The 72,089-nt window shown below is 41.2% G+C and overlaps 1 protein-coding gene and 1 pseudogene across 3 annotated transcripts; one reads left to right on the top strand and one right to left on the bottom strand.

Annotated features, from left to right (window-relative positions):
* Positions 1-27,131: 27,131 nt before the first annotated feature.
* Positions 27,132-58,363, bottom strand: dicer1 (dicer 1, ribonuclease type III). Of its 2 annotated transcripts, none has more exons than XM_085390672.1 (29): positions 58,288-58,363; positions 55,504-55,608; positions 55,156-55,357; positions 53,727-53,889; positions 53,482-53,612; positions 52,574-52,708; positions 52,309-52,469; positions 47,195-47,363; positions 45,214-45,686; positions 44,525-44,657; positions 43,798-44,040; positions 43,559-43,713; positions 42,933-43,065; positions 42,754-42,829; positions 42,533-42,672; positions 41,492-41,671; positions 41,169-41,382; positions 40,926-41,079; positions 40,632-40,814; positions 40,078-40,183; positions 39,318-39,493; positions 38,113-38,872; positions 37,642-37,794; positions 35,419-36,054; positions 34,247-34,505; positions 33,886-34,154; positions 31,633-31,795; positions 31,356-31,431; positions 27,132-30,485 (listed from the first exon to the last, which is right to left on the bottom strand). In XM_085390672.1, exons 3-29 carry the CDS (start codon positions 55,267-55,269, stop codon positions 30,320-30,322), a joined length of 5,721 nt encoding a protein of 1,906 aa, XP_085246798.1. In that variant the 5' UTR covers positions 55,270-55,357; positions 55,504-55,608; positions 58,288-58,363; the 3' UTR covers positions 27,132-30,319. The 2 variants fall into 2 exon arrangements, with proteins under 2 accessions (XP_085246798.1, XP_085246797.1); XM_085390671.1 differs by lacking the exon at positions 58,288-58,363 and adding an exon at positions 57,824-58,184.
* A 7,521-nt stretch (positions 58,364-65,884) lies between these two features.
* Positions 65,885-70,283, top strand: LOC146646043 (zinc finger BED domain-containing protein 4-like; annotated as a pseudogene). The gene is made up of 3 exons (XR_014908885.1): positions 65,885-65,984; positions 68,517-68,613; positions 68,853-70,283. The product of XR_014908885.1 is annotated as a zinc finger BED domain-containing protein 4-like (transcript).
* The last annotated feature ends 1,806 nt before the right edge of the window (positions 70,284-72,089 follow it).

Below are 72,089 nucleotides of genomic sequence, written 5' to 3'. Positions count from 1 at the left end.
CTTTATAATGTAGGTTAAAGACCCTGCAGTAATACAAAGCAAAGCCGATGACCCCCTATGAGCAAGGACCTTTGGCATGCAGACTGGAGCAGAAAGACAACCATTTACCTTCCAGGTAGTAGATTACCTGCTCTGTCACCTGAGCTACAGCCACCCCAATGGTGACAGTGGGAAGGAAAAATACTCCTAGGTTCAGGGAGGGGTGGCCATCTGCTGCAACCGGTTGGGGGCTTCATTCCCTTTATTTCCACGCAGTCGTGTTATGTAGTAGCAGGATAACGATCCAAAACATACCAACATGCACACCTCTGAATGTCCAAAAATGAATATTTTGGGGTGGCCTAATCAAAGTCTGGATTTAAATCTGATAACAATGATTTGGCATTATTGGCATCACACTTAAAAACCCTTCAAAGTGGATGAATTTAAAAAATTCTGCAAAGAAAAGTGGGCAAGGGTACCACAACCAGTTCTTTGGTTTAAGGGGCAATTACTTTTTTAAAATTGTTTGAATAACCCTTTTTCTTTAATAAAAGTATATTTTGATTTTTTTTCAGGTTATCTATTGTCTAACATTATAATTAGTTTTCTGTTTCAACATCTTTGCACTTTGCAACAAATATTCCGGACATGTTGCTAATGTCAGTATTGTCTTTTGTCGATTCTGTTATGCAAAGAAATAGCCAATGTGAACACAAAACTGATTCTGACTGATGAGCTATAACATTTAAGTGGGAGAAATATGCAAAACAACATGAAATAAGGAAGGGGACAATTTTACTTATTTTTGCATTTTATTTTTCAAGTTTTTGAAAAATCAGGAATTTAATAAGATAAGATAAGATAAGATAAGATAAGATAACCTTTATTAGTCCCACACGTGGGAAATTTGTTTTGTCACAGCAGGAAGTGGACTGTGCAAAAGTTATGAGGCAAAAATTAGAATACAATAAGAATAAATACAGTACACAGCTGTACAGAATAGAATAAAATAAAATACTATGTACAGTAGAATAAAATAAAATAAATATACAATAAGATAAAAATAGAATACAAATACAAATACTATATACAACTGAGTAAAAATACAACGATGACAGAAAGGATTATTGCACTTAGTATTATTATTGTTATTGTTGTTGTTGTTGTTGTTATTATCATTATTATTTGCATTGCAATTGTGTGCAAGTTTTGTTCTGGCACAGAGTAGAAAAGCACTATATAAGAAAGAGTTCATTTACCATTTAACATCTGGGTTTTAAGTACAGTCCACAAATTTTCAATAGGGTTTCAAGGAGTTTAATATTAGCCTGCTTTAGCCATTCCAAAACTAGTTGTGATGTGTGTTTGGTAACATTTAGTTGTGTTTAAGTTTCAACCATTTAGCTGCTGATTTGACATGAAAATCTGGAGATAGTCCTCTTTATTTATTATTCCATCCACTTTCCACTTTGAGCATTATTTTGCTGCCAGTGATATCGCTACGATATCACTGGCAGCAAAATAATGCTACCACCATTTTCACAGCAGCTATAACTATCTTGAATCTGAAAGCCTCACCTTTATTCATCCAAACATACCACCTGTCATTGCAGCCAAAGAGCTCCGTCTTTGTCTCATCTGACCATAGGCTTTTCTCTAGAAGGCATTTGGCTTGTTCGTATGGGCAGCTGCACACGGCATTCATGCCCATGAAGAGTATATGCAAAGTGGAAAAATGTACTTTAACCTGTTAGTAAGACATTTGGCTAATTCATAACATCAAATTAGAATAAAATTCTAACAACCGTCTAGTCTCCTGAAAACTTGACAGTAAGAACAGTGTTGAGTCAGAATACTAACCCAGAACACAGAATACACTGTGAGCAATATTGAGGCGTTTTCTTATTTCTCCCAAAACAGAGGCTTATGCTTCATTTGTCTGCTTCACGTAGGTTTGACTTGAATATTAATCCAGCAATTACAATGGAGAAACAGATATCTATTTTGTGCACCTCTGCTTTGTCCCTTTCCCTCCCTCGGCTCCTCTGTCCATCCATCCACTGCTACACCCCACCCTCCTACCGTGCTGTATGCTTATGGGAATCCACTGTAAAGAGTGTGATTAATTTAGATTATCAGTTGGTTGGGGCTCCTCAGCTGCCTACTTTTGATAAATTTGCCCTGCATCCTGAAGGCTAATAAGGAAAAGAAATGTGGATATTTCTCCTCCTTATTTGAGGATGATAGTTGCTGATGAGTTTGAGGGATAAGGAGAGGAGGATGTGGAAGAAATTGGGCTCTGGGGTTCTTTCTCCAGCCCAGCAGGAGGCAGCAAGGCAAAGCTCAAATAACAAATGAGTTTTGCTGAGGATTTGGCTAATCATCTCAGGCTGCCTCCCCAAGACAACTGGACTTATCAGAGAGAGGGAGAGAGAGGAAAACCCAGCACTTGAACTGTAGACCCTGGGCCCTAATTAACAACGACCACAAATGAAAAGCAGCTGTCTGTAATTACATAATTAAAGTGCCTTTGGGGGGAAGAAAAGCATAATTTCTGCAGCCATCGCCATAAATCTTGTGCTGTCCAAGTCCATACATTTAACATGAACTTTTCCCGAGCAGGTTAATGCATTACTCATATAAAAAACACACGATTCCTTTGTGTTTTGCTTGGACCTGCTTAATAACAAAGAGTATACCATCTCAGAGAACTCATTGAGCTTAAACAACTGACACATCCACTTACCTCCATGTGTAAAACTTTCACTCCTTTTTTTTGTCTTTTCTCCAACACTAACTGGAGTGAAGCTATTACCTACTGTTCCAAAACTGACTGTTGCTGGGATAAAGCATGTTGAGGAAATCAATCTTGTGAGTTGCATGACTGACAGAGAGAGGAATTACAAGCCAGCTGCTACAAAGCAGGAAATTTAACTAAGGATTTCTTTTCTTTCATGTATTATTCTGTTAGTATGAGAATTTAATTTGACAATAGCCACCTTGGTAAATGGCCTGTATTTGTATAGCGCTCTATGAGCTTGAGCTTGAATGATACCCTGTGTGCGCTGGAGGGGGTGGGGTGGGGGGGCAATCCTACAAACACATTCTCATTTGAAATTAGCAATGAAAACCTCAAAGCGAACATTTGGTTTTACTTAGGATAATTCCCGTGAAACTCAAGTCAGACGGTAACTTTTACCCCCAAAACACCACAGCCACCAGCAGACGAGCAATTAAGCAATTACACCCATTTCACAAAGTAAGCCATAAACACCTCTAAGTGTATTATGAATAGACTCAGCACGTTCCGCTGGAACCTCACCGTGATCTTTTGTCAGACACTCTAGGGAATGATTAATAGTTTAATTTTTGAAAATTATTGAGACACACAAATAATTTGATAGAAAGAGGGGCTATTACCACATATTGTAATAGAGATGTTACAATGATGAAAGCTTTAATTTGTTTTTAGAGCACTTACAGGGGTTAGAAAAGCCACCTCGCTCCCCATCATCAATCATGTGTCACTTAACAGAAGTGTTATGTTATAGGGGAAATGCAAATATGCTGTCTTAAATGCATGCTGTCGAACAGCTGGCTTTTTCAGGCTCGCTGAATCTCTGCTTACAGTTTTCGCTATAAAGAAAATTACAAGTAGTCGTCTGGCAGAGGATTTGTCCGTGCTGAATAAAGACCGGGATTGGCAGGAGGCACGACACTACTCTCAGGCAGTATGTAATTAAAACAGACAGATTTGTCCAGCTCTGCAAATCAGATACTTAAAGATTTCCAAATGCTAGGAAATATTGGAAATATTGATACTGAAGATTGGCCTATTCAAATTCATCAATGAATATGCTGTCTCTGTGTTAATGTTGAAAGTAAGCATATGCGGGATCACAGAAAACGAAACCAAATTCAAACCTTGCATGTGCAGCACAGTGCATGGCAGAAGTACTTCAACAGGATTACAACAGTGCTGCAGTTCAACGTCGAGGAGTGGCCTCAGCTGGGCAGCGTAGTCTCCTCTGCTCCCTCTGTTAGTCAGACCTCTGTCTGTTTTCTTTTCTACAAACTGATGTTTCATTGTTTGCTAGAAAAGTTCAAAAGGTATCACGAGGTATGAAGCTGAAACGGTTCCTGCGTTAAACATAAACACTGGCAGAGCCAAAATCTAAAGCAGATTTAGCAGTTTTATTTCTCATTGGTCTGTGGTGGTTCAAAAACTGCATGTATCCAACTGTACTGTAAATGAGGTTTCTGCGCCTGTTTTTCTAACTGGCCTTGTTGACACATCAGTGTGCTGCTACAGAAATGCAGACCTGATTGGGACCATGAGTGTTCCAGTGCATTTCAAGCGTCTTGACAGACTTCAGGGTTAAGATGTTCTGAATTAGATTTGAATTACAACCACTAAATGCCCCTGTCAAAGCTAATTACAGCTGACACTGGCCATGTGTGCTTGCTTCACCCACTCTTATAATGGAGGCACAGAGCTTAAACAAAGAAATATTACAAAGGAATCGCCCCAGAAATTGTCACAATGTAAAAGGGTAATAGGGAGGTATTTCTCAGCTCAAAATGCTAATCCACAGTCAGTCTCTGGCAGTGGCTTGGCAAATAAAAGGCCTGCAGAAAACTCCAGTGGAGGCAAGATTTTCTTTTTTTAAGTTAGTGTTGAGAACAACAATGGCTTTTTTTGTTTGCATTTCATCAGTTTAAGTAACCACAAATCACATCGCTTCCACTATGAGAGGTTTGCGTAAAGATTTATACATAAGCCTCAGACGGAGGACTTTTCTCGATACAGCAAAGTGTCGTTCAGTGACTGCAGATGTTTAAGCTCAGTCTTCCTGACACAGTAATTGCCTGAGGAGGCAAGGTAACCTTAAACAACAGTCAGCATCGCTGAGAAAAATGAAAGGACGATGAAATAAATTAAAATTCTTGAGTGAAATGGTGAAAATAAACAGAATGCCTGAAATAGCACCATGAGTCCACAGAGAGGGACTCTGTCATTCCTCAAGGGCCTGGCCTATCAGAGCTAACTGCGTGTGCAGGCCAGCACTCCGTCATCCACACTTTCTCACTTAACTGACAGCTCAGGTGTAAAAGTTTTACATTTAGAGGACCAAAGCTCCCCTCCTCCACCCTCCTGCACCTCGAATCAGGACCATGCCAAATCAGAGCTGTCATTCGAACCAGCTACAATCAACGTGTTTGCACCCTAAAGGAAATTTAACTTGGTTCAGTTTCAGTTTGAGATCAACAGACTGTGTAGTGTGTGTGCGTACATGTATTAATATCTTTGTGTGGACCTAAAATTGGAATTTTACTATACTGGTGGGGACCAAAGTCCAGGTCCCCACAAGTTTGAAGGCATTTTTCAAAATGTGGTTTTAGTGTCAGGGTTACATTTGGGTTAAGGTTAGGTTTATGGTTAATGCTAGGCATTCATTTTTGATGGTTAGGGTTAGCATTATGTCAATGGGATGTCCCCACGAGGATAGCAAACCAGACGTGTGTGTGTGTGTGTGTGTGTGTGTGTGTGTGTGTGTGTGTGTGTGTGTGTGTGTGTGTGTGTGTGTGTGTGTAGAGAGAGAGAGAGAGAGAGAGAGAGAGAGATGTACTTTTAAAAACAATTAAGAGAAACACCCAAATGAATATGATTACAATAACAATGGATGATTTTGGTTTTAATGGAAGGGTTTTCATTTAACAGATTTTCTGATGTAGATTTTTTTGTACATTTTCTTTAGAGAGGAATTTATAATAACACTGTGTGGCCTTGAAAATGTTTGGCAATGTTATTTGTGAATATTAAGATGATATGACGCAGGCTTGGTTGTAGTAAACCCACACGCTGCGATCCTGAACTTAACTAAGACCCCAACACTTAAAATCTAGTGTCTCTAAATCTCCTTTACATTATATCAACAGTGTGAGTGCTGGCTGATCGGGACACATTTATGTTCATTATATTTTGTTTTTAGTGGAGAATAAAAAGTTAAATCACTTCCATCTCTGCCAACAGAAATTTCAGAACGTTTTTTGAAACAGAATTAATGCCTTTACGTCATTTCTGTACAAGCATGTTATTGTTTTCTCTCGAATATCGTTTTGGAGACCGGCAAGGTTTATTCATGTTTACAATGGCTCTCATGAGCTCTGATGTAATCCAACTCTAAAAAACAGGTCCACCAACACCTCGTTACTGGCTGAGGTAGCCCTGCTTTTGCCTTTGCCCTCTGAACCCCACAAGGTGCCCATTTCGTGACACCAGCAGGACCCCTTTTTTCCAGAGCCACCTCCTCACAGTTGAGCAGCCTGCCACAGAGCTGTGCAGCTACCTCCCTGTCTCTCTGTGCATAGGTGTGCATTACATACACAAAGTGCAAATTAGGTTACTGAACAATATTCACAGAGCTGGATCTGTGAGTCTCCAGCCAGAACTCATGCAGCATGTTTAAGGAAAACAGTTACAGAGCCATTATTATCAGGGGTGGGATTAGAGCGGGATTTGGCTGGCCATAAATATATCACAACTTCATTAAACATGGACAGCACTGGAGCGGGAAAATGAATGGATGGGGGATTTGAGACGGGTTGTGCAGGGGGCCTCTAAGATTGGTGTTTAAGATGGGGTGGTGGGTGGGGGTTTGGACAAGGCTTAGCTAATTCTCTTATTCTGGACTTGAAGGGGGGTTGATAAGAGCATTGCAAGGCATGAAAAGACTTTCCATCTGAAAGCACTTCATTAAAGGCCTTCCCGTGCTGCAGCTTTGCCCCGGCTGCTCTGGGAAGGCATTAAACAGCTGAGAGTGAAAGCTGAGTGGCTGGAGCCAATTCAGCCCAAAGGGGAACCTTGATTTGGGCCATTTATGCCTCATCATCGACTGCAAGGGTCTCAGCTTACACCACTGGAGGACACTCACCGTCTACTAAATTAGCTTTGATGCAGTCACAAACAGTTCAGAAAGAACAGTGTCAAAAGATATAAAGTATATAAAGTATATGAAACATAATATAGAAACATTCCTACTTTTATGATATTTATAGTCACATTTGTATATTAACAATTTAAAGTTATATCCATGAATTTTGGAGAAAATCACAGTATTTCGATTAACACATGGTTAATCCCTCTCTTAAACTACATGTAATTGGCTATAATTGTATTGATCTTGCTCACAATTTCAGCCCCGTAAATTGTTTGTCCTAATTCTGTAAAAGTGACACATACACACACCAGCACACAAGTATGTAAAAGTCACCCACTACAGTAGCCTTCATTGGGCTTCAGAGGTCACCCAATAATCAGCCTGAAAAAAGCCTTTATTCTTTTATTTATTTGATTGGAAATTTATTACAAATTTATATTATATTATATTTATTTTATTGTTTTCTTGTTAACTTATTGTTTTGTAATAACCCTATCTACCACTAACCAAGAATCCACCCCCAACCAGTTGTGGCAGACGGCTGCGCCGCACTGAGCCTGGTTCAGGTTGAGGTTTTTCCTTCTCACTGTCGCCAAAGTGCTTATTCATGGGGGGTCGTATGATTTGGGGCGTTTTCTCTGTTTTGTATCATTGTAGATTCTTTGCCTTACAACATAGTCTCACTCTCGCTATGTGACATACTGCCCCTTGCTGTGATGTGTCAACATGCTGGGAACACTCTTTCTGAGTAGAGCTTTAGAGAAGCATATTGTTCAATATCAAAGTGACACACAAGGTAAAATTCCAAAGAAAGCAAGCATACAGTACCACCAGGCTTTCACCTAGAGGACGCAATTTCTTGCCTCTTGGATGAGGACTGTTTCTAGACACAGTGTCGTCTGACTGTTTTGTTTTTTTTAAACTGTGAAATGGGTAACTGGTTAGGACTGCACTCCTGTCCTAGTTCTGCATTTTACTGATGCTTTTTATTAGGTAAAAGTGTTCATTACTGCTGTTTTAGTGGATAACTTTCTGTTTTAATTGTGTCAGAGCCCTGATGAAATGAAATATTGCATACTAAAACTATGCAAGGAACATACCACCCAGAATATCGCTAGAATGTGAATGGCTTCTGTCAAAGGTCTCACGCAAACACACTGCTGCAAATCAACTCAATGTTGAAGCTCTATGGGGCCAGTACAAGTATTTAGAAGAAGGAAAAACCCTCTTTAATAACACTGTAATATTATACTTGGGCTCCTTATTTTTTCTTTTCAAAAAGTGCATGTGTCATATTGGGCTCCCGCCTACAAATAGGAATTGAGGGTATTTCACCGCAATATTTCTATCTGGCTCATGAACAGTCAGTTCAAATGGAACCCAGGTTTCATCCTTCAGTCCCAAAATGGCATGGTTTTATAGAAGAAAAACACATGAGAGGAGTGTTTTAGATATCAGATTATCATCAAGAAGCAAAAGATGCCCTGGTATTTTGTTGAAGATTTTGGTATTAAATCTCTGCTTCAAAGTGACTAATTATGCTAAGTCCTGATTTCATGGTCACAGCTGTACCACATTACCAATCACAACACAGCTCGGCGTATACTGTCACAGTTGCGCTGCATGGGGAGATGTTGAGGCGTATCTCTGTTGGTATTGATGTCACTGAAACACTCAGGAGAACCATCTGGATGCAAATTTCCATCAGTCACCACAGCCAACATCCAAAGACCAGGGGTTTATCTTAAGTTTTTATATTTGAAGTAAAAATTTGCTGATTGCTCATCACCTCATTTCATCCCTGTCTTTTCACGGTTCATTTCTTCACTCCGTCACTGCAGGCAACATGTGTTACTTGACAAACAAGCCACTGGAAGCATTACATATATGCTGTCTATTTCATCCAGTGGCTGAAGGATTGCGAATGTGTGAATGTCCAAGAAAATACATCCAACTGAGCATGTCAGGAACAATTGTTTCCATGAATGATTTTTGTTTTATTAACAACAATTTAGCCAGTTGAGTAAAAATTGTTGAGGAAAAAATAAGATTAAAGCCATGCTGTCTCCTACTTACTGTAGTGTGTCATTACATTCCATAGTAATATCCTGCTGCACAACATGTCAGGAACAATGGGCCACAGCAAAGCAGTAAATATAGGACGTGTTAAAAAAAAGTGTTTGACACTAAGTAGTAGCATTGCTAGATACACAAATGTGTTTAGAAAATGTAATGATGCTAGTGGCTTCGAAATGTGGCATAGTCAACCCAGAGACCAGAACAAATCTCTGCCCATGGCATATTAGGGTAAGGGGAGGGTTGTAGTTATGGCAACTCACTGTAACTGCCAGTAATTACTCTGAGTCAATGATGAGAAAAACAAACAACCTTTGAAAAACGTAAGTACTCACTGTCAGGGTGACCATCACGTTCTTTATTTACATTTACATTTCATGAAGGCACATGACCTCTCGCATTTACACTTGTAAGAGTGATCCAAATTACTATCTGATTCATAGAGTCCATCTACAAGTTGCAAGCTTGGTGGATCGATCGCTGACACCTCCAGTCCTAATGCTGTATCATCAAGATACACAACTCTGAGTTGCTTACAGTACATTGTGTGTCAATGTTAGTTTGACAGTTGACTTCTGAATTCAGGTCATATTTATTTATATAGTGTTGGGAGTGGTTTCAGGATTCTTAAAGGCCTTACAATATTAGAGCAAAAACTCCAAAAATCAGATGGTTCCCTAAAAAATGAAGAAAAAATGAAAATTTCTCCTTTTAACAAGAAGAAATTTCAAGCAAAACCAGTGAAGAAGATAATGCCATGATACAACCTCAATTTTTTTAAAACAAGTTGGAAAATATATCATTTAAAAATAAAAAGGTCAATTATAAATTTGATGGAAGCAATAGATTTTATAAAATCAACATTTGGCAGTGGCAAAGATTATCTGCTTCCAGCAACTCCCATGCAGGATCTTAGAGGACTGCATGGCAGCAAATCGTGCATGGGTAAAAACCTCTTTCCCCCCTCTGTCCGACTGAAAAGTGCACATGGACAGACACATTTCCAGGACTATAAATCCCACTTTAATGAGAGATGGACACGTCCTTGAGACAGAGAGAGCTGCAGTCTACAAATAAGCCAACAATAGCTGACTGCTGTCACAAGATGGCAGTAATGTAGAAGCTGGGTGCAAACAGGTGAGGAGTTTGTGACAGCAGTGTCCAAGATGAAAGGAGAGAGAGAGAATGATTTACTTCGGTACATTTTAATATATGTCTATTTTTAGTTTTGAAAAGGCAAGCACTGCTTGCCTTGCTTGTCCTGATGGATGCCCATTGAACCTTCATACTTCAGATTTTCAGAACATCTCTGAGTCATGCCACCAACAGAAATACTCGGATGATTGTTCAGAAGCTGGATATATTAGCGATAGGAAGTAGGGGCTAGTGGATTGATCCAAATATGAATACCAAAATGATATTGTATCAGATCGATACTAGCACAATAGGATCCATGCTTTAGTTTGTTTGTCTTTAAGTTCAACACACTGCTCCCACTCATCGGTGTTATAGTACTCATGTTTGTGTTTGTCTCACACAAGCACACTTTGCTCTACACATTCCTCCATGCCTAGGTGTCTTTAGTTGTCCCGCAGTCATGTGACTCAGTGGCACTGAGGAAGAGCGCGCAGCCTGCAGTGAGAAAGCATTGTGTAGGAATACTTTACAACTGCAAACAGTGATGCATGTTGGAAGAAAATTCTCTGCAGTGGCAACAACCTCTAACCTCTAAAATTCAAAAGACATGACAGAGTATTAAAAAAAAAAGAAAGCTTTGTCCCAGACCCACAGGCCAAAGCACACAGAGGTAAAGAACATCCAGGGAGCTCATATAGGAATGAAAGTGACGTTTGAGACAAAGGTCACCTCTTCAGCCTTACTTAACATTTATCAGACAGATTACCTGTGAACCGTGATTACATGTCTATTCAGGCAAAATAATATGATTAGCCACTGAATTAGGTTAAACAAATTGTTTTATTATTTTTCTTTACCTCTAAATTAACTAAGAAAAATGTCTGAAAGAGTAACCTTTTTGTGTTGACTGTCAAGTCTGTTTTATTTATATGGTATATTAAAACATCAGAAGCTGACCCAAAGTGCTTTAAAGACAGACACATTTATATTTACATTTGAAAATTAGTTTTAAAATACGTGAAACGCTGAAAGGTGTGTTTTCTTTCATTAACCTACGCTGACAAGTGCTAACATTTTTTATATTAAAGTGTGTTCAGAATTTGCACATTCATGATGATTCATCTCATAAATCATGACACGCTGCTCAAGTTGCCTTTACAAGTTAAAAGTATTGGTATCAGATGATCTACAGTACTTTTCTACAGTACCTGTTTTTAGGGTCCTAAAAACCCACAATAGTACCATCACCATGTGCAGCAAGGTAATGTGGCATGTGGCAGTAAGTACTATCGCATTCATATCATTTTGAGCTCAAGCAGCTTTGTGCATTCAATCACTTAACCCTGTAAGACCCAACCCATCAAAAAATAGCAGAAAAAATTCAGATTTTTTGGAATTTATTAACCTTTATTTAAAAAATCCACAAACTTTTTTTTTGCTACATCATGTTGTGTATGATATATTTTAATTATATATTTTTTGATGCAGTGGATGTTTCTGGCAACTTTTTGTTAACAACAATGTCAATTTTAGACAAAGAAATTGTCTGTAACATTTTGAAATTATGGCAAGTATTGTTCATGTTGATGAGAGAGGTCTCACAAACTCATGTATTAAATATGATACATAGGGCATTATAGGGTTACAGTAAAATCAAAGTTAACTTTCAGGTCTCAGCGCTTAGGCCATAACTGTACACACATTTCTCTTCTTTGGCTTCCTGTGTGTTGTTTTTTTCCTGATTGTCTATTCGCCTCTAGAGTTGAAGATGCATTTTACTGAGAAGCACGACAAACCCAATTAAAAGTCCTTATGAAACATGTAGCCACTCTTATTAAAGGATTGGTGCTTTGAGCTGTGGAACAAAAACCGAGACACACTCACGGAAGCAAAACTTCTTTTGATATTATTAATGATTTGTGACAAATAGAGATTTGACATCAGAAAGTCTAATGTCTGATTCAATGAAATGTCTTGTCGAACGAATACTCTTGTAGGAGGAGATCAAATTTGATTTTTCCCTCTTGTTTGAACGAGTGCACAATTAGCTGAAATGTAGTGCGAGCGAAATGCAGTGACAGGCTGTGATCTGAGAAAACGAAGCCAGAGCTACCACCAAAGCTGATATGGTTTTCATATATTATTATCTGCATAATAAATTTTTTTCCAAGAAGAGTTGACTTTACAAATGATAACACACACCTCTGATGGTGTGAGTACCTCTTTCCATCAGCCAACCTAATATCATACTTTTACTCTGTGATTCACCCCCTCTAGTTCAGCTAGGCTCATATCATATTTAAAGTCACTCTGATTTAGTCCCCCCTGTTGATGGCATATTTCTCATTTATGTTAAATCAAAGAGATGTGGTGTCAGACCTAACCACTGCTCATTACCATCATCACAGGAATACAGGGAGCAATTTACCTGTGGAGATGTGGTAATGCTGAATGAAAATAGGCCAAGCAGGAGCTGAAATGATGTTTCTAATTATGTGGCAACTCTCCCACTGCTCCCATGCTGCTTCTCAAGCCTCCAGTGCCCAGACTTCATTTCAATATTTGCGTCTCATCAGACAAAGATAAAGGGGAACAGCATTTCAAGGTTAGAGGTCCTCCTCCAGCCTTCAAATACTGCTTTGGCAGAGAATGATGAGTATCCCCATGTAGCATCATGCACACAAACAAACAACAGCAATCGCAGTATTGCAGAAAGGTGACACTGTGTTAATTATCTGCCTAAGCAAGCACTGTCAGCTCCTTTTCCTATTTGCTAACACTGACTAAGGCTTCAATCAGCAGCTTGATTCTTATTCATTTCTGGTTTGCACAAGTTTTTATTATGACAGCCGTCTCAGCTCTTTAGGTGTGATGAGAAAAAGCAGCGAGCAAAGGAGAGTGAGAGAATTAGCTGAAAGGTTCAGCTAATTCTCTCACTCTCCTTTGCTTGCTTACTGATGTCAGCGACATGCTTGAAAAAGTATAGGACAGGGATATGTCTACTACCTCTTCTCTTAGGAAACAAGCTTTTTTTTTTTTTTTACCAGCATTTCAGAACTTTCTGTCACGATTTGTAGAGCCAAATCGTGTGGAAAGAGTCAGGAGTGGACCCAAATGCAGGCAAAGGTGGATGATCACAAAAGGTGAGCCTTTACTGAACTGAGCTGAACAAAGCTACAAACAGAGAAAACTTACCAAAACCTAAACTGGGAAAACTAAGAATAAAGTAACGCGAACCTGAAACTACAACTAGCAAATCTGAAAACGCGAGGGGACTGTGGTAAGACAGGGGATGACAAGTAATCAGACATGACGAGACCAAGGAGAAGGAAAACTCAATACACTGACATAGGACACGGACTTTCAAAGTAAAACAGGAAACATAACACAGAGGACACAGGACTTGACAAGGGGATACAGAGCAACCATAGAACACAGAGACAGAAGCCAGAAGACTAGAAATGATAAATAATGACAAAAACAAAGTTCAATAATAATACAAAACTCAAAACACTGAGTCATTGACCCAGGACCGTGACACTTTCAGAAGGGGCCTCTGACAATTATGTTTAATTTTTTCAAAGTTGTATTTTCAGTTCCATTCACTTCAATTTTAATTATATAGAGGCAGGGCACAGTTATCTGTGTCGGCTGGTTGGGGAATGAGGGGGAAAAGAACAGAACTAAACAGAGGATGCATAACATACTGTGGGAGATAAAAGTTAAAGGCATATAAACACATCAGGTGAGAAACGAGCAGAGTGAGAAACCCTCAGTGAGAGGGCAAGTCCCTCAGCAGCTCAGGCCTATTGGTGCGTGGAAGCTGGAAAGTCCAAGTTCCCAGTCAGAGATGTTATGTGGAACACCCAATCAACTCAGATTTCCCAACTGGAAAGTCAAAACAGATCAACAAACCTTGAGATAGCAAACCAAGATGGTGGCACTGAACATATCTGGTGGTAAAACTGTAAACTTTTAATCTATACTGTCACTCTTGTGTACTTTTTTTTCTCATTAAGTAGCCATATTTTTTTTTAAAACTGCGTGTTTTACACACACACTTGTGGATACACTGTAAGCTGAATGCAAATAGGGTCAGCTTTGTTGAAAACAGAGTTGAGGTGGAATCAGGGGTTATAGAGGGGGAATGAGCAGGGTTAATGGTGAGTTATTGCCTGTGCTGATAATGTACAGACTGCTGCTGTGTCACATCAGCGATTTATTTTAAAGTAAAATCAAAGGAAAACATGAATAAATATGCAAGAGGAAGGAAGAGGAGGGAGGGCTTGCCTGAACAGTTTTTTGGGGATTTTCACTGTAGCCTGCTGCAGTGCTGCAGAGTCTGTCACTCTGTACAGTTCTACTTCCAACCTCACCACGCTGTGGATATCGTCTACTCTGAAAGCTCCGTGGAAATCTGGGACAATTGAATATGAGACTGTTTAACCACAGACAACACCCCCGCACCCCTGCATTTTTTCTCAACTTAAAAGTACATCTGAACTTGTGGACTAAAATCTAAATAAGACTTCCTTATCTAAGGTTAGCATACTGGAACATCTCCTTTAATGAGGTTAATCAGTAACAATACTGGGTATAAAAAGAGCAGACACAGAGGCTGGCTCCAGACATTGTGGAGAGGTTCCTAACATTAAGGGAAACCGTTTAGCAGTAAAAGAAAATTGTTCTTAATTTGAAATTGTAAAAAATAAATGATCCGGCCTTCAAAGCACAATATTCTTTTTTTTTTAAATGAAATAAATAAAGCTGATTTTTTTTTTTTTACATTGAATGAACTGTCAGCTGACTGACTTTTGACTTTTTTTCCTTTCTTGGACTGTTGAAGATATAATGTTCCTGGAAACCTCCTTCTGGAATGTGCATCAATGTAGATTGGACCTTCTACGCTAAGAAGCGTGTTGACTGGTTTATGCTGGTAATGATGTGAACCATGGGTCCGATTCCAAAAACAGCTGGAAGGTGTCTCAAATGTTAGGAAAAACACAATGCAATGATTTGCAGATCTCATAACCCCATATTTAATTCACAAGAGAACGTAGAAAACAGATTAAATATTTAAAGTGAGAAAATGCAGCTTAAGGAAAAAAACAGCATCAATGTTTCACACTTTGTATCCCCTGTTTAACAACAGTGTAGGAAGTGAGGACAGCAGCTGCTGCACTTCGGGGGAGTCTGATGGAGGATTTTAGTTTCTCAGCAGTCCTGGCTCTTTTTGGTTGTATTTTTTATTTCAATGCAGGCAGGGCAACCCATGTCCCTTGTGCTCAGAGATTTATCTAAATTATATTGTTGGAATAGTTAGATGATACTATGTACTGTAGATGATGAAATCTAGAAAGTCTTTGCAATTTTACTTCAAGGAGAAAACATTATCCTGAGCGCCTCCAAACAATAAGAGAACAAAAAAATGAGATGAATGCATACACCCTTCATGCTGCATGATTAAAATATTTGTTTTCATTGTCTACAAACTATTGCAAAAGCTAAGTTTCTGAAAACTGTAAACCGCAAAATAGCTTTTTAAAAGCTTCACTTACAGAGACCAAAAAATCTGTTTGGTTGTGGATGAAAAATGCAGAGAAAAAAGCTTTTTTTTTTTTATGACTCAAACTTTATTCGATTTTAATATACAATCCCCCCCCCCCCCCCCCCCCCCCCCCCCCCCCCCCCCCCAAAAGATAGCAGAATGGACATTCCCAGTAACAACAACAGAACAAATTGAGAATCAATGCATATTTCCATCCCAAAAAAAAAAATGATGCCAACATTTCACATAGACCAGATTACAGCTATCCTAATTAGTCCGACCTTAACTACTTTAGCCGGATACGTCACTGACCTGTATGTAAAAAGTAGTTAGCCCACTTATCATTATAGTCGTCCAGTCTATTTAGCAGTCTATATGATAATCTTTCGTAAGCTGCCACTTGTCCCAAAGAGGTATACCACTGAGAGAAGGTAGGAGTCGATGAGGCCTTCCACTCTTTCACCAGCAGCTTCCTCCCCAGCATAATCGCCGTTTGTACCCAATGAGCAAGAGAAGTGGATAAGTGACTCAAAGCTAAAGGGTCTCCTAATACATAAAGACTGTTCATAAATGGGACCCCTTGACCTACAACCTTCTCTACTACAGTGTGAATATGAATCCTATGAATCCAATAATCTTGGACTTTGGAGCACCCCCAAAGCAAATGTAAAAGTGTGCCACTTCCTTGCTGGCATTTCCAGCATGCATCGTCAGTCGCTAGACCCACCCTATGCAACCGTGAGGGTGTCCAGTATACTCTATTTAAAATCTTAAATTGAACCAATCTTGAACGCAATTCGCGTGACATTTTTTTCAGATTCCTGAGGATGCCATTCCATTCCTCCACTGTAAAGTTGAGATTTAAGTCCATTTCCCACGTTCTTTTGAGGGACAGTGTGTTAGGATCAGAAGCTAATAAAAGCATTTTGTAATAAGTTGATGCCTCTTGTCCATGCCCAAAGGTTTTTTTTATTTCCCCCAGAAAGTCGCAGCTTGAAGACTCTAGAGCGGCTCTTCTAGAGCGGCTCTTCCTCAACTTCCTCCGACCACAGGTACAACATGCCCAGGACCCACTACAGTTTGCATACAAGGCGGGTGTCGGAGTGGAGGATGCCATCCTGTACCTCCTACACAGAGCCCACTCACACCTGGATGGGGGAAAAGGCACGGTCAGGATACTGTTTCTTGACTTTTCCAGTGCCTTTAATACCATCCGGCCCTGTATGCTTCAGGAAAAACTGAACAGGATGGAGGTGGACCCCTGCCTGGTGGCTTGGATCTCCGACTACCTCACCGACAGACCACAGTACGTCAGGCTGAAGGACATCACGTCTGACACTGTGGTCAGCAGCACAGGAGCACCACAGGGAACTGTGCTGTCCCCTCTTCTCTTCACCCTGTACACCTCTGACTTCTGCTACAACTCTGAATTATGCCATATTCAGAAGTTTGCAGATGACACGGCCATCATGGGGTGTATCTGGGATGATCAGGAAGAGGAGTACAGAAGTCTGGTGAGGAACTTTGTCGCATGGAGTCACACAAATCACCTGCAACTCAACACCTCAAAGACTAAGGAACTGGTTGTGGACTTCGGGAGGTCCAGAGAAGGTCCACTGCCGGTTCAGATAGAGGGGGAGGAGGTGGAGGTGGTCAACAAGTACAAGTACCTCGGGCTGTGGGTGGACAATAAACTGGACTGGTCATGCAACACAGAGCACCTGTATAAAAAAGCCCAAAGCCGACTGTACTTCCTCAGGAGGCTGAGGTCTTTTAACATCTGCAGGAAGCTCCTGAGGATGTTTTACCAGTCAGTGGTTGCTGGAGTACTTTTCTATGCTGTGGTGTGCTGGGGGAGCAGCACAGCAAAGAGGGACTCATCCAGGCTGGAGAAACTGATCAGGAAGGCTAGCTCTGTGGTCGGCATGAAGCTGGACACTCTGGTGACAGTGGCAGAGAAAAGGACACTAAAGAAACTGATGGACATTATGGACAATGCTGGGCATCCTCTGCACACGGCCATTAACAACCAGAAGAGTCTGTTCAGTGACAGGTTGCTTCTCCCCAAGACAAGAACTAACAGACTTAAAAACTCCTTTGTCCCACACGCCATCAAACTGTTTAACTCCTCTCTGGAGGGGAGAGGGAGGGGAAACAGGAGGACAAAGGAGGGGGGAACAACTAAGCTGTAGTGCCTCTTCACCTCACTGTACAATACCTTGTGCAATACTTTTTGTAAATAGTCAACAGTGCAATAGACTCAATACTTGAAATGTGCAATTCACTTGTATTTTTATTTTTTATTCCTATTTATTCTATTTATCCCCTTTGTATATTTTATTTATATTTGTCTCTGTTTTTATATGTGTGTGTGTGTGTGTGTGTGTGTGTGTGTGTGTGTGTGTGTGTGTGTGTGTGTGTGTGTGTGTGTGTGTGTGTGTGTGTAACTGTAACTGTAACTTCGGTCGTTGCTGTGCTTTTTGGAAGTCGAATTTCCAAGAGGAACCCACCCGAGGGATTAATAAAGTTCTATCTTATCTTATCTTCTCTTATCTTAGCTTAAAGTGAACTTTGCGAATGAACCACATGTATTGGCCATCAAATGTCTTAGTTGCAGGTATTTCCAAAATTCCTGTCTAGGTAAATCAAATTCTTCTGCAAGTTTTCCATATGATTTAAATATACTGTTTTCATAAATATCCCCCAACACTGTTATACCTCTCTGAAACCAGAGCTTCCAAAAGAAGGGTAGTTTAGCAATAGAAAGTTTGGGATTATACCAAATACCAGCAGATTGGTTAAGATATGGATCAAATTTGAATAATTTGGACATTCTTTTCCATACTTCTTTCAAATGAGAAAGTACCGGATGTGATTGGATACGGGGGGACAAATTAGTTGATAAGCTATATAATGGTGTAAATGGCGAGCAAGCAGTACTTTCAATAGAAAACCAAGGAGGCGCTTTCTCAGGGGGTAAGAACCAATGTGCCAAATGCCGAAGAGAAAAGCATAATGATATATAAGTAGATTAGGCATCCCTAACCCACCTCTGTCCACTGGTTTCTGCAGTTTTCTCAGATTCAATCTAGGCTTTTTATTATTCCATATAAATGCCTTACAGAGCTGGTCAAATTGTTTGGTGTATTTCAAAGGAACATGAATTGGTAGAGCCTGCAACAAATAATTGAACTTAGGTGTACATACCATTTTGATTACGTTTACCTTTCCCCACATTGAGAGATACATCGGAGCCCAACGATCAATATTAATTTTCAGAGCGCTGAGTAAAGGTTCAAAATTTATCTTTATCAGGTCTGACAAATGAGGCGGGAAGGTGATGCCTAAATACTTAATGCCCTCCTGAGGCCAGGAAAACATACCGGTTTGAAAAAGTGACCTAGGACAATAACTAGTTAACGGAAGGGCCTCTGATTTGGTCCAATTCACCTTATAACCAGAAATAGCTGAAAACGTATTTATTATTGCCTGCAAGGAGTTTAAAGACTTTTCTGGGTCTGATATAAAAAGCAAAATGTCATCGGCGTGCAACATCAGTTTATGACAGTCTCTCCCTATACTGACACCTGGAAAATTGGGCTCCCTACGAATAGCCACTGCCAGCGGCTCAAGGGCCAGAGCAAAAAGAAGTCGAGAGACGGGATCCCCCTGCCTGGTTCCTCTACCTGGTTCAAAAGAAGGGCCTATTATTCCATTTGTAAGTACTGATGCCTTGGGGTGTACATATATAAGCTGAATCCAATTAATAAAGCTTTTGGTAAAACCGAAACACTCCAAAGTGGCGAATAAATATCTCCACTCGACTCTGTCGAATGCCTTTTCGGCATCCAGCGAAATCGCAGCTATGGGAGAATGGCTGTCCTGAACCGCCCACATAATGTCAATTAACCTCCTAATATTATCAGCTGAAGAGCGTGAGCTTATGAAACCAACTTGATCTACATGTACAAGAGAGGTTATTACCCGGTTTAATCGATTAGCCAGAATTTTAGATAAAATCTTACTATCATAGGAGGTCAGACTTAGCTTTTACAGTCAGTGGGGTCCTTATCCTTCTTTAGGATAAGTGTAATGATGGCTTCAGATAGTGAAGGTGGGAGCCTACCCTCTTGAAAAAAGCTATTTATTTCTATTTTTTCATTCACTTTAAATTATATAGCACTAGATCGTAACAGCAGTAGCTTTGAGGCACTTATGTTTACTAAAACAGCTGTGCACGTGTGTCTAAAAAACAAAGACGAATTTCCTTTGCTTATTTGTATGATTTAACCATTAAAATCGGTGGCAATCGGGGTACTCTGTTCTGTTTAGTTTATCTATTTCCATCTATTATTATTTCATCTCTGAAAGACAGAGAGAGGAGGACAGAGATTACTTTCTGTTTGACTTTGCAGGTTAGTTTTCTTTTACTGTCGTGGACTTGAGGCGAAGAGAGACATCAGACTAGAACAGGTCAAGCTTCGATAGCTTGTGGGACTCTGGAGGCAGATGACAGCTGATGAGAAGCAAGTGGAATGCTAAAGCAAAAGCTTGGTGAGAACATGCAGCAAGATTTTTTGTCATTCTTAAAACTACAGGGTGGGCCATTTATATGGATACACCGTAATAACATGGGAATGGTTGGTGATATTAAAGTCCTGTTTGTGGCACATTAGTATATGTGAGGGGGCAAACTCCTCAAGATGGGTGGTGACCATGGTGGCCATTTAGAAGTCGGCCATCTTGGATACAACTTTTGTTTTTTCAATAGGAAGAGGGTCATGTGACACATCAAATTTATTGGTAACGTCACAAGAAAAACAATGGTGTGCTTGGTTTCAACGTAACTTTATTCTTTCATGAGTTATTTACAAGTTTCTGATCACTTATAAAATGTGTTCAATGTGCTGCCCATTGTGTTGGATTGTCAATGCAACCCTCTTCTCCCACTCTTCACACACTGATAGCAACACCGCAGGAGAAATGCCAGCACAGGCATCCAGTATCCGTAGTTTCAGGTGCTGCATCACAGGTGACTCCTCCCATCCCATCATCTGTTTGATTCGTTGCCCTCCCTCAGGTCACCCACACCTACAGACTCACAAACAGCTACTTCCCCTGGGCCATTTAGACTGTAAACAACCACCATTCCACACCCCTCCAACCATCAATCTCAGCCATGCTCTGAGTATCCTTCAGGCCACTCACATGCAGACTGCTTACTCAGACCAGAGGCGGAGGCAGACATTTGATACACACGGGGCTTAGCCCTAAAGGGTAGTAGATTGAGATTGAGAAAGGTTTATATAATTATTTAGCCTTGTTGTGCAAACAAGCTGCAAAACTTAATAAATATAGAATTTGAAAAATAACAAACCTAAAAAGAAACACTAGGTACGAGATACATGAGGACCTATGATACGCTGATACTTTTGGTAAACAACCATGTGACTAACATGTGTGTCTCACCTGCTCTTGTTCATCTCTGTTCTGTCCTCGTTCTCCTCTCTCTCCCTCTCTGTTCCCCTCTCTCTCTCTCTCTGTGCTGACAATCATCAAATATACAGTTGAAACCAGATATTTACACACTCTTCGGATAAAAACACTTTTTTAATTGTAACATCAAATCAGACTAAATGTTTATTTTTTAGATAAATATAAAAAACATATTTGTTAACTTTAAGAGTAAAGAGATAAACTGTCTGTATTTCTTAATTGCAAATGGCACCAAATTGTATTCAAACTTGAGCCACACTTATGGAGCTCCACAGTTCTTTTCCTGGTGTTTTGGTTGACATCTCTTGATGTTCCCATGTCACAGAAACAGGCTCTGTGTTTTGCCTTATATGCATCCACAGCTGTGCCACCAGTTTACTCACATGGACTCTACTAACCTATCAGAAGCTTCTTCAGCTCAGAATGGAATCTTCTGCAGTTTCTTATTAATTAACAATAAACTTAGAGCTTCTATTTTTATCACTTTCATCAAATTTAGGAGCACATATACACTGTCTCTCTGTATTCTGACATTTAACTAATTCAAAAGATATTTCAATATTTATTTATCCAAAACAAAACAAGTTTACTCTAAATTGATGTTGTGCAGTAAAAAAATGTTGTGTTTTCCATAAAGTGTAAATATCTGGTTTCAGCTGTGAATATACTGCTGTGTATTGAAGTTCCTCTTGTTTTGCATAGAAATATACTGAACAACATACAAAGCATAATATATAAAATAACATCTACCAGAGTTTTTTCTTTGAAAGAAGCTCCTTATGTCCATTCTTGTATATCAGTGCATTACTGAAACCGATTTATTTAGCCGTGGAGGGAAACAACTGAAAATATGAAATAAACACACGTGTAAGCTAAGACTCTCTAAAGAAACAGCATTGTTGTTGTTCGGCTTTTCATTTGTTGATTCACTTGAAGAGCAAGTAACGTAACATGGGTCAAGTGATCACTTTGATATCTTTCATGATTCACCGTCATATTTACATTATTTGTACAGTACGAATGATTTGCTTTGGTACCTGGTCGAACTTCAGTTCTCCTCTGTCTGCCTGGCTGCGTTTCTCCAACAGCGCACTCGCAGGTAGCAGCTGCCCCGCCCCCTCGCTCAGTCACTTAGTGTCTGAGCTCGGATCATACCAATATTAGGGGGGATTTACGCACAGTCGTAAATTCCCACAGTGTGCACTATGTGCTTCGAATATTGTGTGTAGTTTTTGTTTTATACAGTTGTCAGCCAGGCATCTAACTATGAAAAAATTACACTCCAAAAGACCCCGGGCTTCTGAAAAAACAACCCGGGCTTAAGCCCCATAAGCCACCCCCCCGCTCCGCCCCTGACTCAGACCAAGTCCTTTGCACTAGATTTAAGCACTTTGCAACTTGTCCTTTTAATGTGCTCCTTTCTCTTGTTTTGTATTTATTCTTGTTATTTATTCCTGTTCTCATACCATTTGTATTTGTTGCACAGTTGGTGAGTAGCACCAACAATTTCATTGTACAATAACAAAAAGGGCTATTCTATCCTAAATTACATTTTCATGCAAATATGGAAAAATCAATATTTCTACAGGCTTTTTCATAGATTGTAGCCTGAACTGTGCTTCACAGGTTGACAAGCCTTTTTCTCTGAGCTGCTCCTTTGGGGGATTTCCTTTACAAACTCACATTTTGACAGGTTTATAAGAATGTGTTAGCCTTTAAGATTTTATAAATTCCAGATAGGAATGAACATCTCAACATGGGAAGAACAACAACAACAAAAAAAGACAAATTGAAGTTTGAAGTTTCACTGACACATTGGTCTGACTGAAAAATTACCTGCCTCTAAGCCGGTTTAGTCCAGTGAAATGTGACCCTGATGGTGAACCTGCTTTGAGTATTCCTGTTTGGTTCCCAGGGGGTGAATTAACTGCTGTGGTATGTTGTCAGGCACCTGAGATGGAGCCAGTATAGTGGGTGCTGTTGATGAGTTTCAGACCCGAGTGGCTGTACCTCCATACAGAGCTGAATTCAGCAGCTTAGACCCATCCAAGCTCAAATCAGAGGACAGACTTAAAAGTGATAAATGGCCTACGCATTTAGAAGACCTTAAAAAACCAACTTAAATACATTCACAGTTGTTTCATTTCTGTACATTATCTCAAAGGAACGTTTATGTTAAATCAGTGTTTGATTATTGCCTGATGGTTTGTAAACCATCTATGAACATTATCTTTATAAATCCGTGGTTAAGATTATGCATACCATCTACAATCAATATTGGATTATAAGGGTTTAACTGCTGTTTATACTTGTTCCAATATTGAACGGTTATCCTTTCTGAACTTAGTAGATGCAGTTTGAAACAGTGTAGGTGTGATAAAGCATAAAGCTCATCTTTGTGTCACACAGTAACAGTTAATCATTCATTACAATGATTGAAGGACAAAAACCAAAGTGGAAAATGATATTTCAGGCTGCACTCGGCACACAATGCAGATCCCACAAGAAAGTTCTCCAGAGTCTAGAAAGTGATACCTGAACTGTTTGAAGGAGAAAAAGAACAGTAAATACACCATTGAATGTATAAATGTAAAAATAAATCCTACAATACTTTCTGGAATGATCATCATAGGTTTATTTTAAACAGAATATGATTAGTGACACGTTTAACCCCCTGGTTCTCAAACTGGGGATTATAACAAAGATGTTCAGTGGCTGAGTGGTTACTTAGAAGTATTGGCAAAATTAACTTCAGTCTCAGAACCTTTATCAGAATATAAAGACAGCATATATAAGATACCTCACATGTGGGAAAAAAACAGTAACTCTGAATGAACAATGGGCTGTGTCATGACCATTTGCATATTAAAGATCAAGGAACTGACCTCACAGCCCATTGTTCATTCAGTGGTGCTAGTTTCAGTCATTGTGCAATGAACTGTTTATAAGGTTGGGGAAACCTGGAGTCAGCTGAGACTAAAGAAGTCACTTGGATGAGTGAAACATTTCTCTCACTAAAACCTAAACCAACTAAAACCTGCGTCCAGATGAACAGAATCAACTTTTTGGCAACTTTGTAGAATATTATATTGCTTTGCAAGTGGGCTGTGGGAGAGCAGCAAGGCTAAATGCTAACTGCTAGCAAGGTTTGGACAAGTTTTTGAAAGGACTGCTTCACCATGATGGTTCATGAAGAAAGCCAGAAAGGCTCTCTACACATTTATAAATTCATTACAAACAAAAAGAAAAGAGGAGTGTGACACTGACCAATATATCTAACTATTCAAATCCAGGGTCTAGTTTGGCTATAGTAGCCGTAACTACCATTAACAGAACATTGGTATTTGGTGGTGATAGTGTAACTGATTGCCCATTAATTATAGCTTGACCTATCAACATACTCAACCTGATTCTGTGCAGGGTTCCACCTGATAGAAAAAAAATGAACTCCACAGAATAACCATACCATTATTTTTATTGTAGATATAACAGGCTACAATTATAAAAACATGGGGGGGGAATTAAAGGTATTTGTGACCCATAAGGTGCAGACCGCAAACCACTGCAGCACGGTATTACAGTATGACTGAGTTCTATTCCAAAGTCCCTTAAATATATTTGCTGCAGGTTGTGATGGCCCATAATTCCTCATACTGATAACAGTTCACTCGATCTGTGTAGCTCCATTCTGCTGGTGTTCTGCTGCATGGTGAACAGGATGTTCGATGTTGGCTTCATGAGACCAATATCTTGCTGCCAAGAGTTCTCTCTTTACCCCACTTTTCACCGTTTAACATTTAACAAAGCAATGTTGGTTTTCTTACACTCCATATTTGATCCTTGAAGGAAAAACCCACCTTAAAAAACACCAATAATGCTGGATACGGTGACATTTGCTTTACAAATTTACAACCAATCAGCCAAATGCATGTGGCCGACCTGACATAGAGATCTAGTGGCTGCCCAACATAAAAACATTTGAAACTCTGATGTCACGGTGGATGTAAAAAAAAAAAAAAAAAAAAAGAATTTTCTGACAGTCATTCACAGAAAATGTAAACACTTTGGAAACTTGATTGTAATGAAGCATTGTAGAAAACCTTACCCATTTTCCAAGATTGTCATACCATTCATCACAGTACCCACTGATATCCACTGTAAGGTCTTAAACAAATACACGAGCACACCGTAGTGAGTCCACGTCCACCTTCAGCACCATAAACGTTAAAGCACTTCTACCACCACAATATGCTGTTTGTTTATCTTCCCTGTTTGTTAAACTGCACACACCTCGCCGAGACTTAAAATTCACTGACTCTGTAATCAGGCGTCAGATCCATTAGTCTAAGCTCGCACTAAAGCAGAGCCATTAGGAACACATGTTGGAAACTGACATGTGGACCCTGCATCAACATTTCCATATCAGTAATAGCACCTGACATTTCAAAATAAAATAAAGTATTATTGAGACAATGTATTGTTTTAAGATCAGGAACGCTTGATGTAATTAAGAAATGACAATCATAGTTTGTCAAATCCACAGTACACAATGGTGAAGTATTACAAAGCCAGTATCAGTTAATATATCAGTACTGAAAGTTTGCTGTTTTGGTTAGGCTCTACTCTACCTTGAAAAGGACAATTTGTTGTTTCCACAGACTTTATGTAATCACATCAATTAAATGGAAAATTACAGAGTGAGCTGTGGACACAAAGCTGCATGGGCTAGATACTTTGACCTACTGGAGGAGACCCACTTTAGAGTCTCCATAGTAACTCTTGGAGTTTGCACAAAGGACCAAGAAGTGCAGTGTTTGCTCGTTTATAACAGCTGCAGAAAGAAGACTGCTGCTGATGCTGAAGGTGTTCTGATAAATCCCAACTTGAAGACCAAACAGTGTTACTACAGTAATCTATATAGTTTGACTTCAAAGTGTCACTTTTTTCATGATTGGTGTCAAAACATTCTAATTACATCCACGGCGAAAACGAGCAGTAATTTTACAGGCAAAGAATTCACAGAAGATCACAGACAATCAAATGTAAACAGTTTATGGTCCAATTCGTTTGAATGACAGACCACTTTCAGCCTACACTTGAAGAGCAGACGTGCTCATGTGAGCTGCTTCTCACAGGCATGAGTAGATTTTTCCTTTAGGTTCTCAAAAGGTTGGAAGTTTGATTACATGTGCCAGCCTCATTTCTCCTCCTGTGGTGGGCTAGTTTGCATTCTGTGACAAAGCAGGATTCAATTCAAAGTGTCAGTTTAACTTTACAATTCATTTCCAAACACATTTAAGGCAGGATATCCGACACATGACATCCAGACATTTTAGCCCCAATTACAGAGATTCTTCTTACAGTGTATTTGTCAGGTGAGAGCCTGCAGGCACGGTTTTATCTTTCCTCTCCAATCGTCTCATTCTCTCATTTTAAACATAGATTTGTGTAACACCAGCAACTGAGACAGCAGCAAACCACAAGTTAGTCCTTAATAACATGGCATCATATATACACACACTGCTTTTTCCTCCATTGTTCAGTCCCTTTCACACTTTGACATGAGGTAAGGTATGGCGCCCAAGTGCAATGCTCAATTGTGCTACATGTACAAAAAGAAAAAAAAAAAAACAAAAAGAAAAAAACTTTGCCAGTAGAAGAAAACATCGTCCACTCCAAATAATCCAGGGCTACCTTAATTTCAGCACTCCCACACACGTCTTCATCTCCATCTGAAAAGGATCCTTGTTTTCCATCGGTCACACATAATACAGTGGGCGTGGCACCGCGAGCGATTTCACATTTGTTTTCTTTTTTTAAAATAATCCCTCTTCTGTCCCTCCCAGAGTCTCACTGATGATTAGTGTGTTCAGCTCTGTGTGTTTACTACAGAGTGAGGAGTGGCAGGGTGAAACTGATAGCCCACAGTGTCTCTAATGGGGGAATGAGAAATCACAGCCTGGTTTTCATAGTTCCACTCTGCCTGCTTGAGAAATAATAACAGATTGCACTCTGACAGTGATAAGCTGGAAAAAGGTGGACTGAAGTGTTGCAAAGTTTCACATTTACTCTTCACGTAGTATTCTGTTGGACCAAAGGAAGTGAATGGGAATCTGGGAAAAAGAAAGAATCAGGTTGCTGCAACAAACGGGTCAACAGAAATTTGGAATTTGTGGCCATATTCAAAACTACCGTACTGCAGCAGCTATCAGTCTGAACTTCGTTTGGGTGTTTGTAACACAGAATACTTCTGCCCTCTGTTGTTGATCGAACCCTTTCGGGCACCCAGTCAGAGCCAGTTCCTGTCCTGAGTTCTCAGGTTTATGTTTTCTCTAGTAACACTTAGCATGGGTCAGAGTTAGAAAATGTCTGCAGTGGGTCTTCAGTCAGCCAAGGACACTGGAGCCAATCAGTGACATGATTTATTTAGGAATAATCTTCAGTTTAATTACGGAGTTTAGATCAAAAGCAAGAACATATACATTCATGTTGATTTGTGTATTCAGTGTGTCGCTGAAGATGCTGTGAACAACGCTACTCAGGAGGCTACTCCACTGACTCCACTAACCCTGCCAGTAAAACAAAACAAAACTCCAGGCCAAAAATCCAATCCTGCAGCTAAATGCTTTCACCAGGCATTTTCCTTTTCAGTGTTCCCCAAGTCAGTTTCCACAGACCCACTCTAAACAATGACCCACCTTGGCCAAGCATCATAGCTAACATTGTCCGTAGCCCATACATGGCAAGTCATCTGGATTTGGAGACGACTACAGGTAATGACCGAGCCGTCCGAGTACGGGCAAACGCTGGTTTGGAAAATGCACCCGTGCAGGATCTGGCATGTGGTTTTTGAAAACGGCGTCAAGGCAGGCACATATTTGCATACAGAGTGGAGGACTGAGAGCCAATCACGAGTGGTACTCTACACCCACGGAGATGCATTCTAATGACGGAGTGAAGTGGGCTGTCCACTTTGGATCAGAACACTGAATAGCCTTGTTAACATCAGATACGAGCAGGGCCTGCGATCTAGTCCGTGCACACGCTGGTTTCCTCCCACAGAAGGCACTAAGATCTGAGTCACATCTTTGATTCAAGACAAGCGACGCAAATCATTATGATGGAACTGGAGATTGGCTTATTGTATACTGAAGATCTGATGTAGACGGCGCTGTCAGAGTGCACTGAACTGAACTGCAGTCTTGTGCAGAAATGAACACTGAGAGGACGGTCCTTTGAGGTAGAAGACCTGTGTGGAGGATTTTGTGACCGATTAGATTTCAGATCGCTATACTAACAGTTCAGGTGTCACACAGGTAAAAGTCTTTTCCAACCCTTATTTATGAAGACAGAACTGAAGAGTTAAGTCAAGTATTTTCACCGCCTATTTTTTGGAGCAAATTTAAGAGTGCAATCCGATTACCTCTACAAGCACGTATCCTCGTGTGATCAATCAATCGTCTGTTTTACCCCTGAATTCGAAAGGAAACTCTAAATTGTTTGAAATGAATAGATGATGAAACTAATTTATGTGCAGAGAAAACAATTCCTATCCCCGCCCTCTAAAAATCATCAAGTGCCTCAAGTATGAGAGGGGAGAAGAGTCGACCACACAGCTTTCCTTTACAGCTCTATAGCAAACAAACAGGACCACCAAACTAAACAGTTAAAAAAAAAAAAAAAAAAAGGAGGTCAAATAAAGAGGTATTATAGTTACAGTGCAAAAAAGATGAGAAGTTCAAGCTTAATACAAAAAAAAATTAGCACCAAACAAAAAAGAAAAACAAAGACAAGAAAATGCATGCAATTAACTGAGGTATTCAAGTGAAAAGGGCTTATTTATGAGGGCGAGGGGGGAGACATTTAGCAAGAAGCAAAAACCACAGACGAGGCTGGTATTCTTACCCTCGGGAACTGACTTCATTCTCATAGTGTCACATCTACTATAGCTTTGGTAGGTAAGGGATGTGAGGAACACTGTTGAAATGAATTGGTCTTGTTCACAAAGACGGTCTGAAAAGATTCCGTGTCACACACGAGTATCCAACTCATAGAAAATTCTGCAGCATATTGAACGGGTGAGTTTCTCTTTTTTCCTCGTATCAAAACTGGATGATTTGCTGTGGAAAGACATCTATTGCGCAAGACTGACCAAGTCGACTCCATCCACTCTTAGCGTCGCTAAAACCAAATCGCAGAGATAATGCCTTAAACATCTCACCTGGCTGTCGCACTACATATAGCCGTAGACTTGAAACATTTATAGAAGCCATCCAGTTGTCTCGGTTTATACATAAACTACAAGAACATGCAACCTCAAGTGCGGTTAGAAACTAGTTTAAATTACAGTAACTGGGAATGTTGTAATTCCTATCCGTTTTGCAGGATGACGGTGAGCCTTAGCATCTAAGGCCGATAATATCATTTATGCATTTCATATATATTTATATACTTTGCTACGTATATGATTTTGGTGTCAATCTGACCACACCATTTTAAAAATAACAGATCCTAATGGAATAAGTGCAAAACTGATCAAGAATACATTTCAAGACAGATTAGACAGAAATGCCACCAGGTGTTCGCTCCAGTGGTATCTGTTAGCCACGTCTGCAGTTAGCATTTTACAAACCGCTTTAAAACTGACTGGCACTAGTGCACAGGCTGAGGGGTTTAGCGTTTTTTTTTTTTTTTCTTCCTACATACACCTCTGATTGAACTATGTACAATCTAATACTACACAATAAGCATAAGCCTCATCTCACTGACACAAGGTTAAAAACAGATGACAACAAAAAGAACAGTGGGGAATTGACACTGTGACCTGACCTTTTTTTTTTTTATATATATAAACACCTTGCTATACGTTAATAAAGCACTCATGATTACACAAAGCAGAAAGGAAAAGTAAAGATTGTGTTTGCGCAAAAAAAAAGAAAGGTAGAATATCTAATGTGAAATAGGCTGTGATATCAGTCTTCTTCAATTGTTGTGTCTGCACACAGTGTTCCCTGGGTGCCGTTGTTGTGCCATCACAGGCTAAAGATACAGGGCTAGTATCGTGCTGTGTTCGGAAGCCGACGTTGCTCTGTCGGCTTCGGTAACTTAGGTGCTAATGTTGACAGCTCAGTAAGAGAGCTCAATTGTTTTGGACCTGAGGTTGATTGGCTTTGAGGCTGCGCAGAGCTCGTCGCGCCGCTGCCGACTTGGCAATCCGGTAGCTGCGGCCAACACCTTTAAACTTGCCCTTTCCGACGACCTCCACCGTCACGCGGACTTTCCCATCATACGTTCTTTCTGCGGGGCTGCAAAGACAGGAGCGGGAACAACTGTTATTCTGAGTAATATACCAGCATTCTTTGAGTTGAATATCACACGTCCAATAAGAAATGATTCAAAAAGGTAGGGAAAAAAGGTGATTATATAGAGGCTTAACCCTTTAAAACATGAACCATGAAATAACTCCCAGAAATCTTTAATTGTTTTGATAACAGTGTTTGTTGAACCTTTACACAAAATATATCAAATTTGAATCTGCATATATGAGTATTAATTTGTATCACATTTGCTACATTAGCCACATTTTGCAATTCAGCCATTAAACATTTATCATGCAATTTATATCATTTTTTTAAAGGAAAAAGAAAAGTCACGCTGATGATGTAGAAGTCTCAAAAACACACAAAAACCCTTGTAATCAAATATGATACGCTTCCAGAGATGGGAGTTTTGCATAAGTAAGAAGATGTCAGAGACCAGTGTTAGTCCAGTATGATTAGTATACCTTTTATATTTTGATCATTATGCTAATTACACACTGTCCAAAAGTTTAATACCACTAAATTCAGCTGCCCTGAGTTAATAGCATCCACCAAATCCTTTCTTCTGTTTCTTTAATAGTTGATCCCATCTTAAAGAAAATATAATTATTTTGTTATCTATAAATTTGTACATGTAAAGCTGTTATTTACATATATTCCTGAACAGAAAAAACTACTTTTAGTGGTGGAATATTTTGCTCGATTAATGTGTGATGATATTTAAAAATCCTTTTGAAAGACACAAAATAATTTCCTTGTTTTTAAAATCACAGCTGGCCTAATAAATTTAAAGCACTGCACTTTTGCCCCTGTATGTACAGTCAGTGTAGCGAAGCTGTGCTCTTCATGTCCTACCTGAACTTTGCAGTTTCTGGTTCCATCTCGAGCAGCTCTCTCACAGGAGAGCGTGGCACATTGGCAGAGAATTTCTCTGTAATTGGTGAGGGGATGAAGATTGGTGAGGTAGAAAGAGATGGTATCATGACGATTCAATTGACACAACCACAGAAGTGGCAAATTATCATGAATGTTTGCAGTCATTCAAGCTCTCTGCATGCGCTGCCCATCAATCACGGAGGATAAACAAGAAACACAGAAATAAATAGAGAAACATGCTTCCACTCTTTCTCACCTATAAGTGGCCTCATCATTGGATAATACACTTGCCACACAGTCTCCAATGACATCCTGCTGTCCATGTAAATTGCTCCAGCTAGCGACTCAAAGATATCTCCCATGGCCTTAGGGACTTCAATGTCCTCCTCCTTCTCTTCGTCTTCTTCGGAGCGTCGCAGCTGGAGACAAAAACAACAAAGCTGTGCGTCAGCTGACACACTGACAGCTGTAACACCCCCAACCAGTTACAGCTGCCCCTCCCTGAGCCCCTTTCTGTCAGAGGTTCCTTCCTGTTAAAAGGGAGTTTTTCCCTTCTCAATGTCTATCTGCACTCTGACAGGTTGCACTGATGGCAACACAATAACCAGATCCCAGTTAATTACATATGGAGTCCAGTACTGTTCCCAGTCTGAGGCTTCTTATATAGTGCTTTTCTACTCTTAGCACTCAAAGACTTTTACACAACTCATTCACCCATTTGCACAAGCACTTTCTTCTATGCTCTCTAACATTCACATGCATTTATTTCCGATGGATGCACCGGAGAGCAACATGGGGTAAGCATCTTGCCCAAGCAGACAGGGATCGAACCATAACCCTTCCAATTAAGTAGGTGACCTGCTCTACCACCTGAGCTGCAGCCACCCTGTGTTAACTCTATGCTATCAGCCTAATCTTCTTCTGTGTAATGGGGACATTGTGAGTGACTTTCCTGTAAAGCTGCAGAATTTAAGCCTCTGTCTGTTTAGCGTTACCAACTCACATTAAGTCATCTCTCCATTGCTTTTACAGCTTTTTCTGTCTGATTTGACCCCCAAATAGGGCTGGGCGATATGACCCAAAATTCATATCTCGATATTTTTTAGCTGGATGGCGATATAAGATATATATCTCGATTTTTTTTTTAAGCCATAAAGTAAGAACAAAAAGAGAGTTCTTAGTCAAAACTGTGTCCCAGATGTCACACAGGCACTTTTATTAACATATAGCACAGATGTACATGAAAAATTACTCAAAATTAAATTATGAGAATTCATTAAATAATAATGCTCCATAAATAAAAGAAAACAAGGTTGTTTTTGTGCTAAACAAAGAGCTCACAATTGTGCAGTCAAAATATAAACTAAAAGACGCTGAGCGTAATAACAGAGACAGATTTCACAGCTGCTCTGTTCCCAAGTTTTACTGTGTGACTGATAGCCTGGAGTTTGAAATCCGCTTCATAACCACCTCTCTTACAGGTGCCATTTATGGTCCTTATACACACACAATACGGTAATATTACGTTGATGCACAGTACGTATCACTCCGCGAAGCTCCTCGGTAGCCGTAATGCGCCGACAATCTATCAAGCGGTGCAGCTCCGCAGCTTACCAAAGTCGTACTCAAACATTTTTGACAGATTGCTGAGCGCCGTGTACCACATAAAATCGGTTCGCGGCCATCAAGCACAACCAGAATTCATACATAAGGCGCGCTATCAACTTTTGAGAGAATGAAAGGATTTTAGGGTTAGCGCTGTTAGCTCGTTAGCATGTTTAGCTCGTTAGCACGTTGACGCCGTCCAGCCCCACGCATGGGGCGATGCGCAGTAACTCGTTAACGGAGATTTGCCGTGTCCGTCTTGTCGCTGCCTGCACGTGAAGCGATGGGGGAGGAGGGGGAGTTGTCTTCAGTGAAGGCGAGGCGGAGTAACGTTGCGTAGAGACAAAAGTGGACGAAAGAGAGGCAAACTTGCGGCTCCACAACTATAATTATAACGTAACATAGACTATATCGATATAAAGGATATTGTCACATCTTATATCTCGTATAAAAATATATCGATATGTTTTAAAAACTCGATATATCGCCCAGCTCTACCCCCAAATATGTTATTTTATTGTTCAGCTTAGGGCGCTCTGCAGAAACATTGAGAAAGGATTAAGCCAATGGCTATGGTAGGAAAGAGTGTGCGAGTTATTGCTTAATTTCTTTCTCTCACTTTTTTATTTTTATAAATGCGTTCTTGTTTATATGCCTGCTGTCCCCTAAGGCATAAAAGTCCTTAAGCACAACGAAAGGAGATTTTGGTGCCAAGCTAGCCTTTTGCAGACGAATGAAACCCAAACGTTGGAATATGAAAACAGCTTAATAAAAGCTGGCAGCCTCGTTATTCGCGGCGAGCGGTTCTTGAACTTATTTCAGAGGGCAAAGCTACAACAACAAAGATTAGGCTTGTTCCTGCAGAAGCGATAATAACCACATTCTTCAGAGAAGCAGGACTCACCTCAGAGTCCATGCCTTGCATTTCATTCTTCTCCAGCTGAAACTGCACAAAGTCATCAATGACGTGGAAAAGCTCTGGCGAGATGGCCTTGAAGTACTTGTGATAATCGTATTTAACAGCCAGAGAGGCAAAGATGGTGTTGTTGACGAGCGCTGAGCGCAGGTCGGTCAGTACTCCAGGAGAGTGCTGCCGTGGGTCTTCGTAAAGGTGCTTTGTTATGAGGTAGTCTAGAATTGCATCGCCAAGAAACTCCAGCCGCTGGTAACAATCTAAGAAAAAGTGAAAGAAGCACAGATTTGTCAACTGGAGATGCACAACTAAGAATGAAGGACAAAGTCAGTAAAGCATAAGGTTTACTGACCTGTAATGGTGTTATAATGGTAGGAAGCGTGAGTGAAGGCTTGCAGGAGATAAGCCTTGTTCTTAAAAGTGTAGTTGATCTTTTTTTCAAAGTTCTCAAAGCCAGATATGAGGTGGTTGAGAGTTCGTTCTGCATCTGGATGGTCCAGCATGCAGCGGGGTGGGATCTTGAGCCAGCCGTAACACAGGTCTGCGACTTGAGTATGAGTGTGAACCTGTGCCGCTGCTCCAGTCGGTGGACCTCTCTCCAATGGTAAAACCTGTTGTCGTTTTATTAAAAAATAATAATAATAATAATAATAGTAGGAGAGAGAGAGAGTTTTGCCTTGCATTCTTTAAAACGTTACTTTCAAACAGTGCCATGTCTGTAAAGCTTGGGTCCTTCCAGATTTGAGCTGATGCAAGTACTCTGTCCATAATTCTCAATATTTTATGCATCACAAAAATTAACATCATTAACATCACTGCAATGTTTTCCTGAACAATGCATGTCGCCACTCAAACTCCATAAACTCCATGTTAGGACGCAGGGGGAGGAGCTTGCTTAACTTTGCGATCGCCTAACTGGCATGTTCAGTAACTGACATGTATCTGAATTATTTATAATTAATATAAAAATATTATCAAATATAATTAACTATTTATTTGAACTGAGTCAGGAACATATAAGACCAAAAGTGAAGCGTGTTGCAAAGCTGAGGCCAACAGCAAAACAATGAACAGTAATAAAAAGTTTGTTCTGAAAGCTGGTAAAGTACATCCAAATCAGTATTATAATTCATGTATTAAGTTCAGGCCCAGGTTTAGTTTTTTTCTATAGTTATTAAATAACACAGTAACAAAGTATTTGCCACTTTCCACTGTTACAAAAGTGAAATCTAAATTTGAAGAAGCCACTTTCATCTGTGGTTTTCACTTTGGACTACTCAGGTTCTCTGCAAATGCTAAACAAGCCTGAAAGAACAAACAGGCAAAGGAAAAAGTGCATTCTCCAAAATCGGGGAACTCTTTTATAGATGTTATAATAAAAAACTTAGGGAGAAGCAGTGGCAGGAAATATTCCACATCATGTTTATGCTCATCAAAAGGACATGTGGTTTTATTAGGATTCTCAATTGATTCATTTTTGTGCGTGTTCATTTGTTTCTGCATTGCGATGCATTCCGAGCTCACCTTGAGGCCCAGTGAACACAGGAACATTTGTGCAGCTCTCTCTCCACAGCTGGTCAGGTAGCAACCTAGCAGAGCCTCGACACAGTCAGCGATGCTCTTGTCTGCGATGCACTGCTCTGTATGCAGGTCGTAGGATATGGACTGCTTACCGAGCTCAGTGCCACAGTTCTCTTCCGATGGATTCCAAAAGCCTACCACAAAGTCATCCTCCTCACCGGCCTTGCTGGGGTCCAGGTAGCACATTGCATCCCACGAGCTGTAGTCAAACTCCTCAGGTGAGGGCCCACTGGGCACCTGCTCTGTGGGGTAATGAGCTGCGGTTGGATGGGAGGGCTTCTTGGGGGTCTTCCAATCATACGGAGATTCCATAGCTGGTGAGGAGCCTGAAGCTGGAGTAAGATTGGGAGGGAAGCCACTCAACGAGATCTTCTTCCCAAATGCTCCAGATCCCAGCAACATGTTGTCAATGAAGCGGATGTGCTCCTTGTAATACTCAAGATCATCCTCCATGTTCACTTCATCTTTTGGCTCATCTTTCAGCATCAACTCGCCATCTTCATCTACATCCTCGCCCTCGTCATCATCCTCATCATATTCGTGTCCAGATCGCCCGTTAGCCAAAAGCTCCTCTTTGGCCTGCATGAGGAAAAAAAAAAAAAGTCAATATAGTCCAAAAATCAATAGTTCATATTTCTATAGTATAATCACTGAAGTCTCTTCAGCACAAATTACTTTCTCCTGGGAGTAATTAAGTAATGTACTGCATTAGGTTTAACAAAATTGTTCTGTGTCATGTATGTAATACGTTACCTTTTTAAAAATAATAACTCCAACACTGATCACACAACAAAGAGAAGAAACGCCTCCAACGCACACAAACATTTGAGCACACAGCTCATTAGCATGAATGTAATCTCATTGATATGCTGTGGAGCCAATGAGAATTGATAAGGAATCAAATCGATAACCAATAACAATAACGTAATCAGGTCTGCTGAAGCAGGTTTCCAGAGGCAAAATTAATCAAAATGCAACTTTAAGTATGTGAGCTGTCATTCATAGCCTACAGTTTAATGTGTGTTTAGTGAAGTATGCATATATAGACTACACATTGACATTAACAGACGATATGTCCTAAGCATTATCAAAAAACATAACTAAACTCTTAATAAAAGTCTAATTGTGCACAGCGACTGTGTCTTGCTCCATTTTGTGAGTGTTTCTGTAAAAACACAGAGGAGACTGCTATCTGAACTAAATTAGAAAATGAGCCTGTCTCAGTGTTTTACTGCTTTTTATTGTTAAGCATTAGTTTTATTGCAATTTATTTCTGTTTTACATTTTCCTGCAGTTATTTCTGGGACAGTATATCATTCAACACAAACACAGTATCGCAGGCCTGTTTTCAGCACTCTGGATATTTCCTGCATTCACACAGCATTAGTCCATCTCGTTTGTTATGCCACTTTTAAGCACTGTTGATGCACATAATGTGCCTAATTAAAATCATGTGGGGCACCAGGTTACTTTCAGTTCAGCATAAAGTTGAATTTGTCTTTGGCCTGTTCTCTTAGCAACAGACTTTCATAGATTATTGGTACAATCTGGAGCAAAGGCTATACAGCATTGTGTAATTTCCCACCTCCATATGTGGATGACGAAAAGGGATGCCAGGGATGAAAAGTATATAGAAAGCTAGCACCACACGAACCATGAACAAACTGTCAGGTGAACATCTAATTTTATGGTATGTATCATCATCATCACTTCAAAAATAGATCTCCTTAAAATGTTCAATGACTGGATGTTTGGGCATATGGTTTGATTCACTGAAGGTTATTATCTAAAAGGAAAAGATTTTAGTCTTTTCTGTTTTAGGTTGTTCCTTTTTAGCTCACATCTGACCATTAACTGTGTTTTATTTCAAGCCGTTTTTCCCAAGTGGTGTATAAAAGAGTGTGTCGAAGGATTTTGGTTTTTAACCTTCATTATGAAAAACATTATCTGAGCTCCAGGAGTTCAGATGAGAGTTCAGACCTGTTCGACATGCAAGCACACAATCTCACCACGAGTTGCAAAACACGGAGAAAGTCTGCCCTCTACTGGCCCGTCATCGTCATTACATGAAACAACCTTTGGAAACTCCTCAGCGAACACACCGATCGACTACCACACAACAAAGAGAAAAAAACAGAGCGTATAAAGCTGCAGTAATCCACTGACCTCCTCTGAATTCATTCTGTCGGTGCTGCTCTTGTCCTGGTTGACCACATATCCAGGAGGCAGCCAGTTAACTGGAGGGTCGAAGATGGACACCACCATTCTGCTAGGAAGCCCTTTCTTCTTTCCCAGACGGTACAGGTTACAGTTGCTCACCTGGACATCAGGCAGAGTGTGAGTAACACAATGAAGTCATCTTGTCTTAATGGACACTGTGACATCAGCCAAGCCAGGACACAGTGCAAAGATGAGTTCTTAAACAGGTTTGCAGCTGTTCCCAAATGACACTAATCAACAGACCAAATGCTAATGCATCCAAGTCATTTTGTGTCATTTGCCTTGTTGTAGACAGCGATGAAAGTGTGTACATCTTCAGCCGGGCTGCATTCCATTATATACTGTTACTGTGTACACACATGCACGGCCTGTACCTTACTACTGCCACACGGTTCAGAGAAATAACATGCGTCTCACCTTCTTGCTGCGCATGTAGCTGAGACGTCCTTCGTGAGCATCAGGGTAGGTACAGAACAGGTATGTAGTGATGGCATGCTTCAGGAAAGAGTCACCGAGCATCTCCAGCCGCTCCAGGTTGAAGCCGTCGCTGGCATTAGACAAGGTCAGGGCCTGCAGGATGAGACCGGGGTTGGGCCCCAAGCTCTTGGGTGAGTTTGCTGCGTGGGATCCATGCTGGGGACGAGCACAGACATCAGAAGGTGCTGTGAGAGTGTTGGGACTCGTGGCTGCTCGGCTGCAGACTGAGGTAGCTTTTTTTGTGTGGTCTGAAGTCCTCCCCGATGTACATTCATCACTAGGCTGTGGAGGACTGGAGTTGGGCTTCTTCAAGGTGTGAGGGGGCTGCACAAGAACTGAGGTAGTGCTTTGTACTGATTTGGAGCTCTGCAGCCCAGCAAAGCTGAGCTGGGAGCATTGGCAATTGTCACATTGGGGAAGGTGCTCATTTTGGTTGCCATCGTCACAGCTAGCAAAGAAGGCAGTGCCATTAGTTAGGTTCCTGGTGCAGGGGGCTTCTTCAGAATCTAAAGCTTTGAAGTCCTCCTGCTCAGACATGGAAGAGTGCTCACCACTGGGAAGCATTAGGGAACTGGGATCAGGGCTTATAGTCTCTTGGTGCTTACAGTGACTGGCACCTTCCTCGCTGCAGGACTCAGGGCAGGATATGAAGGTTTTGCTGTCAATAGACCTTTTCCAGCCGAAGTCCAGGTTTGGATATCTGCCACATACAGAGCATCTACATGTTAGCGTGTGCACACACACACAAGTTGTTCACAAACAACAAATCCTAAAAGAGAAGATTTGGTTTTCTTAACTAAGATCAGACATTAACACTAACTCATCAAGTCCCAATGGGACACTTTGGTCTGGCCATTCTTGTGGATGTTACTTTGACATGTGCCACCCACATCAGCATTCTAACAACTTTATCATGCAATCAACTCGTTTTACTGTGCAATAGGAAAAAATGTGCAATTTTGAGGACACCAACATTTATATAGTCCTTTCCTAGTCTAATAAGTCAAAAGGCTTTACAATCTAACCAACAGTCACCCATTTTCTACACTTGCACTCCAATGAACAGTTTTAATTGTGTTTGTGTATGAATCTTTTGGAAAGTGTGACGCAGAAATCTGTTATTCTATTGTGTATGTAACAGCAACCTGAAGTCAGGGGGGAGGGTCTGGACTCCCACTCCGGCCTCACTAGCTGTCTGAGCTCTGAGCTCCTCAGCAGTCAACAGGCAGTGTAGGCGGTAAAGAATGCTGGGCAGACACACTGCTTTTCTCCACAGGGAGGCTGGAATAGGGTGGATGGCACACAGTTCTGGGACCAGGATCTGACAAACACAAAGCACATGAGACTGGGATTGTCGGAATAAACAGCAACTCACAACAAGACTTCGTCTCTGGCACTCACTGGTCTAATAATTCCTGAAAGCTAACAGATCACCATCAACCCTGTCCACACACATGATCATGCCATATTAAATAATGCATCTTTGAGAATAGTATTCTTTGATATAATAGGTTATAGAAATCAGTAATAATAATAATCATCATCATCATCAATCCATCCTCTTTTCCAGTTCAAATTCACAGTAGGGCTGGAGCCAGAGAGACGAGCGTTTACCCCACAGCCAATTCAGAACCAGTATCTGGACTGTGGGAGGAACCCCGAGCACCCGGACACAGACACAGGGAGAACATGCCCACTCTACACAGAAAGACTCCAGCTGACCAGTGGATGGAAACAGGACCACTGTACTAACCAGCAGTAAAGTGATATCTAGAAACGTTCTTTAAAAACACACAAAAATGAAATATGAGCATGTCCCATGTTCCTTTACACACAAAATTATACTAGGTTTCCTACACTGATGGATATCTCCTCACCCTACAATCTAACAGAGGCAGCGAGTACCTGTTTGTTCTGTAAACTCTCCCACTTGGCCTTCCTCTTCTCTGCACTGCTGAGTGGCAGGGCTTTGCCCTTCTGGTTTAGGTGTCGAGGGGTTAACAGGTTCAGTCTGCGATGGGACAAGAGAGTTGGAAAGCCTGGTCACCATAGTGAACATTTAAATTTATATATATACGCATAGTATCAAACAAGCACCCCCCCCAGGTTTGCCTTTTTCCTCCTGACCTTTATTCCACACTTCTGTGGATTACATATTGACAGTTCTCATAAAAGCTAGCATGTAAGCATATTCACACTTGGAAATTGCATTAATCTGTTTATTGCCTTTCATGAAATAACCAGTACAGACTCCACTCTTGGCTATAACATTATTATTCAGGAAGGGAGGTACTTCCTAAAAATAAAAATTGCTCCAATTCCTAACAACACAATATTTATGCAAAGCCAAGTGGAATCGCATATCTGCTTCTGTGCTTTTCTGTGTTTTCTCACAATCCTGAGAAAACTGTCCTTGTCCACATAATTATGAACCTGGCTCCAGATTTGGTGCCACTGACCTGGAGGAGGTGTGGTCTACATCCAGGAGCGGCTGGTTAAGGTTTGACAAGTCCAGGTTGTACTTTGTTTTGTAGTACTCAGCGAAAGTCTCATACTCTGGCGAAGGAAACTTGCTGAGTGGTGTCAGGTCTGCGTACACATCAGCGACATAGAAGCGATGAGGCTGGTCGAAGTTGCGATACCTGGAAAGTAGCAGCGAGGCAATTATCACGTCGTTTGGCTCAGCGTATACTTCATACAGCTGACACGTTTACACAAAATCAATCCAGTACAGACATGTGCCGCTCCACTACCTTGGAATGATGACAGCATCCTGGTAGTCCTCCAGCTTAAAGGTGAAGGGGTTCTGCTTTGTGTACTGAGTAGTAGGAATGCCAGTGCGGGCCTCAGACTTCTCAATGCCTTCCATAAACTTAAAATCCATATCTAGTGTGTTGGAGTCTCCAACTGAAGAAGCCAAAGGAGAGAAGGAAAGATGGTTAACGAACATTTTAACACAGGTGGAAATGAATTTACAAACTGAACTGAGCACTCACCAACATTCAGAGGTAGAACACAGTAAGCAGAGTCAGCCATTGTGGGCATGAACTCCAGTGCAGGTTTCTCCAGGCGGAGAATATGGGAGAAAATGTACTGGTGGAGACGAGTGATGAGGTCGAGCTGGGCAGTGGTGAGCGTGAAGCCAGACTTCTGCAACTCGATGGAGATGGTCACCTCACCAGAGCGAGTGTACACCGGGAAATGGGGAATCTGGATCAAAGCAAAGCTGCTCGTTTTCACATGTATAACACGTCTACAGAATAAATGCTGAAGAATATTGTGAAGCACTGAGGTACTCAAATGTGCCGAAGCAACGTACTCGAGGTATGGGTTTGGCAGTCAGTATGCCGAAGCACCTGGTGGTGTCCTCTGGCGGGTAGAGCTTTCTTCTACGGAAATTGAGCTCATCAGGGAGGGGAGTGGTGAGCACCATCCCAATCACATACAGGTAGTAGCTCTGCTCCGGTACTGCATAACAGTCACACAGACACTCCGGTATCTGGAGATGGCAGAAACGGGACACACGATTTTTGCACAGTACTGTATGCTCATTGAGTCAGCCCTCATGTTTCTCTATCCGGGTTTGCCTTTACTGCACTGGCAGTGCGTTTGGGATGAAAACTCATTCAACATTAACCAGTAACATGTTTTCCATATGGTAGTGCACTGCGGATCAAAATATGACTGTACTTTTCTTGCATTCGTAATTCCTTCAATCATAATTCCAACCACACTGGATGAAGTGCACCGTTCAGATACCGTTCACCTGCTGATTATTTTTTCTAGGCCTGCTACTTGTGTTGACCTCCACTTGTCCAGTTTCCTTCCTTTTTTAAAGGTCACCATGTCATATTTTGGCAAGTTTACAGTTTGCTAAACTAAAGCAAATAGTGTGCTTTAGCAACAGGCTGCTAGTAAAGCATTTAAAGATACAATGTAAAAATGAGTCTTTGCTAATGTAAAAGTCAGTGTTAAATGGCTTAACTTGGCTCTGAAAATGTCAGGCACTGAAACTGGACTGATAAGTACGAAAGCAGCCAGCATCTAAGGTGTTTCACAGTTTTTCTTTAAAGAAGTCTGGAGTACTACTGCTAAAGCCTACTTTAGAGGAAGCAGAATACAAAGAAATGAGGGGAGCACAGTGCTGTATATGCCAACACATTTACTTACTGGTGCGATATAGCAAGGTTCTGCCAATCCAGAGAGTCAGTGATGAGTTTGGATACAGCCAGTTGACCCCCCCCCATCCCCCCATATCACCTCAGATTTTTGCAGCTGAATTACTTCAAAAACAGTCTGTAAACTGGTTCAGCCGTGCCCTCCCTGCATCAAATGCCTGCCTGTAATGAGCATGACGTACAGCTTTGGGGTAGCACTGCCTTCTCTTCGTAGAACCAGGCCGGCCTGGGACACTGGTCTCCTCCTCATCGTGAAGATCAAGCTCCTCCTCGTATTTTACCGTCTCCTTTCCCACGGGCATCAGGTGATCATCCAGTTCACCTTAGAAGGAAGAGGCAAAAGATGAAGCAATGAAGACAAAAATAACAAGATTAGTCTGCAAGATTGTTATTGTGGTTTTACCTATTTTGTGGAGTTTCTCACAGCATACTAGTGCAACTGCCTTCTCTGCCACTCTTGCACAATTCATCACTGGACCCTGTAGGTGCAAGTCAAAATATCAATCATCCTTTAGAAATATAAAAGGAGCACGTCAAAATGTTTACACTGGCAATTTTGAAAACTATAACAGCCTTCCTTACCTTGACAGGAACTCGCAGAGGGGAGTTTATAGGCAAGTAGAGAGTGGACTGGAAACATCCATCCCCCATCTCCACGGTTTTACATTTTGGTGCTAGGTGTGTGAATGGGTCGCTGGGCAGCCGAGCACAATACCTGAACACCAGGGCAGAAAGACCTTTTCAAATATTTATGGCAATATTTTGATAGATACAGAGCTCTGCTGGTTCTTTCTCACATCTCAAAGTGCTTTACTGTTTTTTGCCACTTGTACCCAGGAATCATGAATGAAACACACACACCTCGAGGAAACTCACACTGGCACAGAGACAACATGCAAACACTTCATCTCTTTATTACAAACTTAGTGCTGATGCGATGGCGATTGGACTGTGTGTCTGACACTTTCACTGGATTGGGAACCCTGTACTGTCTTCAGCTATACTGACACGTAAAATGATGAGTGAGAGAAAAAGAAGCAGCAGTATCATGTATATGTTGGCTCCATGCAAGCAGAAACCGTGGGCAGCAGTTCACATGGATTTAAAGTGACAAACAAAAAGAGGCTGTTTGGAGCAACCGGCAGTCTCGATCAATAACAAAGTATTTGAGCTGGAAAGAAAAACATTCTGAAAATCAGAAACCACACCTGTTAATGTGACCGATGGCCGTGTTGATGGTGACTCGAGGACCTCCATCCTCAGACCGCAGGACATAGGGTGGTAGAATGTTGTCATCATCCATCACCTGTTCCACTTCAAACTCACTCACCTCCACTGACTTGGAGCACTTATTCCTTAAGATCTGTTTGAGAGAAAATTAGGTCATTTGGCCCCTAAGCCAACAGACTAAGCATCTCAGTCTTGTCAGATAAAGAGAAAACATTACTTTTTCTATGGCCTTGTAGGTACTGAGATCTTCTTCAAAGGCTTTGGTCCTCCCAGTGTCAGCCAGCATGATGTAGTTGGAGACAGGTGCCCGAGCTCGCCCTTTGGACTGGACGTAGGACCTGTACTCTGTAGGCAAGTCAAACCGCACCACCAAGTTACACTTTGGAATATCTACGCCTTCCTCGACGATGCTGGTGGCAATCAGAAGGTTAGTTTCATGAGCCCGGAATTTGCGAAGAACCTGTCAGAGAAGGAAAAGGGGTCCTGAGTTCAGGAAGTGATAACAACAAAACAACCAAGAATTTAGCACGGTATCCACACATCTCTCCATCGTTCATTTTCAAAATCCAAGTTTTCTTTTATATTCAGCACAATTTCTTCCTGTAGTTATCTTATCAGATTCAGTGGCAGCGTCTGAACCCGGTGACCAGGTGCACAACATTTGCGAAAAGCACCTGACCGAGAAAAGTCTAGAAAGAGAAAGTGTTGTTGCCATGGTGCTCACTGTGCACACAACCACAAGTGCTAGCTCACAGGATTAGAGAAAACCATTAAATAACTCCAAACACATTTTTAAGACCTGTTCCAAGGTCCTCACAGGTCAGTGGGGTCAGAATGACTCTTTAGAAATAGTTACACTTGACTTTTCACAGAGTGCCACACCACTCAGAAGCTAATATGGAGAGAGTGTGATGGCTGACATCCCCAAGTTATCTCTCACTTACCTCCTCTTGCTTCCTGAACTCCACCTCCATTTGTTTGTTGCGTGCCTGGTTCTTGCCAATGCTGTGGCCAGTGATGAAGTTGCTACTTATATAAGCAAGCTCTGGGTCCTGCTTCCCTGCCTCCTTGATAAGACTGGAGAACAGAAAGAGTGTCAGTGATAACTCACCAAGGACAAAAACATGCAGCCAGTCAAACAACAGACGCCATCTTTCCAAACTTTTATGATTTATCACCAACTACCTGCTGCACTGACGATTTAGAGGGCGCGTTCATTCTCACCACATGCCTCTATCACTCAGCCACCAAAGTAAGAACAGAAAGGGTATTTTGGTACCTTAAGATGTAAACTCAATGGCTCTAAACACCGGGGATTTTTTTAAAATCCCAAAGCTACGATCATTAAGCTAGCCAGTGTATCTTATTTTGCCTCACTGTTACTGCTTTAAAAATACTTCTTTTTTTTTTTTAAACACCTCGAAAAATTGTAAAAACGCAGACGAATTTTATATGATATCATCCATTTAGGTCCACTAATTACAGACTATGACAGGCAGATTAACCACGAGTCAGTGCTCTCTCCTGCTGGTATTACTCCAGTTTCCTTCTGATGTCTGCAGCACTGACTGACTGACACACACGAAATAACACCAGTCTCTAAGCTGAAGCAATTATTCCTTGAAGTCCTTACCGATTGAGGACAACAGCTGTATAACGCCTCTCCACAAAGATGATTCCACACAGGATATTTGTGAATGGAGAGGGAAAGTTAGCTTCAGGCCTCTCTTTGGCTTCCACCTCTTCATCCTCATCTTCATCCTCAGAGTCGCTCCAGGACACATAGTTGTCCTGGTTGCGGTTGTTGTACCACTCCACACTTTCAAACTGCTGCCGCTCAAACGGCTTGTATTCGTGCAGGATCTCAAGCAGCCGTAGGACCTTTGGCGTGACAAACTTGAGGTCCAGGCAGGCGGGGGAGAAATGCTCCTCACAGAGAGCGTGCACTTTGCGCAGAATAGTGTCCGTGAAGAGTAGAAATTTGCGGCTGAGTTCCTCCTGCTCGTGTTTGATGTACTTCTGTAGCTCGCGCACCATGATGCCTGCTGCCTTATCTGCACACCAGGGCCCCAGCACCTGCAGTACGGCCCGGCAGTCATTGAGGACCTGGACGGGAAGGGCACAGTATAAACAACAAGTTCACAGAGTAGGCTGTTCTACAGCTCACCTTTCTACTTGTAATTTTAGAATCTTTTCTGGGGACATTTTTCCATCATCATGGCTGGATAGCCACCAGTAAAAATCCCCCAAATAAGCATGGCAAATTACAAAATCTTCTCAAGTATACCCAGTATACCACATTATGACTGTTTCAGCAACCTCCCTTATATTGATAATAAAATTATTATTCCTTATCCAGGGATGATGACCATTATTCTCTCACTGATGAATTCAAAAATACTGGCAGTTGTACCCTTCAGCCTTCTAGTATGGTATCAATTTTGGCATGGTGACGACAATACCACAACATTTTATGGCTGAGAGGTAAAAAGTGCGGCGAAGAATCCACTAATGGTGCTGAAATCATAATAGCTGCTGACTGCATCGGCCCGATGAGTAGTTACATTTCTCGGGAGGCGCACGTCCACTTATGTCTTAGATTTAGTGCTGAAGCATAATTCAGGCATTACATCGATGGTTAATGCTCAGGGATCAGAAAATGCATAAAGCAACAGCCTGATGAGTCCAACACATGGGTGTACAGTAAGGTTGGGCATGGACGTATATATCGACTATCACCGACAGGCTGAGGCTTTCACCCATCGTTTTTACAAGAGCAATTTATTTATTTATTTATTTGCCCATGAGTAAGTTTTCTAATAATGTTGGTTGAAGCTAAGAGAAGCAGTCAACGAAAAAAATAATGACACTATTTTAACAGCATCCTCTTCTAGCTGCAAACAAATGCAGCAATTCATTTACTCAAACTCATAACAGTAAAAAAGAAAGGCAGTAGCCTACGTTCAGAAAAAAATTAAAAACATTTTATTTAAATTAAGAAAAAACCCACAATGGTGAGGAGGGAAACAAAGAGAAACTGCCTTCTTTTTTCCACTATAACCGTGTTTACAGGCCGTTCCAGTGTTTGTCTGACTTACACACTCGACCAAACAACAAATATAAAATTAAACCAAAAGTAAGTTAAAAATAAATTTTAAAAAAGTTAAAAAAAAAAAAAAAAAGGCCAACGTAATGTACAGTCTTCTGTGCAAGTTGGCGCATCTCAATTAAATAAATAAATGAATATTCCAAAAACTATATTAATCCTGAAAGAAAGAAGAAAAGAAGGTAAAATATTCCCTCCAAACAAAACAAATTCTGAATGCGCAAATCAGTCTGTGTACGATTACATTGGTCACCCATCAAAAACTGACCTGCGTGACTATCGCCGGTTATTGGACTGATGGTTGTTGGTTGGAAAATTTTGACATATCGCCCAACCTTCGTGTACAAATATACAAAACCTGCAAAAACGATGCTGGTCTTTTCTGCGGTTAGTGAGAGGCACAGAAACCACCTCCAGAGTATGATCAAGTAAATAACCGTAGGATAAATAAAACTGAGATGAAGAAACACTAAATTTTAAAAAGGCAGAAAACCTTTGGAACTCTGACCTGTTTGGAGATGAATGTGGGATCACGGTCCTCCTTGACCACAGATATGTTGCAGTCATTCAGGAAGTGAAGAGCTTCATTGAGTTCAGCCTGCAAACGGGAGGAGAGGCCACTCTTGTCCACGTAGGAACCGCAGTCCAACACCACTTCTCTTGGCTGAGAGGCGTATCTAAAACAAGACCCTGTATTGTGAGCATTTCACTGCCACCATTACTGGTTTTCAGTCTAGTTTCACATGTGTCACATACAATGGTGTGAAAAAGTGTTTGCCCTCTTCCTGATTTCCTATATTTTGGTACGTTTGTCACATTTAAATGTTTCACATCATCAAACAATTTTAAATATTAAAACAAACACAAGTAAACACAAAATTTAGTTTCTAAATTAAGCTGTTTACCATTAAAGGAGAAAAAAAATCCAAACTTACATGGCCCTGTGTGAAAAACTGAATGCCCCCTAAACCTAATAACTGGTTGGGCCACCGTTAGGAGCAACAAATGCAATCAAGCATTTGCCATTGGAGGAATTTTGACCCACTCATGTTTGCAGAATTGTTGTAATTTAGCCATATTGGAGGGTTTTTGAGCATGAACCACTTTTTTAAGGCAATGCGTCCCAAACGGATTCATGTCAAGACTTTGACCTGGCCACTCCAAAGTCTACATTTTGTTCTTCTTAAGCCATTCGGAGGTGGACTTGCTGGAGTGCTTTGGATCATTGTCCTGCTGCAGAACCCAAGTGCTTGAGGTCACAAACAGATGATTGGACATTCTCCTTCAAGGTGTTTTGGTAGACAGCAGGTTCCACTTACCAAGTCTTCCAGGTCGTGAGGCAGCAAAACACCCGTTCCTATTTAGCGCTTTTCTACTCTGAGCACACGTGTACATTCACACCAGCAGTTTTTTCTGTGCTGTTCCTAACTGCTTTCTGTCTAAGTGGTTTTTAAGCAGCTCACTGAGCATTTGTCAACAAGCAATCTGTATGAACCATTTCAGTCTGCTTTTAGACCAAATCACTCCACAGAAACAGCTTTAGTCAAAGTGGTAAATGATCTGCTGGTAAATGCAGACAATGATCGCACTTCAGTTTTATTACTGCTGGATCCAAGTGCTGCGTTTGACACTGTGGATCACTGCATTTTATTGGATAGGCTTGAACATTTTATTGGAATTACAGGAAATGTTTTATCATGGCTGAGATCTTACCTGCTTGGGAGGTCTCAGACTGTTAGTTTCAAAAATGATCTCTCTGAGACCTGTGCAGTGAGGCATGGGGTCCCTCAGGGCTCCGTACTTGGACCATTGCTGTTTTCTATGTACCTGCTGCCTCTTGGTGTTCTTTTACATTCTTTTAATGTAACCTTTCATTGTTACGCTGATGACCTGCAGCTTTATGTTCCTTTAACCATTGGAAATTGTGCTGAAGTCTCTAAACTAGAATGCTGTTTATCTGCAATTAAGGGCTGGTTATTGGATAATTTCTTGCTCCTAAATACTGATAAGACAGAGTTGATGGTCATTGGGCCACACAAATTTCAGCACTTGTCCCAAAATTTCATCTTGAAAATTGATGACAGTGTCATAAATTGCAGGAACAAGGTAAAAACTTGGGCGTGTGGTTCGACATGGTGCTCTCCTTCGAATCTCATGTAAAAGAGATAACAAAGACCGCCTTTTATCATTTGAGGAACATTGCCAGAATCAGACAAGTTTTGTCAAGCGACACTGCGGAGGTTCTTGTCCATGCATTTGTGTCTTCCCGCATTGATTATTGCAATGCTCTTCTTTCTGGCCTACCAAAGAAAAGTTTTAGAGGTCTACAGATGGTGCAAAATGCAGCTGCTCGCATTTTAACAAGAACTGGAAATTTGAGTACATTACCCCGGTTCTGAGATCTCTGCATTGGCTACCTTGTCAGGTTCGAGCAGATTTTAAGGTCCTGCTGCTCACCTACAAGGCTTTAAACGGATTGGCACCGTCATACCTCTCCGACCTTTTAGACCTTTATGTTCCATCTCGTGCTCTACGATCTCAGGACTCTGGCCTTCTAAAAGTTCCTAGAGCCAGAAAAAAGACAATTGGAGAGCTTTTTCTTTTCGTGCCCCGTTTCTGTGGAACAACCTCCCTCAAGATATTCAGCAGGCATGCTCTGTGGAGGTTTTTAAAACTAAGTTGAAGACACATTTGTTCACCTTATCCTACATGTCTTAATTATATGGCTTTTAGTTTTTAAATTTTTATTGTTTTTAACTTGTATTGTGTCTCTTACCTGTATTGCTATGTATCACTTTTATTTCATTTATCCCTTTAGTTGTACAGCACTTTATTTGAAAGCGCTTTATAAATAAAGTTATTACTATTATTACTATTAACAACAACATTCACACGCATTCCGATGCATCCATCGGAGGGCAAACATGGGGTTAGTATCTTGCCCAAGGATATTTGGCATGCAGACTGAAATCGAACCACCTACCACCCGGATAGTAGGTGACCTGCTCTACCACCTGAGCTACAGCCACCCCACAAAGCTACAGGGGTTCAGATATTGACTCAGGTGGTGACTCCAGGGTGTCTGGAGTCATGAACACTGACCTTAACTGAGCCAAATGAGGCCTGCAGTCCTTTGGTTGTTGCTGTGGGGTCTTTTGTGACCTCTTGGATGAGTCTTTGCTGCATTCTTGTAATTTTAGTCGGTTCACCACTGTTCCATGTTTTCATTACTTGTGATGGGGTCCCACAGCTTTAGAAATGGCTTTTACAACCTTTTCCAGACAGAGATCTCAATTACTTTGTTTCTCATTTGTTCTGATGAAATATTGGATCACGGCATGATGTCTGGCTTTTGAGGATCTTTTAGTCTACTCCACTTTGTCAGGCAGGTCTAATTTAAGTGATTTGTTGATTGAGAACAGGTGTGGCAGTAATTAGGCCTGACTGTGGCTAGAGAAATTGAACTCTGCTTTCCAAAGATGCGATACACCACAGTTAATTTACATTATAATGAAGGAGTGGGGGTTTGAATTTTTCCCCCCTTAATAAACATCTTCATTTAGAAACTGCATTTTGTGTTTACTTGTGTTATCTTTGTGTCTACTATTTAAATATCGGGAAGGGCGCAAACACTTTCTCACACTATTATAAATAGGGATGGGAATTGATAAGAAATTAGCGATTCCAAATCCATTGTCGATATCGCTTATCGATTAGATTCCTTATCGATTCCCATTGGCTTCACAGAGTCAGCATCATCTCTACGCAGCATATCAATGACAATATATTCATGCAAATTAATTACATGCTGTGTGGTCAAATTTTCCATCTTTGTTGTGATCAGTGTTGGAGTCATTATTGAAAAAGTAAAAAAGGTATTACACAGAACACTTAAAAGTAATGCAGTACATTACTTAATTACACCCTAATGAGTACATATGTGATTTTTCTCTTAGTATTTCAGTTTAGACACAAAACAAAGATGAAAACCAGCACAAAGACACTTCAAAGTGATGGTCACAGTGATTCTACTGTGGAAACACGAACTGGTAGAAACGGAGGCTGCAGCCTGACTGCTCATTAGTTTGTTACCTGTTGAAGTTCAGCAGCAGCTGGCTTCACCAAAATAAAAATAAAAATAAAAGTAACATCTATATTCAGGTTATAGACCACTCCACTATTTTCCTCCTCTCACATGTGAACTGAAATCAGCTGATTGTAGTGAGAGCTCAAGAACCGATAGGCACTAACAATTCCAAGCAACTGGACAACTGGGAACCAGTTCTTGTAGAGAACCCGATTCCCATCCCTAATTAGAACCCTAACCCTATTTTTTGTTTTAAAAACAAAACACAAACAAACAAACAACAAAAAACAGACACACAGTAGCAGCAGTAGGGGTGGGTTTTTATAATCAATTCATCGATTAAAATAGATTCTGTCTTGGATAATGTGAAAATCGATTCATTAAAATCCTGAATCGATTTTTTAATATAAATTTATTTTGCCCGAAACGGCAGAATCTCAGGTGAAACCTCACAAATTTTCAACAACCACCAAACAGCTAAAACGGTAAATGAGAGCAGGAACACGACTTCTGCACAAAGACGTAAACACAAAGCGCGGACCTGCGGATCAGAATCAGTGAGATGTCGCCTTTCTCATCCGACGGCACGGACACGGACACGGTCGGGGCTGAAAGCCGACAGCTCGCTGATTCTGATGTTTCGGCGGGTCCGCGCTTTGTTTTCACGCCCTTTTACGCTGATTCTAAAGCTGTAAGTTTTATCTCTCTCCAAACAATATTGACTGAACCAGCAGCAAAAGAAGATCCAAACTATGCTTCACATAAACATCGTCATGAATTCCTTCTTACTTTTGCTGTTTTGCTTCCACCACGATAAAAATCACACTTCATGCACAGCCCTCTCTCTGTACTTCAAGAACAGTTTCCCGTCTAAAAATCTGTTTTCTGCATTATTCGCTTGCTTGTTACGCACAAGTCTACTGTTGTTTACAGGCTGTCGGCCGCTGCTTTTTTTCCCCTTTTACTTACTTCCGAAAAGAAAACCTAATTTCTGCCGTTCAATACTGAACAAATTTAAACTTTTTAAAATTATGCAACATGCAATACGCTTAGCTGTGTCTCTAATAAAACCGCTGTAATGTCAGAGGTAACGTTCATATGTTGATTAATGGTTTTCTTTCGTTTTTGATGTACTGCAGAATATTTTTATAAAATCCCAGGCCAGGAAAACCACCTTCATGTTTTTCTGTGTTTTATCTTCAGCTACTTTGACACAAAGACATCTGCTGTGATGCTCACACCTTTGATAAAGTCTTGCGTGTGTCAGCTTCCTTTTAATAGATACAAAAATATGTAAATGTACTGATCTGAATTATAATATTTCTGACTCAAAATTTCCCAGATTCAAATCGAATTGAATCGGTATCGAATCGATTCTAGAAATCAGTGACAAAACCCAGTCCTACACAGCAGTATAAACCTGCAAGTGGCTAGTCGAAGCAAATTTTTGCTGAACCTCATGCTCACCCCAGCGCCTGCTATGTGAGCGCCTTAAGCCGAGGAAAGTGTCAAATGCACGCAGTTATAAGGCTTACCTGTCCAGGACCACAAGATCAGTAGCAGTCTCAGCATTGCTCTTAAGGATTCTTTCCAGATTCTGAATCTTCTGCTCCAGTTCTGATGGGTCACACTTTCCATTCAGAATGGAAGCCGTGAGACCAAGGATACGAGGAGTGCAGGAGCAGCCCTCAAACAGCTGCACACACAGAGGACAACCAGGTCACCCACAATGATTTTGCATGATTCTCTGCCACTATTACAATAAACGTAATCCCATTTCCTTAAAGACTACAATCTCACCTTCATTATCTGACAGTAAGGGTGGTCTGTGATGGCCAGGTGGCAGTCATCAAACACCACCAAGTTGATTTTCGACAATGGTAAGATTTTATTCCTCAGAACATGAAGGAATATGTGGCAAGTCATGACCAGCACCTTACAGAAAGTGACAAGGACAATGGAATAGATTATTACCAACAGTGAGTACAGGATATCTAACTATCAGATATACATCTCTATTTTTCTCTCTCTCCTGCTCTCCTTCCTTGGATGTGTATTTGGTGCCATGTATGTAATGTAAATTGTCCACAGCCAAATCTGAACAGTCACCAAACAAAACAAAAACATCTGCAATCACCCTTGCACTCACGATCTAATGACACAATTATCACCCTGTCCCAAGCAGACCCCAGTGAAATCACAGACAAAGTACACTGGAGGATTTAGAGTCCCCCTGAAGCATGAAGGGAAACAGAGTGCTGGGCTTACCATGCCCAATAAGTCAGTGTTTAAAGGTATGAAAAAAGAAATGCAAGTACAGATATTATTTTTATTATGACAAAGTAATGGTGTTTCTGAGAAAAACACTGGCATCAGACAATATTTGCTTAACTGGATGCTGTTGGCTTATTATGTGAATGTGATGACATTCAGGAACAACAATGACCAAAGTTTAACTTCCATCTGTGTTTAAATGGGACCCAGTCTCATATTGTGTACATTCAAAGTGAGTACACTGAAAGAAGCTAAAACAATTAGTTTGTATAAATGTGTTAAAAGGGTGAAAAAAAGATGAACAATCTGACATATTATTGTATCCAACCAGTATTGCCCTTCATACAGTTTGTTTTACTCTCCAAGTCTGTGTGTAAAGGAAGACAAACTTGTAAGAGCATCCCAGCATGCAACTAGCATCAGCTTAAGCACACCTGATTTTCTATTATCTGTCGACTCCACCGTTGGTCAGTCCATGCTAAGGTCTCCTCCAGATCTGTATACTCTCCCACACTGAGGTCAGAGTGAGTCCTGACTGCAGCTGCTTGCTGAACTACAGAAGCAGCTGTGGAGCACAGAGCAGAGATACAGAATGACACACAGACAAAAATCAAGCACAATGTCACACCAGCTGAATCCGAATAAACAACAAGTTCACAGACATTTCTGGCACAGGTACCTGTGTTCACTAGAAAAACAGTCCTCTTTGCATTTTCTTGGTAAGGTCCACGTATTTGGTGGGAGAGCTCTTTTGTTAGAAGTACTGCAATGAAGGTCTTCCCTGAGCCAGTATTCAAGCAGACGATGGTATTGCGTTCAAGAGCTGCTTCAAGAAGTTCAACCTGTGGAGGCAGTTTCACATTTAGAGACAGCAAGCCCATAGCAGAACTAGGGACACAGTGACAAAGCACAGTGCTTTTTAAAACTACTGGGGATCACTGATCACTAAGGCTGGGCAGTTCATCAAAAATGATTCAAAACCAACATCCAGAACACTCTGATTAGTGTGATCTAGCACTATTTATAACTTAAATTCTGTTAATACTTCTACCACTAAAATATACTAAGGTGTGTGATGGAATAATTGAATGTTCACATGTCATAGTCCTGAACCTTTTTTTCCTCTGCTTTTTGAGCCATAAGCAATCAGCAAGTATTACTCAGGAAAAGGACTCCAGCATTATGAGTTAGACTGATAACCAGTATGTGGAACTGGTATACATATGTGGACACCCCCCACCGCCCCCCAAAAGAAAACAAAAACAAAAAAAACACCTTGGTATAAAAACAGGGTGAAAGACATCTACTACAAAAGTAGTAGATGTCTTTTAAAATTAGAGTACTGGATTACTTATGACAATTACAGGTCAATATACACATCTCAAAATCCTGAGGAATGACTACACAAGCAAACTACGATATTGTACGCTTTCTTTATCATTAATGTCCCTATATAAGTGTGTTACTTTTTTGTTTTTTTTATTGTTTTAGGGTTGTTTTTTTTAAATAAGCCATCAAACTGCAAAGACTTACAGATAAAAAAAAAAAGTCTATATGGCAAAATATGGCACATTCAAATGACAATTCTGAGTCCTCACTTTCCCTTGTTAATTACAAAACAAAGGTGTTAGTTTCATTGCTTTCCATTGACAGGTTTGTGCAATTAAGTGGCCGTTCGGTAACTTGTCCTAGTCCTGTGGCTGTACCTCTGCTAAGGTCACTGAATGCCTGCTTTGCCGCTTATGCTACTTGTTCAGTTTTTTTGCTACTGGTAGAAAGATGTATGATACTTGGAGCACACTTTCATAGGATTGTGCTTTGTACAACATCAGTGATGTCTGCCTCCATATCTTCAGAAGAGCTGAGCTTTGCTCCTGACAGCAAATGTGGTCGTTTGCCTTCCATGCTCATCCTGTGCTCCGGACATTGCTCAGAAGACCACAGAGTAAAGACTAAAGATAGAGTTGACTGCACTAGAGCCATAGGAGCCCTTCTTTTTTTTTTTATTATTTCGTCTAATCAGTTAAAACAAACATAATAATAAGACACACAGGAAATCAGCAGTAATAAATGATCACTCAAATGCTCATGAATTGTAGCCTTCTTGCCTGATATTTTCTAGGTGTATAAATGTTATCATGAATAGCCTCCTGCTGCCATGGAAGACCAAAGAAAGGCCCCATGGGTGAGGTGGCAGGAGTAACAAGCTGTAGGCCAGCCATGCTTCAAACTGGTGGAGGTGAGGGGGCTAAGGCTCCTCCAGTCGTCCACTTTATCTCATTTCGTCATCCTCTTCTTTTCAACAGTTCACTGGCAGTGGACATGAAAAGATTTTGTTAGGGTGCTGCAAATGACAGACATAACATTAGGGTGTTTTAAGGTATAAACAAGTTAAATTTAAGACTTAAGAATGGCTAAGTATATGTTGGAAAATGCAAAAATAAATAAATACTTACTGATAACAGAGACACATGGGCTAGGCAGACAAATGTTAATCTGGGCTTCATGATAAAATATATCTTCAGCTCCTAATGCTTCCCCACATTTGGCTCAAAACAGACCTGAGAAATCAGAACATTGTTATGATCATGTATTTCAAACATAGCTCAGTCAATAAGATTCAAGTAATCTATAAATGAGAATCATTTATTCTGATCCATCAATCAACTACTTTTCAACACATCTTAAACCTGAAATCGTCACCAGACCACCTGACGCTTGCCTGAAGGCTGTTCAGCCCTGGCAGCTATAACCATTCCCAGCAGTCAGCTTGGTGCAGCAAGCATTTCTTGCTGTAAATGAAGCAGTTCACATTTGCTTGCAATTTAAAAGATTACAACCTGACACAACAGGCCTGAAGTGAGGTCTTTCACATACACAAATCTAGTAAGTGTTTGAAATTAAAGCAGACCACACTGGTAACGCAAATACTGGAAGCCTTAACATTTCATATACAAGATGTCAACATGCAGGTAGAAAAAAAAAAGGTTAAAGAAAGAAAGAAAGAAAGAAAGAAAGAAAGAAAGAAAGAAAGAAAGAAAGAAAGAAAGAAAGAAAGAAAGAAAGAAAGAAAAGCTCAAATTCTGTAGCATTTATAAACCAAGTGTGGACCTCTGTGTGGCTTATCATGGGACAAAGTCCACCTCAAAAATGGCCACACAGATGTAAACACACAGGTGCATGGTGCTAACTGTTTGGATCACAAAATTGAGGAAGCTAATGTGTTAACCTGCTTACATCTACACAAAAATGAAAAATTTATAATAAAAATGTAAACAATATATCACTGGGTACCTGGAAACCGTATTGACTTTTTTTTACGTTCTGAAACCGACTGCAACTTGTGATGACTAAATGGTTGCCCAGAGTTTGAGTGTGGCACACTCACAACCACTCCTGATCGCAAGGCGATTGCACAGGTTGCCTGATAAGAGGCATTTTTTCTAAAGTAGACTGACAGCAGTCACTCGCAGAGAGAGATTGTTGAAGCAAATAATTGCTAAGTTATCAAAGGGGACAGACTGCCAACATGTTGTCATCAGTCTGAATGAGTCTTTGTCAATGACCAACGCCAGTGTCACAAATGATTTAGCAGACTGACTTTATCTTGTGGGAAGTTTTAGCAGCAGTTTAGGCGTGCTTGACAATCTCATTTTGTCAAAAAACAGAATATAGTAAAAAATATAATTTGCCGTTGAAAAGGTGGTGGTAAATCACAAAACATCTTTTTCTTCTGATTATCCACTTCAGGGTTGCGGTGGACTGAAGCCTATCCCAGCTGCCTTAGGGCAAGAGGTGGCTGAACATGTCGCCAATCACAGCTATGGGCAATTTAGAATCACCAGTTAACCCAACCCCACTAACTGCAAGTCTTTGGATGGTGGGAGGAGAGCCAACGCAGACTCTGCACAGTAAGGCCAGATGGTGAATTTGAACCAGGACTCTTGTTGTGAGCCACAGTGCTAACCGCCATGCTGTCCCAGTTTCATCATTAGTTGATCAAATTGAAGTCCACCTCCCAGGTTCTATATTACGTTAAATTGTTACATTAAATCCAAGGCCGAACTCTGGCATTTCTCCACTTGTCAGCAAGTGGCAAAGAGCACAATGTGTGTTGGATGGCTAGTTAGCAGCTAAATGTCACATTTCCACCGAACACCTTCAGACAACCAGTCGAGCTGATGCACACGAACTCGACATTAAATTAGTTTGAGTAAACATTTGAATACTGGTGATTTAAAAACATGTACTAGAAGAAAACGAGAACTTTAAAGTCCCTGGCCTGAGAACTGCTATAAAAGTACAACGATAGCTACTGCTAAGTGTGCCATATTACAAAAAATAACTTATTTACGTAATGCTGCCTTACACTATGATGTAAAGAACCAAACGTCTCTAAGAACCCGTTAGCATTGTACAAAGCGTTGCCGATTGAGCAGAGACTTGTACAATTGCAATGAAAACCTTTTCACAGCGGCCAAAACAGTAAGTGAACGTAGCATGCCTAGCACACGATAAATGAAAGACTGGGCCTGTGTATTGCGGCGGTAAATGGCCTGGCTGTGTGTTTTTCCTCGCATTGTCCCTGAGCTACAGGCGAATCTGACCCATGGCTTCACTTGAAATTTACAGCGTTAAATGTAGTGCAACATCTGTACGGTTACTGCGGCCACCATGCACCATCATCATGTCAGCCAGCTAGCTAACAGCTAGCGAGGCCAAACACCACAGCAGTATTTTACAAAGAAGAAACAAGCAACTCGACTATAAACTCACCACTGGATGCTTTTCTGATTATCACCTCGATTAGCTTAAACTCATTCGTTGAATATTTTAAGTGCCATTTACTCTCGTCCCGATTTGGTAGCTACTCGTCCACGGGGGACCACTTCCTTTTACCTGGGCCTCTGCTACGACAAAACATTCACGTAAGCTACGCAACCGCTAGTCAAAGAGTGGCGCACCAGTCTACTAACACGAACCAGAATAGCAGTCCCCGTACCGAGCACGAAGTGTGGAGGTCCCCCTCCGACCATCTCAGACAGGAAACCACTAACGGATTTAACTAGACCAAAGCAACACTGAACACCTGTGACACTGAACCTGACGCTGCCCAGTTTACAGGTTATTAATATTTCATTCTGCAGTTGGATTAATCGTTACTACTATTTAGACTATAAATAAATTGTTCTCCCACTAGGAGCTCAGTCTGAGTGGAGTTTTTTTTCTCCTCCTCTTACCTCATGTAGTGTATTTTCGTTGTTTTTTTCTTATCAGCCTACCTTCTGACATGTCTGCCCAATGTGATGTTGGTCAGAAGGTTCCTTTGTGAGTGCGCATGCGCCATTAGCGTGCTGCCTGCTGTAACCCCTAATTTCCCTCGGGATGAATAAAGTATTCTGATTCTGATTCTGAAATAGGTCTGTGTGAAATGTAAGTGAAAACAGGATGCAATGACAGCATTCAGACAAGCAGAAGCCTGGCTACTGGTTTCTTTTAACAAAACCCTGACAGCAAACGTCACCAAATGCTGTGTTCTCGATTCTTACCTGATATAGCATCAAACTGTTGCTTTCACATCTTAACAAATGTTTTCAGTGGGTGAAAAGTACCATAACTTCTCTGCTTCTGAGCCATACCAATGGATGTTAAATAAAAGTAACATTAAAAAAATCTATCATTGAGGATTTGCTGTTTGTTTGTTTGTTCTGGGTTTTTTGTGAAAACAGTGATAGTAATATCAAAATTAAGAAAAGCAATGGGAAGGGAAGGGACATATAGGGTTTTGGAGCGTGATGTCACGAGAGGGGGCGTGACCAGGTTTTTTGGTCGAGTCGCCATGTTAGTAGGCCAAACAAAGCGAACGTGCTGTGTTGTCGGTTGCAACGTTAGTGGTCAATAAAGAGATGCTGTAAAGCGTGTTCATGTAAACATCGTCGGGTTTGCCGTGATACGTTTACAATGGGACTTGTAACATAAACAAAATACACTTCAGCTAAATACTTCTAATTTATTTTACCAAACAACGAGGAGCCGCACTATAAGGACTAAAGAGCCGCAGGTTGCCGACCTCTGATCTAGAGCCGAGGAAAAAAAAATCAAAGGAGTGAGACCCATACGAGCATACAGAGTTGAGTAAGGACGTGCTGCCCAACTTTCATCGCGCACATATTTATTATTATATGGTCCTAAGTTGTAGTGCATACACTCACAAAATGTTTAGTAACTTCAGACCCCTGCAACAAGCCCAGGTCCAGTTTACTTTGGTGATTTGGACTATTCCATTTCACAGCTGTTGTTAATTTTTTTCCCTTTGCGTTGGCCTGCGCAGGAGATAATCTATTTATCGTTTCAGGTTGTAGTATTACACAACATTTTCAGATCTAATAGAAATAAAATGAGTGTTTCGTAATTCATTCAATTTATTATCTGTATTTATAACTGGCATTATTGTTTCATTCTATTATAGAATCTTACAAGAAAGAGGCAAAATTGTATTCCATTATGCTTTATTAGCTGCTTCGGTGAAAAACAAATCAACAATGCAAAAAAAACAATAATTTCAAAACAACATACTGGAAAACCGTTATTCATCTCTTGATTGCTTCAATACAACACTTGGGCACATATATGCGGGACTTTTCGTGGCTGTTTTGATATCGCTGTCTCTGTTAACCGATCAAATCTCGCCGTGGTAGCAGCTTTACACTCGGTATGACCCAGGTTGATAGAGGGGCCCAGTCTGGATCGCATTCCAGCATTTTGTAGGCCGGTTTTCCTACAAAACACAACAAACATTAGCCCGCAAAGCCACAGTGAACAAAGCAGCATAGCGCAACGAATTCAATTCAAATTAAGACTTATTTGTAACCTACATCAACAATTATGTTATGATAAATTACGTAGTAACTACAACAGAAGACTTACCTTTGTGGAAATGCTTGGAGCAGACTAACATGTGAGCTGGAGTGTTCTGGGACGTTATGTTTGGTCTTCGAATGGCTGCAATCCAGGCCATCCGTCGGCTCTGTTACTTCGGAAACATGGCTCGAACAATTTCTCTTCCACTACGTAATCCGATAACAACGATCTCTTTACCCGTCGGCTTCCCGTGGCTGTCATGCAACCGGCTATTGCAGTTAATAATACAACATCTTCTTGCCATTTTTTGTGTTTCTTTTTATCGCTGTGTGACTGTTTTCATGTGCTAGTACTGCTTGCCACTCGTTCCCAGAATCCTTTGCGGTTTTACCCCTGAATGACGTCACATTTTCAATCTCTATAGAGATCGAAAATATGACGTCATTTCCGGGGTAAAACCGCAAAGGATTGTAGGTACGAGTGGCCAGTGCGCACGGGCCATAGACCCTGTGCACGAGATAATGCTAACCACTCACCACTGCTGTCATAAAAAAAATAAAATGATCAATTTTGACTTTTGAAGCTTGTAGATCGATTGGTTGTTTACATCAGTCAACACAAGCAGAACTTCATTACAAAATGAGAAGACACATCGGCAAATGTTCAGCATTCAAACTACAGGTGAACAATAGTCAAATGTTTCCAGTTATGTTGATATCAGCTAGCCAAGTACACACCTACACAGCATGTCAACAAACCGTGAAAAAAAAGCCACAAAAAATAAATGTATCGTGCTGGTAAGTATTTCTATACATTAGTATTTACAAAGGGTATGTTGTGACTTACCTTCAAAATTACAGTGGTCCCTCGCTATAACGCCATTCGCCTTCCGCGGCTGCGCTGTTTCGTGGATTTTTTTAGTGCAATTTTGCATGCTTTTTTTTTTTTTTTACAGTGCATTGTGTTCTGTGTCCTGATTGGCTGCAGACCACTGTCGATCTCCTCCGTGCCCTCTCTCCTGCACAGTACAGAATCGCTACATCAATCGCTGATTCATTGATGTTGAATTATCTCGCAGCTGCTCTATTCCCATGTTCTGGACCTGAAAACAGGGTTTGATCTTTGGTTTCTTTCTATAATACTCGACTTATTTTTCTACAAAGGTTTGAACTTTGAGAGTGTTTAAACAACAGAGAAAAGTGTGAAAATGTTCATGCCTGTATGAGAAAAGTGTAAGTGTGTAGTGAGGGGCGTTACAGTCTTAAAACATCTATAATAATTGTAAAAAATAAAGTTGGCTACTTTGCGGATTTCACCTATCGCTGGTTATTTTTAGAACATAACATCCGCAATAAACGAGGGACCGCTGTATACAAATACTGAGAAATATAGAATTTGAATCCTTTCTCTCTTTTGTTCTGAGATGCGGGGGGAAAAAATATGCTGCCCCGACATCATGCCAGCGCATATTGGGAATGGCACAGGCACTGAGCGGTTTTCTATCGCCCATTTGCTGGGAGTAAGGGCGCCCTCCGTTTGCGAGGTGCGCCTGCTGCTTGCGGCGCAGAGAGGAGAGGGCGGGGCGGCGGGGGATTCTCGGGCTGGCTGGAGCAGCATCTAATAATCAACTCGCAAAATAAAACAAAAGGGGTAAAGGGCTCAATAACAATTTATAATTTACAGTTTGATGATTTAAAGTCTCACACACAACCCATCGAAAGGGGAGGGGGGCGGCTGCTTCCAAATAGAGCGCATTTCATTCATAATGATGTAAATCCAAGTCCATTATCTATTCATGATTTGAATCCTGGGTTGTGTGAAATCCCAGAAATAAACCCGAGACAAAGTGAATCTGTGAACTAAGGTGTAGGTCTATTAGGTTATGTTGTGGTGATCGGACAACATGACGGAGGGACTGGATTGCAGGGTAAGTCCTGAGACACACGGTAGTACAAGAAATCCCTTTCACTGGAAAGAACAGTGACTGTCGCTGCCCCCTCTGTCTTCCAGTACTCCAGAGCGAAGAGACAGGACGGCCGGGGACATCGCTGGGTTTTCTTTGCCTCGCTCCGATTTTAGTGGATTTTAATGCTGTGGCTGACGCCACTGGATTTTTTGTGTTGTTTTTATGTTTTTACTGTGTGTTCTCCCTGGCCAGGGGTGTTTAACTGTTTTAAAAAATAAATAAATTGTGAAATAAATTATATTTTCGTAATCGAGTTTTATATTGTTCTTTTGCCTTGGCTACTCCACTGCTCTGTCCGTTTTTTGAGGGGTTTCCCTTCACTTAGAATAAAACCACCTACATATCTGGCTATTCTGAACATGTCAGTGTCCTGTAACCATCCGTCGGTAAACTGGAACTGGGCTTGTTGCAGGGATCTGAAGTTACTAAACACTTCATGAGTGTATGCACTCACACTTAAGACCATATAATTATAAATATGAGCGTGATGAAAGCTGGGCAGCACGCTAACGGCCACTCTTATGCTTGTATGGGTCTAACCCTTTCACTCCTTTGATTTTTTTCCTCGTACCTTTTTTTTTTTTTTTTTTTTTTTTTTGCCTTTTCATCAAGTCTGTCTGTGTCAGACCTGCCGCTTTCTCCTTCGTTTTGTACATAACTGTTTTGGGGGCAAATAAAATGCAAGTAGGGATTAAAACTGCAGAATGAATGGTTACCGGTGCTGGAAATGCTAGCGCTTGATGCAGTGTTTTGATTTTGCTGCCACTGGTACCTACAATGCAACGCGTGCAAGTCACGTGGTCTGTCAATCTCTATACATGTGTTTGTGTGTTCATTTGGCCCCATTGTACTTCTGTATGTTCTCATCCTCCTCCTTTTTGATGTTGTTATCTGCTAGGCTTTGGTCTTCTGCTCCTTGTCTGGTTTTTAACCATCTTTGATAGTGTCTCCTATTGGAACTTGGAAACAGGACCATGTTGCAGACTGTACAACGGTGCCCCGGAGACTATTCAACACATACTAGAAGGGTGTGAAAAAAAACAAAAAGTGGTCCCATTGGTCATGAGAGCATTAGGAGACAAAGTCTCCTAAAGCATAAATGCAGGAGACATTGTCGCAGATTTCAGACACAACATCTCTAGTCTAGAAAAAAAAAGTCATTATCATATACTACACATTGAGAGGTTTTATTTGATATCACTCTCTTATTTATTTTTTTTAATCTTAACTCTTCATGTTCTCCCTGTGCTTCTTTGGAATACATTGTAGGAGGAGACCAGGTGTTTCCTACCACATACCAAAGACATGCTAGGTCAAATATGCTAGATTAATTGGTGATTCTAAATTGGCTGTGTGTCAGGGTCCTCTGAGCAACTATGGACTTATGTTATATTATATGTATTGTATATGTATTTTTGGTGTTGCTGCCACAACTGTGTGTGTGTGTGTGTGTATGTGTATGTGTGTACACGTGTGTACAGATGCCGGTGTTTCTGTGAACACAGATTTGCGGACGCCTTCAGGCCCGGTGGGTGTGGCCCTGTTGGTACTGGCCACACCCAAAGCCACACACCTGCTGCTGATCAGGGCTTGTCGGGGGAGCTACTTAGGAGAGTCTTGGAGCTCCCACTGACGTGGGATCATTGCATGAGACTCCACGTTAGTCACCCAGTTTAGGTTTAGTCGTTTAGTGCATGCCTGCTATTAAGCGTCCTGACAGCTGCCGCTATTGTTTCCCGCAGGAGGAGCATAGGAGGCCCCAAGGGCAGCGAGCACCGGGAGTGCAGACACGGAGCAGAGAGCACAAGGAGGACACGACACGGGAGTCTTGGGAAACACGGGGACTTATTGTTGTTTTGCACCATACACTGTAAATAAACGCACTGTTCGCACACCGAGCACTGCGCCTGGGTCCTCCTTCCCTACACCCCCACAGTCTGCCATGCCAAACCGTGACACTATGGGTGTGAGGTAGACAAAGTAATTCAGGTATATAGAATAAAGCCCTGTATGAATTTATTTTGAAATGTGACTTGTAGTTTAAAGAGCTTTATAACACCTCGGGTGAGCACAGCTGGTGCCCAGCAGTTACCTGCTAGTCTAGTCACTGAGCCTGCTATAACAGATTTCTCAGTGTTTGACTTGGGACCAAGTTATGGACTTTTCGAGAATGTTTCCATGCTTGGGCTAGGTCTTGTGTGGCTGAAACTGATTATGAACTTTTAAGTAGTTTCCATGGACAGTGATGTTAAAAGTGTTTTTCGTGTGGCCGAACGGACCCCTTTCAAGACTGAAAGTCTGTCCTGTTGAGATAAAATTATTTGAAGTGCCTCAATAATGCTATGCTTTTATTAATAAGTGTTATAAAGTTATATAGTATAGTATTAAGTGGACACAGCCCTGAAAAATAAAGGCATTAGACTATGTGTCCTTGGGGAGTGGAATGCTGTAGACTCTTGCTCACGCTTGCCTGGGAAAAAGTAGATAACAGGGGACCATCTTCTAGTGGAAAGTTACTGAGACACTGTTGTTTAGACTAGAATGAGAGAGCTTCCGTAATAAAACTGTTAAGCCCGCATCACCATTTTGAGAACCACAGCAATATGTCATGCAGGACGCATCTCCCTTCTAGAAGTACTGTGAAAGCGAAATAAAGTGTTAAGTGGTCTACTGAGCTGTCACAGTCTGCGGGGCAGACCGAGTGGAGAGAGTGAGGTGGACCCAGGTGCAGACACAGATGAGGAGATGAAACTGAATCTCAAACGAAAAGCGAGCTTTTATTGTGGCTGAAACAATGACATGACAAAAACAGCCGGGACAGAGATTAAACTTAACTAGAACCTGAACTGGAGAACAGTATGACTAACTATGAGAACTAGGGAGACTATGGTTATGAGGACTATGAACAAGATTCGGTGCAGATGCATGAAAAAAACCATGAGAAAACCTTGACTTGACATAAACACTAAGAACGTGACCTGCAACGAATCTTGAAAAAACACTTGACATGACCTGAGGGACGAAACACAGACGACGCCACACTGACAAAGAGAAACACGGGGCTTAAATACACAGAGGGATAACGAGGGGAACTAGGCACAGGAGGAGCTGGGAGTAATCAGAAATGACAAGACCAGGAGGAAGCAAAACTCAATACATTGACAAAGGACACCGACTTTCAAAGTAAAACAGGAAACAATTCACAAAGACGCAGACTTAACACAGGACTAAAGCTATACTAAACACGAGCGTACAAGAACAAGACCCTTAACTGAAACAGACGAAGAATAATAATAATCAACAAGACACAACCAGAGATTAAGAATAGCCCATAATACAAAATCAAACCAAAAGATAAGAACTCAAAATGCTGGGTCGAAATGACCCAGAACCGTGACATGAGCAGTGTTTTGTCTTCCATCGGATGCCTCTGAGGAATCAAAAGAACTCTGTGAAGTGTTGATATTTAACAACTGGGGGCTCATCCGGGATTGCGATAGGCTAAGGAAGACAGATTGGGCAGTCTGGGGGCTCAACCAGCAAAGTGAACAGAGGCCCGGGTCATTTTCAAATAAAGGTAACCACCACCTGTTAAATCAAAGTGTGCATATTGGAGCTTATCTAAATCGTCTGTTTCCCAAGTTGTTTGAATTCTCAGTGTCAATTTGCTGTTGTAGACAAAGAGGCGGTGTATCATCTGTCCCACTGCGTTAGAGCAACTAAATTGTGGGTGTAATAAGCCAAGTAAACCAATTGGCTGTTGTGGATAGCGACTGAAAAGAGTAAGAGTAATTATTAGGGATGCACCGATACCGGTATCTGGTATCTGCCTCGATACCACATTTTCTAAAGTACTTGTACTCCTTAAAAGTCCCCCGATACCGGGGACCGATTCCACGCTCTGAGAAATGTCTATGTTTGAGCGGCGTGTAAGGGGTTAATCACAGGCGCAGAGTCCCCGCCCCCAGGCCCCGGCTGCAGCTCACAGCAGGGAGAAGGCGAGGCGAGACATGTCAGCCGTGTGGAACTATTTCAAAGTGAGTGAAGACGACAAAACAAAGGCCGACTGCAAATTGTGCTCAGCAAAATTGTCCAGAGGAGGCTCAAAAGGTAGCGCATTTAACACAAGTGATTTAATCAAGCACCTAAAATCCCAACACGGCAATGAGTACAAAGAGTTTACAGACGCTTCTAAACCAACACAACCCATGCTGCAGCAAACTCTTGCAAGACGAGAGAAAATGTCCAGAGACAATCCACGTGCTGTGAAAATAACACAGACAATTATCGAGTACATTGCATTGAGTGACCAGCCACTCTCGGAGGTAGAAAATGTCGGATTCCTGCATCTCCTCCATGTTCTGGAGCCCAGATATGATGTCCAAGCCGCCGCTACATGACTAACACGGAGCTGCCTAAACTACACGAGTTTAGTGGCTCGTGAAAAAACATATCCACAGCCTACTGGAAGCCTCCTCTGCGTTTAGTTTCACCACAGATATTTGGACAAGCAGTGTTAGCCCCGTGTCACTAATTAGCCTAACCTCCCAGTGGATAGACGAGAGTTTCACGCCACAACGAGCCATATTACATGCAAAACAATTCCGCGGCTCGCACACCAGCCAGGCTATAGTGCATGTGTTTGCGGAAATGCTCCAGACATGGGGTATACCTAAAACATCAGTACATGTTGTGCTTGGTGACAATGCCAAAAGCATGATAAAATCCATGAATAACGCAGGGCTCCCACGTCTGCCGTGTGTCGCTGTGATGGATGCATGCAACCACACAACTGAGATACTTAGGTAATATTCATTTGGTCTTTTGTCTTATGTTTACGTTATGCTCTAAAGTTTCTGTGATCATAAGTTAATTTGATATTTTGAGTTTACCTGTAATGCATGACAGCACTAAGCTATAGCCCAAATGGTGGCATAGACTTTCCTTTGCATTGTTTGTTATTTTATACAGGTATGTTATATTGATTATATTTCTGCTCTTTCTGAGTTACCTGACCTCCGCTCCAGTCCTTCCTGGTTTGGCTGAAAGAGGAGGCTGAGGGTGGAGCTGGTTTAAATGCAGAAGCCAATAAAGTGGAATGGACCATCTATTGTGATCATGCAGGGGGAATGGGGTTCTTCTTGAATGATGGTTATCTGTTATCTCTTTAGTTTTCACCTTTGGTGTATATAATGGTTAATTCCTTTGCTATATAACTGGAGCTGTTTCTCATTTGGGCAGGTCAGTTTGTTGAGTTATGTTTTTGTTAAGTGATTTTTGAGTAGCGGTCTGTTAAGTTAACCTCTTTTATGGGCCCACTTGGTTCTTAAAGACTTTATTTTTTGTTATTTTGAATTTTTGTAATCATCTTGTCCTTTTTGGGGGTATAATAAAACCCATTTTTTGAAGTTTACATTTGTGCCTGTGTGTTCCTGGCTGCTTGGTTCATGACAGTCGCGCACAAGTTCACGAGGGCTTATTAGCACAGAGGAGCATAGCTGATGCTATAGCAGTGGGGCGGAAAATAGTTGGGCATTTTAAACATTCCGCCTTAGCCTACTCCCGCCTCGAGGACATTCAGGGACAGCTCAACCAGCCAATAAAGAGACTGCAGCAGGATGTACAGACGCGCTGGAACAGCACGTATTACATGCTCCAGTCCCTCATAGAGCATGTGTCTGAACATGAACTCCCTATCTCACCGCTCACCAATGGGCTCTTATGAAAAAGACTGTTGCCATCCTCGCCCCCTTTGAGGAACTAACTAAAAAAGTGAGCAGCTACGACGCACTAGCCTCTGATGTCGTCCCAGCTGTGACTGTGCTAGTAAGACTTCTAAACAGAGAAACAGACGAGGACCACGGTGTCAAGACAATGAAAGCAACCTTACTGGCAGCTAGTGATGTGTCCTGTGTGTCGAAGCTTCGAATCGCGCGTCGGGTAATCGCGGGGGCGTTTTTCTGAAGCGCGTATCGACGCTTGCGTTGATTACGTATGCAGTGACGTTCGAGGCCTCGCGGGCAGTCCGTACCACGTGACTGATTCGGGAACTGGTTCACTGGTTCGCGCCAGATTCGAAATAAAATGGGCAGCAAAACACAGCTGATTCCCCCATGAGCACTGTTATAAAGTCACAAGCACATTCACATCACAACTCCCTCCCTTTTTGTTTCCATGTACATTCCTGTGTTAAGCTGCCAATTTATTATACACAAACATTAATTAAATTAATATAATATAAAATTAGTATAATATTAAATATAACTAATATTTAGAGTTCAGTTATTGGTGTCATGAACAATAGAAATTCCTTTATTCATTCAACTTGAAGTGCCACACACTAGTTTGTGTCATTATTGAGATGTACATAAGCATGATTACGCAGTTACACAATCATCCCAAAAACTGTGTACTGATAGTTTCCACTTTCTCTTTTGTATCAGACATACTGAGACAATATTCGGGATAAATAACCATGAAAAACAATTTATTTATTCAGTTTAACGGTTTACACATCATTATAATCATTGAGCCCGTTTCACTTGAATTGTCCACTTGATGGCGCAGTAGAGCAAATGAATCATCACAATGCTTCGAACCATGAGTCGACCAGTTGGATGGGAAGCTTCAGTTCATCATGAGGCTTCATCTCACCATCACTACTGGCAGCTGTCAAGAAGCGCTTCAGTGACGTCGAGACCAACCCACTGTACTTCATCTCCACCATACTTGACCCAAGGTAAAGTCTGTGTGCTATAGGTATTCAATGATAAACTACAGTACTAAATGTAAGATTAATTTCCATCTGAAATATTATATTTTTGTAACTAAAATACACAAATACAAAAGTATGCAATATGTATAATATGAAATACATTTACTACCAGAAAGCCAAATGGCTGGCATTTGTGACAGTGGTTTAGGGGAAACTAAAATCAGTCCTATTTTTCCACATATTAATACATTAATTTTGTTCAGGTATAAAGATTGCTTCTTCCCCAACAACACTCCTCCGGAGGCCAAGCTGCACCTGAAGCAGGAGCTGCAGAACCTCCTGCTAAAGTGTTCCTCAAGGCCCAGGCCAGCACTAGCAGCAGTCTGGACACTGTATTTGAAGAAATCACTAAGGAGCAGCCCCAGGCACCACAGCCGCTGGTAGCAGGTGCTGCCATTGAGCTCGACACATACCTCAGAGAGGCCCCAAGCCCTCGTGAAGACAGTCCCCTGAAGTACTGGAGTGTCAACAAAATCAGGTTCCCCATTTTGGCTAAAATGGCCCGTAAATACCTCTCAGCCCCATGGAGCAGTGTGGAAAGTGACAGGCTTATTAGCTCAGTGTCACACATTATAGATGAAAACAGAACCAGGCTGACTGCTGATAATGCAGAAAAGCTACTGTTACGCCCCAGTCTAGGGGTACAGGAACGCAACATAAGTTTGAAAAGATTGCCCCGCATTGGTCCCCAAAACCATACACAGAGGGAAAACCAATTTCTTAGTGAATGGTGGTTTATTTTTCTACACTGCAAAAATGAAGCTCCGGGGTGAACAAAGGCCAAAATAACAAACAAAACAAGCTAAGTCAGGAGGGGGTGCTATCTAAAACCCTATGTGAAATCAAACATCAAACAAAAGACAAGCGCTACACCTAACTCCCTAACTGAAATAAACAGGAGAAAACAGTGCAAGGAAAACAATAAGGCAGCTCACCCCTTCTGTTCCAGTGCTATTTACAATGAAAACTAATGTACACACTATATACAGAACTCAGAAAGTCGCACAAATGTCTCAGGTTTTGGAGGCCAGGGTCAGGTCTGCTGCTGCTGTCAGTGGCTGCCCCGGGACAACTGCTGGTGATGGATTTTGAATGCGACCACATGATCAGCGGACCAATCGGCAGCCGTCAGCTCATCCAATCCGGGGCCTGCCAAGACTTAAAGACACAGACAATAACAGCCACCAAAACAGATTATGGACAGGGCCATAACAGCTACTTTTCTTTAAAAAAAAAACCTGCCACTCACTTTTTCTAAATATGCTCCATTAAGTGAGTCGTCTTAGACTTGATGTTAATACCTACCTCAGTTGCACTGACTGTCACAGTTCTATGTTGGTGGTTGTTAGTTTATTCAAATATTGTGCACTAAATAGCAAAGATGTTTATTAATGCCCCTTGTGTTGTCCAAAGCGGCAGAGTTTATAACAAACTGAAAAAAATACTTGAGTTGCGCTGTCACTGTTTACATTTTTTTAATAATTATTTATTCTGTAATATGTTGGATACAACATGCTTTTCATTTTAAATAAATGTTCTTAATTCCAAACTAGTCCCTTGTTTTTTTGTTAAATTATATGACTAAAGCTGTTACCTGTAAATTTAAATCATGTTTTTATTAAGTACTCGGTAACGGTATCGGTGCATCCCTACAAAAAAGATGTCACCTCACCACAGGGGTGTAGTGCAGCCAGAAGGCAATGGAGTAATGCTCCGCCACTTCTTATTTCTGAGGAAATAAAATAGTCAATTAACTCAATTGGTTGCAATTTATTCATCATTTTGATACATACACCCATGCTAGTGGGATTTTTTGGGTGGTCTACTAATATTGCACTAATATATATTACAAGGATGCAGTTAGCTTATTTCAGTAATTACCTCCCAAGAGCAGTAAATATCAGCGGTGTGAAATTACTCAAAAAAGTTTTATATTTTAGATTCTTCAAAATATCCACCCTTTGCTTTGCTTTGGAGATGGAGCTGGACCAGATGGTGGCAAGGCAGCTGCAGATGGGTGCAGGATGCTGGACATGTCTGGCTGAGCCTGTAGCTCAGACATGAACAGGTGCAGACGCCTGCCGAACACTAGCCATCCCCACCCGAAAAATTGGTACAGGTGCGGAGCTCTGCTGTACCCTGGCTGGCCTCACCCTAGGAACCGGCATGGGTGCAGGAGCCTGAGGAGTAGGTAAGGGTGCAGGAGAAGGCTGGGTCGCGGCTACCCTGACCCTGGGAGCCAGGACTGGCACAGGTACTGCCTGGACGCCCTCTGTTTCCACCCAGAAAACATACGCGGGTCTGAGGACCAGTGGCGCCTCAGCTGCCCTGGGAACAGGAGTAGCGACCGGAAACAGTTCTTTGAGGTGCTGACAGGGGAGCGACACCAGAAATCTTTAATTTTTGTCAGTTCTCTTAGTTATCATGCTTCTTTCCCTCTCTGGACCCTCTGTCCCCCTTTAACGGGTGGGCCATATATGGGATGACTGCTGTGTTTGGGCACTTGTCAAAGTATAAAAATTACAGGCTATTATTAAAGCTAATTCTCTCAGACCTCTCATTATTTTCCAGCCTCCCCCAATCCCCATTCTGGTTGTTTCCTGCTTCCACCTTTGTGCTCAGACTAGGGCTTTTTACCTTCTTTACAGTTAAACAACTAATCTTCCAGGACGGGCGATTCTCTGCGCTCCTCTCCTCTTCTTGCTTCAACCTTAGGGGTTGACTACCCTTTGGTTCGTTGCATAGATCAGAGGATTATTCTGCCCCAATGTAAAATAAATAATTTTTTAGATTTGACGATGACCACATTTGCACTCAGCTGGAATGAATGGCTGGTTTGGGGTGGCTGTAGATCAGAAGGTAGAGCAAGTCTTCTACTAATCGGAAGGTTGGTGGTGATCGATTCCTGGCTGCTCCATCTGCATGCCAAATATCCTTGGGTAAGATACTAACCTCAAGTTGATGCGAGTATGAATGTTAGATCACTTCTGCATTGAAAGAGTGCTTGTATGAATCCGTGAAGCAGGCATGTCGTATAAAGCACTTTGATGCTCCGGGAGAAGGCAAGGCAAGGCAAGGCAAGGCAAATTTATTTGTATAGCACAATTCAACAACAAGGTGATTCAAAGTGCTTTACAGAGACATTAGAAACAAAAACAAATAAAAAGCATGATTTAAAATTGATTAAAACAAGCAAACAAACAAACTAACTAAACACACACATTTCACACCTGTTCGCGCGATCTGAACCCTTATCGTAAGGGGAGCTACCAGTCCTTCTGTGGACGAGCTACTTTCTATTTTAAATTCCCTGAATTTAAAATACTCTCTAGACCCAGTCTAGACCCAGCTGGGGAGCTACCCAGAGCTCTAAACCCACTTAACAAACAAACAAACAAACAAACAAAACAGTATATAAAATCAAAACAGATAAAATCAGA

This window comes from Rhamphochromis longiceps, linkage group LG19 (genome assembly GCF_057381845.1).
Source record: "Rhamphochromis longiceps isolate RC_006_pf linkage group LG19, R_longiceps_female_GT1.1, whole genome shotgun sequence".
NCBI lineage: Eukaryota > Metazoa > Chordata > Actinopteri > Cichliformes > Cichlidae > Rhamphochromis > Rhamphochromis longiceps.
Note: the sequence above shows the minus strand (reverse complement) of the source record. Positions and strands in the feature narration are given on the sequence as shown.

Coding starts and splice junctions, on each gene's coding strand:
- dicer1 (XM_085390672.1), bottom strand. CDS start 55,269: ATGGCTGGCCTACAGCTTGTTACTCCTGCCACCTCACCCATGGGGCCT. Junction 37,795..38,112: donor GCTACATGCGCAGCAAGAAG/GTGAGACGCATG, acceptor CCTGATGTCCAG/GTGAGCAACTGTAACCTGTA. Junction 36,055..37,641: donor ACAGAATGAATTCAGAGGAG/GTCAGTGGATTA, acceptor TTCCTCATGCAG/GCCAAAGAGGAGCTTTTGGC.